This window comes from Lagopus muta, chromosome 2 (assembly GCF_023343835.1).
Source record: "Lagopus muta isolate bLagMut1 chromosome 2, bLagMut1 primary, whole genome shotgun sequence".
NCBI lineage: Eukaryota > Metazoa > Chordata > Aves > Galliformes > Phasianidae > Lagopus > Lagopus muta.
The window spans coordinates 33,633,318-33,705,406 of NC_064434.1; the positions used below are offsets into that span (position 1 = coordinate 33,633,318).

Genomic DNA, 72,089 nt, shown 5'->3' on the forward strand with positions numbered 1-72,089 from the left:
CAGGAACATGTCCTGCTGCAGCAGGCAGATTTAATTGGGAAAAGTTCAAGTACATACTTCACAGTGACATAATGTTCTTTTTTAGAATTTGCATCTTCTATGGTTTATGCCACATGAATTCTATCTTTCTCTCTTATTTCGCATCACACTGTTGTTTTGCAAGCACTTTGGCTCCCTTGATTCCAAGACATTCTGCAGGGATGCGTTTTGTCTGCCTGCCAGCTGAGAACTCCTTATCATCACAGCCTGTCAAAAATCCCTGTGTTTAGCAACGGTTGCTTTCACTGCTCTTCTTTCTGGTTGGTGGAGTTGCTATCTCATCTGCAACAACAGTGTCCATATCATTTCAGCAACTCTGAATTTCTTATTTTTGTCAGGATTGACAGCAGTGCTGCTGTTCCTGTTAATTGTGCACTCTCCAGGACTGAGTCATCTCTGTGTGCTCTGTGACTGCCAGGTCAAGTTCCTCTCATACAGAGGAGAGGTTTGTAGAGATTGGATAAGGAAAATTTGCCTAACTAATGCCTCGCTGCAGCTTTCTGTGATGTGTTTAAACAGTGCATCTCATAGTCTAACATACAAGACATTTTTATTTTAGTAAAAAAAAAAAAAAAAAAAAGCAAAAGGAAAGAAACAAAAGTTTTTACATTGACCCATGGAAGTATTCCTGGGCCTCATCCTAGGGCAAGATTAAAGGCACAGGAGTGATTTGATTCAGAACAGAAATACTACAGTAGGTTTATTGAGCAGAGAAGGACTGATTCATAGTAGTAGGCTTTGTTTTTCCATGTGAAATTCAAATGCAATCTTAACCATCAAACAATTTTTTATTGTAAATAATTATTCAGATAATCAGAATATTTGGTGTTTTGTTTTTTAGTTTTTTGGGTTTTTTTTGAGGGGAAGCTGGGCAGGGGGAGCAGGTATGTAAGACAACAATTTTTCTGTTTTCCTACTAAAGTGTTTACTTGTCCACAAGTATGTAACCAAAAAAACTCTCATCATGAGCAGTGAATACAAGAATATAAGTGTAATTCTAGTGGATCACACCGGAAATTCATCCAGTTGAGCATCCAATCTCCAGTGGTCAGTAGCAGGCATGTAAGGCAGGCAGCAAGAACAGAAACAGCCTGCAGTGATAGCTGCCCAAAAGACAATCTCAGTCCCAACTTATTTGCAGCTTAGGGAGTATTTGAATATGGAGTCATCTGAGGATTTTTTTCTGTTTCTTTTTATTCTTTGAGTGTTTTCATGCCTTCAGTAGGGTTTGTTTAATTTCTTTCTCCAATCAGTAACTTTTATAATCCAAATTACCCAGTCATGGGGTTTTCTATAATTTACCAGTGATTTATGGAGGAAAAACCTCCTTTGTTTCCTTGACATTTGCATCCACTAGTTTCATATAAGGTCTCATTCTGTTTTGATTGGCTTTGCGTTGGAAGAGACAATGGGTATCTATTTCTTATTTGCTATTTGTAGGACAAGCATGATTTTACAGAGCAGTACTGTACCTTATCAGTTGTCTACTGCTCTACTCAATCCCCACTCCTCATAAAAGCTGAACCCTACCTTAATAGTTCTTTGTGCTCTTCACTAGACCTTATTCCAGCTCTGTTAAAGTCCTGCAGAGACAGAGGCCAAAACTGCCTACACTGCTCAGGCTTGAATGGGTCACCATGGGCTGTATGGCAGTGTAATCATGTAGACTTCATGCCCACCAGTGCCCAAAATCTGATTTATTTTCTTCACTGTTATTGTATTTTGGGGTGTTATCCTCATGGAAGTATGCTTTGTGACAATGAGATCTCATTCAAAAAAGGCAGTGATGGTAGACCTGAGAGCTCACCACTGAATAAGTAAAAATGAAATCATTTCTTTCTTTTGTATATATTTGCATGTTTACCTACCTCAAGTATCTTTCATTCACACAGTTATTTAATCTTGTCTTTTCCTCAGTTTCTTAATGTGGTCAGGTCCTTCTTCAACCATGAAGAAGCCCTTATCCTTACCACCCTAAATAGCTTACTATCATCAGTGCACCTTGTCACCTCATAATTCATTCCTTGTTTCATATCACTTATGAACATGTTGAACAGCTCAGGCCAGAACTCAGATCCTGCAGGATTTCACTCATGACTTCCCGCCACCTTTTGTTCCTAATCTTCTCTGTCCAACCTCTTAATCAGTTATTAGTCATGTCAGAGTTTTGGTTCCCATCGCATGGCAGCTCAGTTTCTATAGTTGGCACCGATGAGAAAAGCTTGCTGAAAGATTTCGACTAGGACAAAACAGCTCAGTCATCTACCTCATCTGTGTGCTTCCAAGAACTGATAAGAAGGCTTGGATCTGGAGTCATTGAATATATCAAACAAAACACAGAGATATGAAAGAAAAATTGAGACCAATTCATGCACAATTCTCTTTACAGCAAAATGTTCTTCTCTGTCTGCTTGCCTGACAGAAGACAGCAGTATATATTTGGCCTTGGCAGTGCCCTTTCCAAATGGCATCGTCACAATCTTTACCATTGTTTTAAGCAGTGACATTTTTTGCTCCAGAACTTCATTTTGTGGAAAGCAATCGATAGCACAATTGACCCATGGCCAATAAATGTGCGGTTTGGTTGTCTGAATGATACCTCCTGGCAAATAATCATCTTTTCTGCTTGTTATTTTACTCATAAAACACACCCTGTGTAAAAATCCTCACTGAAGCTGGTTTTGAAAAAACACATACTGCTTTATAAACATGTACAAGGCTAAAACAATTTTGACATGTACATCCACTCAGAGTTATTAAGAAAGATTCAGACTGATATTATGTGAAATGAGGGAAACACTGAAGTATGAATATCAAGAGTTTTAATCAAAAATCCTTTGGGACTTTGACTTGGGATTCAAGCTATACAAAATATTTGCATCTGAAGCAAAATCCGCAAATATTTGGATTTTCATCAGTTCTGCTTGGATGCAAAACTGTCAGACACTGCAGTTTTGGCAGTCAGGAATTGCTTTTCCTAAATGTTAACTGCGTTTCCCACCCATTGGAAAAATTGCAGAAGATCCAGGGGGGCTTCTGACTTGTATAAAGCTGAGTGCCAAAGAAAAGAACGTCTCCAGGGGTCCCTTGTTTCTCCTCATGGGGAGCCTGTCACCTCCAAACCTACGCTTCGTTTTCTCAGAGGAATAATTCCTTGTGGCTATTTTCCATGATTCTGCCTTGGAACAGGGATGTAAACTGCAATTCCCAGAAGCCACAAATGCTGCATCTTGTAACTTTGTTTAAACATCTGCTGAGATTAAGAAAATATTAGTACAATACAGAGCATGATGGTCTTTCTATAAAAGGACCTTAAAATGTCTGTGCTCACAAAGCACTGTTTTCCTTGCACATAGGGGAGGGAACTGGTGGCAGGTGTAAAATTTCAGTTAACGTATTTTATTTTCCAAAATCTTCATGAGGAACATGTCATTGGGCCATGCCATGTAACAGCTTCAAAGATGCAAGAACCTAATTCCTGATTATGAACGTTTTGAGACCTTACTGCATGACAGATACTGACACACTTTCCCTTCTCAATTTTCACATATGTCTTTCAGCAAAGTCATCAACTTTTATTAGCTCTATATATTTCTTTTCATAACAATAAATTATTTGGTCAAGAGTGCTGAGTAATCAACAGGGGAAAAGATACTTGCTTCTCCTCAGTTTTTGCCTTTCGATGACCTGGAATCATAGAATCATGGAATCACAGAATGGCTTGAATTGGAAGGGACCTTAAAGCCCATCCAGTTCCAACCCCTTGCCATGAGCAGGGTGCCCCCATCAGCTCAGTCTGCCCAGAGCTCCATCCAACCTGGCCTTGAGCACCTCCAGGGATGGGGCATCCACCGCTTCTCTGGACAGCCTGACCTACTGTGTTTATAACTACCTGATGCTTTTACACGTCTTGAAAGTAGGTTCTACTTACAAATTCTTGCTTGGAGTTGATTCCTTAATTGACTGTTGTCCAAAGGTGTGTTGGTTGTCTGTTAAATTAAGTTAGCTGTGCACTGTGGCTGCATTTAGGATCTAGCTCACACTCACCTCTCCCCTGCAGTGTCAGAAAAAGTATTGTGCAGTGGAAGAAACATGAAGGAGCAAACACATAGATCCCTTCCATATACACAGCAACTCAATGCAAATCAGAGTCATTGCATGGAATCTAGAAAGCTTACGTTCTTTACAATCAGCAGACCTTATTCTTTAATTCTTTATATAAATATTGGTATATGTATATATATATATATATACCAATATATATATATATATAACCAATATATATACCAAACATATATATATATGTGTTTTTTTTTTTTTTTTTTTTTTCCTGAGGAGTTACTCTATAGAGTAATGCAAACCATTTGCAATGAAAATCAAACCTTAACCTTAATTTTAACTACGTACCATCCTCCCTGCTAAAAATAAATTGACCTGGCCTGAGTAAAGTATTGAACTGAGTTTTGTGTTAGTAATGAAATCTTATAGCCAGTAAAGTTTTAAGTTTCATTGTGAACCTTTCAGTCTGTTCTAACTTCATAATTCTTTGAAATCCAAAGGCTGAAATACTTTGCCTTATCAGTTTATGTGTCTGTGTGTGCGTGTATAAATATGTATGTATATACTTACATAAAATAATAATAAGTTATATATGTAAACATAATACAAAGGCATGATTGTGTGGATATTGGTATGAAATGGAAGTGACTACATTACTCATGACTGATAAAACCATTAACACTTTTCTCAAATGAGTGCAAATACAGTGTTTCAGCCAAGCAAAAATTGTATGAGATTAAGAACAATATAATTAGACATAAAAATGGATAGAGATGTAACTGGACATTTCTTTTCAGTCTCAGCTATGACAGACCTAATTGCTGTAGTGTTATTCCAGCTCAGGTGGAATTACAGGTTTCCGCTTTTTGTTAACTTTCATGATGTTGGTAACAACACAATTCAGGGTCAGTACAGAGGGGGACATGGCTCTTTGAACAAGAGAGAAATAAAAAAGCAAGGAGAGACAGACCTACACATAATTTTCTGTTATATTAAGGCTCTTTGAGTTCTTTTTCAAAGGAAAGGGAATTTAACTTTGCTGAAATGTTGGCCCTTCTCAGCTCATTTTTGAGCATTGAGATTGTACTGTTCTCAGCATGATTATCCAGAGGTGTGCTTGAAGAATTAACTCTCAGTTGATGTTCAAAATATTCAGGTTTTCCACTTCTGAGCAGATGCTTGTGCACTTCCAGCTCTGAGAGAAAATTATTTCAGAATTGCTTGAGGAAGAAATAGAAGGTTTCTCATCTTCAGGTTGTAGCTCTGAGCACCGGTATTGGTGTCACTCAGCCACATGGGTGGCACCTTGCAAAGTGTGACAGAGGAGCAACCAGAGGGCTGGAAGGAACACAACTTGAAAAAATTATAATCATAGAATCATATCATAGAATGTCCTGGGTTGAAAAGGACCACAAGGATCATCGAGTTTCAACCCCCCTGCTACTTGCAGGGTCACCAACCACCAGACCAGGCTGCCCAGAGCCACATCCAGCCCGGCCTTGAATGCCTCCAGGGATGGGGCATCCACAACCTCCTTGGGCAACCTGTTCCAGTGCGTCACCACCCTCTGTGTGAAAAACTTCCTCCTAATATCTAACCTAAACCTCCCTCGCCTCAGTTTAAAATCATTCCCCCTTGTTCTATCACTATCCACCCTTGTGAACAGCGTTACAGCATAGCAGAGTTACAGTGAGAAAGGGCTGCCATGTGTTGCACACAATGCTTGCTGGTACACAAAGATATGCACAAAGAGGAGTCAGAGCCCTTAGCAGGGTGATCTTAAGTAAGATTCATCCCTAATTAATTGCACACTTCTGCATGCTCCATCTGAGCAGACACCTAAGCTTTGCAACTCTGGGAGAGTTAGGCGTGCTTGTAAAAAGTAATCTGTCTGACCATGTTTACGCACTGGGGGAATAAAGATGGATGAAAACCTAGAAATGCGAGATTGCTGTGGGCTATAAAGGAATAACTGGGCAGCCACTTGTGGATTTCTGTGAAGAATATAAAGAATATAAATAAAGTCTATGTATATGCACAGACTCCAGTCTTCATCAAATGGTGGCCTCTCACTTCATGTTTCCCTTTTTAGTTAAATCCTGCATTGTACAAAGTGATGTGAGCTAGGCATGATATATTCAGGCATGCGTGGTACATTCACATTTTGCTCAATGTCTACATTTTTCCATCCTCATTCCTTCCTACTCTGCCTGGATTCTGCACTCAAAGGTGTTCTGGAAGGTACAGGAAAGACAGCAACACTGCCACAGCTGAGCCCCTTGCTCTGGTTGCCCAAAGCATCACTTCTGTGTGGCACTTTGATCTCCACTCCAGACATCCTGATAACTGAAAAGGGCAGGGTGAGAGCAAAGGTGGCTTCAGCTCAAGGGTTTTACGTGAGAAAAATACACCTTTCTACCACTAACTGCTTTTCCATTCATGTTTCCTCTTGTATTGATTCCTAATTAATTATGGCATCCTGGATAAATGCTTTGGAAACTTAAATCTGAACTCTTTGCAAGTACTATAAGAAACAATCACATCCTTTATGAAAAATACAACCTGATTCCAATTAATTTTCACGAACACCAGTATCTCAAGGTTTCACAATAATTTTCATTAACAATGTTAATTATCGAAGTAATATATATATTTCTGTGTTCACTGTAGCTAAAATTTTTGCAGTTTTTAAATTACAAATTACAAATTACAAAAAGTTTGTAAATTAGAATTTTTTTAAATGTCCTTTCCTTTTTCCTCTCCTCTCCTCTCCTCTCCCCTCCTCTTTTTTTTTTGCCAATTTTTATTAGTGCAACAGAGGATATGAAATTAATGAACAGCATATTAAGAAAAGCAACATGGCTGACAGGTTTGGGGCGAGTTTCATCTTAATGGGATTTCAAGTGGCAAAGGTTTAGAAACCCTCTCAGTTCATGACAGCAGGGGAAAGAGAACAGTGTCTGCCAAAGAGCAGCCATTTTTCCAAAACCTAAATGCTTTGCATTATAAAAGATTGCAAAGTGCAGCTCTATGCCAAACTTTTCCATTTCACCTCAGTAGGATGACAGCACTGCTGCCAGCTACACTGACTTTAATAATATACCACATCAAATATATTTTCTTAATATGAAACTTCTTTAACATAACTTGATCTTAACACCTGGTGCATAGAAATGGCAAACCCGAGAACAAGAAGATCTTAGGAACATGTGGACAAAACCTGCTCACGTGCTGGCATTTTAATTATCTGTGCCCTGACCCTTTTCCCATGTTCTATAAAACAGACCAACAGTATAGAGGGGGGAAAAAGCCCTCAGTAGCACCACTTTGACTAAACCATATGAGTGCTGTGCTCAGGCTATCATTACCAAATTGAAATAAAACAAAACAAAAATATGCTGGAAATGAATAAGGAAGCTGAAGCAGATACTTTAAATAATACCGTAAAGAGTAGTCACATAGTTCCTCTTAATAGTTTCAAGGACACCTTTCACTGGCCTTTAAAAAGGGTTACAGGCAGTGTTGCATGCTTTTATGGAGTGGGACCACTTCTCATCCTGTCCTCTCCGTGAAAGGCAAGCGGGGTGAAATAGATTACAAGGCTTACAGATGCCTGCGATTGAGCACACCACTCAACTGGGGGAAGCAGCTTCAAGGTGATGAATTCCAGCCCCAAATTCAGACCTGAAAACAAGCTGGGTGGAATTATTCTCCACAGAGCTTGAATGAAGGGAGCCAGAGCCCTGAGGATGGTCAGGGCACCTCTGCAGGCATGAGCACTATGTGCTGAGCCCTGTGAGCAGTGTGCCAAGGGGTCTGGCGGTCAGGTTCGTGGTGCATTGCAAAACGATACTGTGCTGTGAGTTCTCTGAACAGCCAGCTGCAGTTGCCAAAGTGAAGGACCCAGTGCTGTTCCTCACTGTTGGAGTACTGTAAGTCAAAGCTCGATCTTATCGCTGGTATCACCGCTGTCTTCTGCTGGCAATGTTTATTTCCAAAAACTAAAACAAGCTGGTTGCAAGTCCACTGAGGATGCACTTTTCGCTCTGAGTGCTGTCATTTAACATCTGAATGAGTTTATACAGATTGCAGCTAGGAAGATGAAAATTGAAAACCAAAGAAACAGCGCAGGGAAGACTCATTCTCTTTGACACTAACACCTGAATAGGATACGGACCCACTGCTCTGGGCCTCCAAACAGCAAGAAGAGGAGGCAGGACCCACTGATGCAGGACACAACCACCTACAGCACTTTGCTCAGAGCAGCAGAAAGGGTCACTGCGAGGAAGTGCTTTTACAAAATTGTAGAATCAGTAAGGTTGGAAAAGATCTCTAAGATCACCTAATCCAACCATCAGCCCACCCCCACCATGCCACTAACCACGTCCCTCAGTGCCACATCTACACAGTTCTTGAACACCTCCAGGGACAGTGACTCCACAACTGCCTCTGACACTGCCTCACCGCTCCTTCAGAGAAGAAACTTTTCCTGATATCTAAATATCCTAATATCCAACATTTGGGGCCCCATAGTCTCCTCAGGAGGACCTCAGTCCCTTTCACAGAGACAGGCTTTTGCAAAGCATTGATGATAATTTGCTCCCTGGAGCAAGACAGCATCTTGGGGCTTCTCTGTTTTCCCCACTGCACCTCAGTCAAGGCAGGAGCCCACAGCTGCTCCAGTGTAAGCATGGAAAACACGAGCAGGATCAGAGGGAGGAAGCTAAAGGGCTATGACAGGGCAAGGACTATGACAGATGTTGCAAAATGTCGACTTACTCATAGCAGAAATTCAGGCAAATCTTTTGAAAGCTTTCTTTTCCCCCTTTTCTCCCCTCCTCCATCCTTTTTTTTTTTTTTTTTTTTTTTAAATGTGCAAACTTCAAAGCATTGACTTGTGGCATCTGTAACAGCTACCAAACCGTGCCAGCTGAAGCCAGTGGAGCACAGTCTGCAGTGATAGAGTGCAAGTCATGCAATTATTTGAGTTTGCAGCCCTGGTTTTTGAAACAACATATGGTCTGCAGCAAGGAAGCCAGGATATTTTAAAAGAGCTCCTACAGGGTTTCAAACTTTGATTTTACAGAGGTGTGGGAAAAGAAGCAGACTCCATTCAGGCGCTGATATTTAAATACATGTGTTGTCGTTTTGCTTATTGAAGAGAGCTGTGCTGCACTCTTGCATCTGTAGAGTGTATTTTGAGTTTCCAAGGAGCAGACGATAACACATAGGTATTTCACACACTTGTTTTTGTTGACACTTAAGGAAACAGGGCGCAGTACTGGACCCTCAGTGAAAGGCAAGTGGCCTGAACAGCTTAGAGTAGAAAAGAATCTGACTTAATCAAGGTGAGAAAATTGCTGTTAATTATCACAATTAACCTGTCTGTCAGCATATTCTCAGTTGCTGACTACTGTACACTGAAACACTGCTGTCAGTGCAAAGTGAGAAGCTATGAGATCCGATCAGGACCCGTGAGCATAAACCCCTGTGATTAAACAGTGTGGAACACTATGGCTAGAACATCTGCCTACTGGGTCAGAATGGGTGGTGTAAACCAGCACCAAGGCCTTACCTGTTCACTGTGCACCAAGGGTTGCAGACCACAATGGTAGGCAAACCCAGCACAGCTGTCACCCCATCAGCTCCACTCTGCTTGTATCAGTGACTTACATGCGCAGATATCCCTTCAATCTACTCATATCCTCTTGACTAAAAAGGATTCCTTGTGGACTCCATCCTTTAAGAGATGTGGATCTCCAAATCAGGTTTATGCCTGTCGCCAGTCCTTCTCTGGTTTGGCAGCTATGATAGCTTTAACAAAAAGAGATCTGCTAACTACTCTGTTCCTTTATCTCACGGCTTGCTACCTACATCCTTTCAAAAGCCTTTATCAGCACTAGATGTTGAAAAGCTAATCCTGAACATAAAGCAAGTCTTCCAGAAAGCATAAAGAAATCAACACTAGGTACCACTGCAGCCATCCTATTGGATGTTACTGTTTATTGGATGAATTATATCTCTGTTCCCAATGTCACTTTTTTATTGTCTGCCTTTTAAAGCTACTTTCTTCGGATAGACTGCCCAAGGCTAATCTCCCAGGAAGTGTGGGACACCTTCCTTAGCTTTCAACACCAGAAACTATCCCTGTCACATCTGGTTTAAACCTACACCTGACACAAATCAGAGCTCTGACTAGTAACTTCTGCAGCAAGTCCAGATTATTTGGCTCAGCTGCAGCTGCAGCAAAGCCCTCTGACCTCAAATACAACAAAAGATATTAAACCTATTCTGGAAAGTTGGCTGGCTTAGTTTCAGAGTGTGAACTCCTAAGTATATATTCTTCGAGAAGGAGACAGAAACATCAGTCAGCTTAGAAAACTGGTTTTATTCCATAAGCAATCAGGTGTTGATACTTTATGGGACTACCCAAATGCTTTTCACCAAACCTCCCTACTAACTACTCTCTACAGTCTCCTCCTACCTACTACGTCTTACAACTCCCTGAATTCTCACCAATTTAAACTAACCTTCTATGAAGCTTCAGCAATCTTCTGCTCTGTTCCCAACCTTTGCATAGCATAGAAAGAATCATGCATCAGGAAAAGTGCATGCAGAGCAGTTTTCTTCTCTCTGCTTTGTGCTCTACCATTACTCAGAGATACAGATACAGCCCCAACCCTTCATCTGGGCTCTTTGGCATCATCCCTCAAGGGAAAGTTGAAGGAATTAAATGCATAAGATTTGGCAACAGGATCACTGAGGAAGGTTCAGATAATGGTTTCTGATATCTGGAGTACATAAAAATCTAGAAAATAGTGAAATTACCCAGACTCACAGAGAATGTATAACTAGCAAGAATAGGATGATAAATATTGAAGCACGCAATGCAAGAGTTATCCCTAGCACGAAGATCTGATGTTTGGGAAATTGTTCCTCAAGGAAAGTTCTCAGCAGCAAGGTCTCAGTCAACAGTAAAGAAGACAGAGCGTGTCATTAATGACAGGGAGATGAGCTCAGTCTAACTGTACTTGGGTCCTTAGGAATCTCTAGGGTGTACCAATTTTGTACAGAATTAATAGGCATTTGCAGGGCCACTCTCCTATTCGTAGGGAGTCACTATTTTTCAAATTGTGCTCCCAGCCTACAGCTTCATGCCTATTTCTGAAACATCAAAGTTTTAACTCGTGCTGCTCTGTAAGAAGCCCTCTTATCTAATGTAGTGTTAGATATGGTGTATTCGATAAAACTAATTATTTTCAAACTGCTGCAGAAAAGGAATGGACAAATCTGCACTCAAAAGCGGTGTGAGTCAAAGTAAGTTTTAAACCATTCTGACAACTGTTTGAATTCTTAAATCTCTTCTCTATGCTGCTCTACTACTGTTTATAAAACAGAAGCTGAAGCCTTCAATTTTACAGTCTCTGAAAAGACCTGAAAAGGATTCATTTATATTTGATTTGGTTTTATGCTGTTGATAGAGATAAGAACAGAATCTGCTTCACCAGCCACTATGTGCTTAGGAAATATTTTGATCTCCTGGGAGTAGGATGCCTCTTAGATGAGATAGTTTAATGAATCCATTTTTTTCTCAAAGCATGTGTGCAATGTGTAGTATATGGGTGATTTTTCTCCAAAGAAACAAGCTTTATTTGCTCATATGTGCAGACAATTTACATGTACCAGATCTTGTGCTTACAGAAACTCTCAAGTAGCAAAAAAACCCCAACAACTACAGCAACAAAGAACAACTAAAACAGTCCCCTCCAGATGCAAATTTGGTGTGCAGAATCACACATGTATTAGTGGAAATCAAGACCTCGTGACTCTTTTCAACTTTCTTTGAAGTCAGTAGCAAAATTCCCATTGAGTTCAATAAGAAAATAGGAGGCCTCTGTTCTAGTAAAAAGTTCTTATGAGGTTTTATAAGGTCTTTACACAAAACTTTATTCCAGTTGTATATGAAATGCATTTCGACCCTATATCCACCCACAAGACTTTGAAGCTGGTTGAGAATAATGTGACACCTTCACTCTGCCCAGCCAATTACTGTCACTCAAAGCCCCGGTTATGCAGATGCAGGCGGGATTTCAGGATCCCTGAACAGGTTTTGTACATTGCTCTACACTAGAGAGAGGGTGATTGCTCAAGTAACTTGCATCCAGTCATTCAGTAGCAGGTCAGGTCAAGGCCATTTTTGGCCACTGACTCAACCTTCCTCATGACAACGGACACATGCCAAATGTCCTGCTAATTCTGGTCAGTCTTGGACATAGCAGGTCACAGGGGATCAGTACGAAGAGCAAAGAACCTGGCACAAGGAAATGGAATTGCATTAGGGCAGTTATTCGTTTATGATCAAGTCCAGAGAGTGGCTATGGGCATCGACTCCTTTTGCTTGAGGGTGCCGAACTGTGAGTTCCCTAAGGGATCATTCATGTTGCTACACCAGCCCTACTTTTACACGAAGTTTGGAAATTTGTGAGGCAATTTGGGAAAATTATTACATGCAATATTTTGCCTCCTTTCCAGAAACCATGGTCACCAGGCTTAACCAGTACTGACAGAAGTCAGATTTTAGGCAAAAGCCAGTTGGCTGGAAATCCACTCAGAAAACAGGGAAAAGATGGTGATCAGCAAATATAAACACTGGTGGACCTGGCAGCAGCAGGAACCTCAAGCTGTTGATTTACAACTCCATTATCTTTGTTTTATGATACCCAGATCACACCTGGGTCAATTAGGAGAAACTGCAGAGCTCTGCACCAGCTCCTTAAAACTGCTGCTCAAAGCCTGCATGGCCTACAGTAGAGGAAAGAACTCTCTTCTGCACAAACTCCAAGGTTGAGGAGATGCAATGCACAATGTCAACTCAGTGTGGATTCTGGAGACCTCCACCTCAATCCCAGAAAAATCTCTGCTCAGACTCTGATCCAGAACTCATATTCTTGGCTTGAAAAGATGAGCTTTATCTACCTGACTGGAATTTCACGACACAACAGCAAGAAATGTCTGGCTTATAGCTGATCCAGCTATAAGAAGAAGGTAGATTCATGGTTTTACATATTTATGCAAACATACATTTTCTTGGCTCTTTGAAAATGTTTCCATTAAATTGGAAATTGAACAGCCTACTATTGGAAGACAAACACTATCACATTAGCCATTGAAGTCTTATGACTGTCTGAAACAAAGGCAAACATTTTGTAAAAAAGTACACACCAGTAGGCTGGGTTCATTAAATGCTAGTAATTTTAGCTCAGGTTAAAACATCTGAGCCCTTACTGGGTTCAAGGGCACAGTATTAATCAACAAAGAAATTTTCTAATCAAATTTGGCCTTGGGAAATTCTCTCATATACTCATACTGGACAATGTTATTGTTTTTAGGGACCTTATCTATTATCTTGCTGGGAACAACTATCCACTTTAATAAAGTGCCTAAAATATTGTAATAAACACACAGCTTATATCAATAGCATCATATTTCCCCACATAGTATTTGTGTGTGGTTTAATTAGATGGAAGGATTACAGGAAAAGTTTGTGTCATGATTCTTTAAAGCGAAACCATAGATCAAAGTTCATAGCTGCCAAATATACAACTTTCAAAACAAGCTCAAGTGCTGCTATTAATCATGGCTGCTGGGGGATTTGATGACAAAGATTAAACTGCTGTAAAGGATACTGCTGTGCATCAGATTCTTGCAACTGTCATCAAATACTCTGCCAACTATTAACAGGTCAGAGGAGTTGTCCGGCGTTTACCATGGGTGGCTCTGTCACTGCAGTGGGTGAGGCAGTCCATGCCACAGTGACAACCAGTAACACTCTCACAGATAGACGTTTGTGGCTTGCTATTAGTTAAAGTGCAGCTGAAATCTGCCTGTAGAGCAAACAAGAGGGAAATGGCAGGAGCTCAGCCTTGCAGCACTGTCTTTGCAGGAGCATCCCTTCTGTGGCGTGGCTTCCTCTTATTTCAGCAGGAGGACCTTCCCTCTGGCTGACTGCATGTAAGAGCCACTCACCTGTTGAGCTGAGGTGTTGTAAATTCACTTTCTACCTCGTTTCTTAGCAACCACTCATCACGGATAAGCTCTCAGAGAATGCTCCAAGGACCAGCCCTCATCTCATTTGCAATTACACAGATGCTCTCACCTTCTACATGATCATGTAATGTCACTGTGAGAAGCTGCAGTGTTCGCTTACAGGGAAACATAATATGAAGGAAGTACGTACATCATACTTCGTAGAATGGAAGCCAGCAATCTGTGACCCACCAGCCATTTCTCTGTGGTGGATCACCGATGGCCCTCAGGTGGCATGGAGAGAGTTGTTAGCTTGCAGATCTGCAACGCCCTGCTGTCACTGCTCATCTGCCGCATTGTGCTTGAGAACGGACATTTCTGATGTTCAGCTTTGTAGAATCTGAAACCAGTATTGGAGATCTGCACCGAGCTGTTGGTGAAACAGATGTGAATGGCAGTCTGATGCAACAAGCCCCTGGAGATTCAAATCCAAAACCACAGACTGTGGCCTTCAAAGTTTAGAACAGTTACAGATCTGCATCCAAACTTCGCAGCTGTGGCCAGCTATAAAACAAAACTTATCTATAAAATGGGTTGGATTCAAACTATATTTGAATATCCTTCATCTCTGGGAAAGCTTGGAGACACATCTGGCTGGAAATTTTTAAGCATCATCTCATCTTTGCTAAGAGTATCTTCCAAAAAATAACAACAAAAACGAAATCAGAATGTTAAAGGATTAGAATGGCAGATATTCAAACCTAGGTATTTTAAGTAGTTCAGCATTTACTTACCAAACAAAAGCCCTCATACTACCCAACACTTCATAAGTTAAGGGTACCTCCATGGATCACTTCTCTGCTTAATGCAACAGTTCTCTCTGCAAAGTACAAGGACATGAGGCCAGGAAGATCATTTCTAGGCATCTGAGATTGCACACTGTGATTTCTAGAGGATGTTTGCTCACATACCAGCTTTTTTTTTTTTTAACCAGCCTTCAGTCGATTTAAAATTTGTTTTCCAAGGCCCCTCTTTTCAATAATAATAATAGTAATCATCATCCTATGGAGCTAAACCACTCAATATCAGAGTTCCCAGGTAATTGGTCTTTTTCTGAAATGTTGAGAAAATTAAGGTATCCTCTATGATTCTATGATTCTATGATTCAGTTACAGCAAAGTGAAATAAATGCCTGCCTAGATGAGTTGCTTTATATTCACCTTAAGATGCTATTTAATTAACACCACAAGGATGTACCGGGTTGCATGGACTTGGCACGTAATTCTGCCTGAGATGGGGCCCCTTAACACAGTTTTGGGGTCTGTTTAACACTTGTGAAGCAAAACTTATCTGAAGGATTATCAAAACCGCCTACACGGCATTTGCTCACATATCTTTGTGTAGCAGTGACAGTGGAATACATTTTTAATGTGGCATGTATCACACACACACACAGTCCTACCAAACTGCTGTCTTCTTGGTGATGCATCAAAGCACCTCTGCAGATGCTTCTGGTAGCATTAGTGTCTGTATTGCACTTCAAAGAATACGAGGGCTATCCAGGAACATTTCTTTGAATTAAGATATTTTATTTCTGCTTTTCTGGTTTCTACCATCTTACATTTAAGAATGGCATCTGGTTTTCTTCTTACTGCGAACCATACACCAAGCATAGTAACCAGGAAAGGGTGGGGAGGTGTTTTCCTTTGGGTTAGTGAAAAATACTGCCTGAGGAATGGAAACACTGCTTTGAGTGTGATATAGCCTCTATTTTTATTACTCTTCTTTGTAAAATACAATAAAAACATTGTGGGAAGTATATAGTCAATTATCTGCAGTGGAAGCAAACACAACATCCATCGGCAGTGGTCTGGAAAGGGAAACCAACATTCAGGCCTCTCTTATCTTTTGGTGTGGGGAGGACTGTGGCTCAAAAAGGGCAGGATTTGAAAACAAAATACGGTCATGTGAAATGCCTAACAACTATCCACCTGCAGAACACCTTGAAGAGCTGGAAGAATGTGCCTGAAAACAGTACAAATGCAGCTGCTGTGTGGGAGACGCACTCAGCAACAGAAGGCAAGATGGCTTGGGTCTGAAAATGTGCTATCCATAAAGCACAATGGGTGAAAACTCTCTCAAGTTAATGGCAGCATTACCATCAGCCATAGCGGAGTGCAGGTTTCCTCTAATATGCTCTGAATTAAGTCTTGGCTCCCTATTATAGCATCCAAGTAAAACCAGTGGTATGCAAACATCAGGGCAAGGCATACCCGAAATTGCAGCAGCGCTGATGTAGGTAGGCTCGTGCTGGGCATTCATTGCAGCAGCCCAGCATTCAGGTAGCACAGGTACTTTCATGTCATACTTTACTCTTCTCCTATGAGATGCACTGGGATATATTCAGACAGAGCCAAGACTTATAGGTGTCACCCCACCACACGCATGTCTTACATTAAAATAATACATTGCGGAAGCGCATGGTAGGATTGTGGTGCCCATTTCTGCTCTTTCCATTCCTCCAGCCAATCCCTGCAGCAGAACTGGAGTGGGGAAAGGCAGGAAATGGCAGGGAACACTCCTCTGTGGTTAAGTAATGAGTCTTTACTGTGGAAACCCACTTCAGGGTAAGAGTTAATAGTGTACCAAGTACTCTTACCCTGTAAACTTCATCTGGTGCTTCTACAAGCCAACGGATACGAGCATGTAGATAATGAGCGTGAACAGATCAAACAGTGACAATACTTCAAGAAGAAACAGGCTTTCAAACCTGCTTATTTGGCAAGGAAAAGTTAAGGAAAACTTCTGTTAAAAGCTTTAGCTTGAATCTTTTCAGATTCAGGTTACCATAAGCAATGGATAGAAACTACTCACAATTCAGGCCCATCTCTCCATGTACACCCAGAAGATTCAGATTCTTACTTGTTGGACCTGCTCTGTGTGGAGTCTGTCTGCTGTCAGTTTGGACAATTTGATATCACTGTGCAAAAAAATTGGTGGCTGCATAGGAAACTTCCTTTTCTGAGTAACAAATACTTGTTCAGTGTCTGAACATAACAACACTGATGAAAAATATTCAAAGCAAGTTGAACACTCTAGAAATGTTATTTCTTTGACATGTCACCATCTGTTAAAACTGCATGTCATCTGGGCGTGTTAGTGTTCTGAATGAACAGGCAAATGAGAAATAGTGTGGAAAATGAGGCAGAACATGAGTTTTTAATGCAGTTTTGAATATACTAAATTGTTATATCTGCACAACTGTGCTAAAAACAAGGAGAAATAGTGTATATGTGGTCATATTAACAAAGAGCTCAAGTAACAAGTCGGCAGATGAAGTGAAAAGACAGCCCACAAAGATTACTTACTCCCTTACAATAATTGCAGTTATTGAGATTAAAACTTGGACTTCAGAGTAAACATAAACAATAATGCTGTGACAGTTTGACAGCATATTCAGAAGAGTGAAACAATGGTAATTTAATCTCTGAAGTGGATATATAAATCTCTAAAAGTCTTCAGCCCATACAAGCAATCTGCTGTACAGACTAATTAGATCTATTATCTTCATGGGAAAAAATACCCACAGAATCTGTGAGCTTACTTCTCATGATAACTTGAGCTCCCCATCTTGAGCTGCTCACAATATAGACTCGTTAACATTGATGCCATTCCTATGATTTTCTCCCGTTGCCCTCTGTTCAAGCAGAAATGAGGCTTCTCAGTGTGTGATTGCACCATTCCAAAAAAGACTTCTCTCTTATTAAAAACAGAAGTTCTCATTCTCTCCAGACGCCTGATATTTATGATCAAGCATTTTCATGCCTACTTCTTTTGCCCTAATTCTGGTCATTTGCAACAATGCTGGTGTTAAGTGACTACGAAACCCTAGTATTCCAAAGCAATCATATTTTCAGGCTCTGTGCCCTACGTCACATGGAATCATTTACTGCAGTACAATGGGAAATAAGGCCTCTATGGATAGCAGCATTTCTGTGGGGATAAATGTTGCTTGTTGCTGAATAGAATCACAGCATACCCAGCTGTTTATTGGGTGTAAACTCTGCCTTGGGAATCCATGGATTTTGGAATAAACAGAAGGGAGAGTGAACGACCAAAGTAAGAGCACAGAGCAGATATGCAAGGCATCGAGCTCTCCTGCAAGCACCTGGTCATATAGAACTTCCCAGATCTGGCTGATAAGAGGCAGCAAAACTTGTCTTGGCAGCCGGGATGAGTTGGGCTATGAAAAATCAGCATGGCAAGATACTCACTCCTCCCCATACCTTCCAGCCCCAGCTGTCTTGTGCAACGCCTGCCCCAACCTTTTCACACAAATGATAGTCTCCATGGTAGTTCAGTTGAAACATGGAAGGACTGTCGGCTAGTTAGATCCCTGTAGCTTGTTGAAGTGTCTTTGAGTTTCAAAGCTTACCTTAGAGTCACTTTGCTTTTACTGGAGATGTGGAGGGAAAAAAAAAAAAGCTTAAGTCCCTTAATTTTCCAAATGTAGAAAAAAGTGTTTAGATACACACTTTAATATATTTTCTGTGGCATTTTTGTAAAATACAGATATATAATTATAGATATAAGGCATATATAGCATTTACTATGTTAATAAAAAGCTAGACTTTTCACAATGGCACACCAGTAAGTATTTACAGTATGATTCAAATTTTAAGGAACAAATGTTTCAAAACATATTGTGCGGTTATATGAAAGGAATAATTTCAGGAAGAATATGAGAACAGTTCTAAACAGTTCCCACGTGACAAAGTACATACTCTTGCTGGGGCCACCTCCGTGCACATCCATACACAGTTGACTTTTCCTCCTCGTAGGAACTTGCATAACTTAGCTCTTCCACATTTCTACACAGTCACTGCCTTTAAGATGGCATGGATAATTATACTGCTTATTCCTTTTCACGTACAGATTAATTGTACCAATTCCTCTCGTTTAGCATTATGTCCAACTGCAACATTTCAAAGTTTTGGCTGAAGCAGAAATTACTATGCACAACTCTTGTTGACTGAAACCAATAGAGCTATGACAACTCACATCATTGAAAATTTGCCCATCTTCTACACACCTTTTCACAAATTATTACTGGGAGTTTTTTGAACAACGTTTTTAGCATTGTAGGTCTGCATCAAAGGACACTGCAATGCCAGAAACTAGCAACAGACCCAAAGTACATGAATGCTCTTTGTTATCCCCACACATGGGCACTACCCAGCCATTCATCCAGAATGTACTGCCCACTGTACATCAGCTGTAAAGATCATCTTCACCTTTCATGTACAGTCAGCATTTCCTAATGAGGCAGAAAAGTGCTATTAACACATTTTACAGAAGAAAAAAAAAGCTGAGTGAACTGCAAAAGGTCACTTGGGAAGCTTGTGACAACAAAGAAGTAAACTCATCTCCTCCTTGGCAGGCTCTCCCTCTTATCTTTCCAGCTTTAGTGAGAACTTTCTAAGTGTCTTCTTTAACATAAACAAAATATAAGTAATAGAAGTAGAGCTTTCTCCAGGCACCAGCTTAAAGTTAGTTGTGGTCTTTCTTCTTTTCCTAAGCACTAAGAAAAGATAGAGAGAGAGCTGCTTCTGTATGCGCTATCTCTAATCTACTGAAGAAACATTAAGCCCACTGTTTGCCAGGAAAGACATTAGAACTCTTGCAAAAATGTAACAATTCAGTTTCACTGAAAAATGTAAAAACTTCAGGCCTTTTTCTCCTCCAGTGCTGAACAGGGAAGCCTTTCCAGTTAGATTTGTACTCACTTCATAACACCTTCATATCACCTGCATAGTACAGAGGAGGCTTAGGGCAATGTTGAAGATGACTCATTCTCTCAAGCATTAAAATCGCTTCCATACCCTCAGTGCTTCAGCTCCAACAAGCACGCAGCCGGAAGGCAGCTCTCGCAGCCGTCCACACCACAGAGGTGCAGGCACAGATGAGGGCAGAAGCATCCCCAGGACCAGTATCTCCCCACATGCTCATCACTCTGGAGAAGCTTGATCAGGAGCAGATTTTGATCTGCACTCCGTTCTTGTGAACACCAGTTTAACCAGAGATGGGAATTCCACAGCTAAGACTGTTTGAGAAACAGAGCAGCGGTAGCCCCGTGACAGAAAGGAACAACAACGGAAGACAGAGGGCTCCCTGGAGGGAGGGAAATAGGTGGTAGGTGTTACACAGTACCTTTCAAAGTAAACTATTAAAGGAATTTTGCCTATTGTAATCCCGGTGCCAACTTGGCCACATTACAGGGAGGCAGCTAGAAGAAAGTTCTGCTTCCAGTAATACTTGTGGGCAAACTGGGTTATTCACCTAATGGCTGCAGGCAATGTACGTACAATTTATGAGATACTGAGGACTTCTTATTAAAAAAAAAAAAAAAAAAAAGAGAGATCACAACACACAAAAAAGGGTAAAATCAATAACGGAATTTCTTGTCCTGCACACTTTTTCTAAATCAAACCTGCATTTGCTTTAAAAAAGTAAAAATATAAAAACAAAGATACATTAGAATATCCTACTGTTCAGTAAATGTCTTACAGGCAATATTTACGATGGAAAAAAGATGCGTCAAGCCCTTCCTTTGACAAAAATGAAGCACCCCAAAGTTCATTCTGTACCAAGGAATGCCATTTCTTTGGCTGTTCGCTTAAATCACTCACATCACCACAATTTGAATACGCATTATTTGTCTTCAAATTCCTAATCATAAATCTAGACTAATGCAGAAAAAAAAAAATCCTAGTAAGAATGCTGTGCCGTTGATAAGCTAAAAACAGCGTATCATGAGAAGGCAAACTAATCTTTCTGTTTACTTTGTAAATAATCCATTAGCTAAACTTCTATTTTAGGCTGGATGCTTGATACTTAACACTTGAAAGTCCAAATACCCTTCATATCCCTTATAACAGAGAAGAAGATTGTAAAATGCCTTTGGTGCATCAGCTTAACACTGCATGAATGTTTTAAAGAATCTCACTAGTACTACAGGCAATGTAAGTGGGCTTGTTTGTGTCGTTTAATACTCTAAGTGTCATTTAATTCTTTAAAGGGCTTAGAACAGAGGAGGGGGAAAGGGGAGGAAGTCTTACTTAATTTGTTGCATATGTCCCAACGTGTTACACAACTAAGTGCACCAGAAAACTAAAGCAGTCTGCACCACAGAAAACTCCGTGTAGCTCAAAAAAGGAGAATAATCTGGCTGCAAACAAGTCAAAAATTCAGTGAAACTTCCTCTCATATTATATATACACACACTTTACAAGCTACATTGATTGTCCCTTCATATTCCAAAAGAAATACATTGTAGACACAAAACATACTGTACTTTTACTTAAAGGCTTCATCAAACCATATGTGCAGACACTTGAGAAGATGAGAGTGTCAAGCTTCCTAGGGTCCTAGAGTCAAAGAAATTCTGCTGCCCCCCACTGCTAAGTAAGTGCACTCCTTCCACAGGGGGCAACATCTGCCGATCCGTCATGGTTCCACTCGGCGAGGACCCCAAGAAACTTCCTTGGGAAGAAACAATTTTCTCAGGACTGGCAGCCAGTTTAGGGGATGTCGAAAAGTTATATCCGTACAGCGCACAGGGACTGTGCAGTCTAAATGTGTTGTAGGAGCCTTGGTGGGTTTGATTAGTGGTAAAGGCATTGCCGGAAGGGGATGGCATGATGTACTGGAGCTGTGGAGACATCCCTGAAATCTGCATAGATAAGCCAGTTTGCGGGCAGCTGAATGCATCCCCGTCATTGCCGCTCATTGACATATTCACAGTTGTGCTACTCGACACACCAACATAAGAGGGAGTCCTGGGGGGTGCAAACGTCTCACTGGTTTGGTTTGTGAGCCTGTTGTAGGTTTCAGCCAAGGAAGTGCTGTATCTGTTCAGGGTCAAACCTGAGCGGGCACAAGCTGTGTAGTCAGCAGGAGCAAGGCTACAGAGCTGGCTAGTGTTGGGGCTGAGATGGAAGGCTGGAGATGAGCAAGGGGAACCCGGCAAAAGGTGAGGGTGGGTAGAAGGCACTCCACTGCCAGATCCCTGGAGTAAGGTAGAAGAACCTGCATTTCCTGGAAGAGAATATGACAGTGTAAGAAGCATGTTGGGAAGGCTCATTTTCTAGGTGACAGATCAAGACCATTGTCTTTTATAATAGCCCTTGATGTGAAACACTTGATACAAATTCATGCAAAATATGTAAGTGCATACATGTGAAGGTGTGTGTGCATGGTTCATGCATGTTTTTTAAATAAATGATCTGTCCTAGAACGGAACACCAGCTATGTTCTTGAGACCATCACTCAATACATCCAGCCTTTCAGCTCCAGACCAAAAGGCTAACTACTCTTCATCTGACCCTGCAAGAGAACTGCTTAGCAGCAACAATGCAGCCATCCAAGTACCACATCACAGTAAGCCTTCTTCAAAGTTACGAATTTTGTGTGGTCTCTGTTGTTGCTATGCTCCAGAGTGAGTTTCAACCCTTGCTTTGATGAGTAAAGCATCCCTGTGTCTGCCACTGTCAGAGTACCACAAAAGGATTGGATCCTTACCTCAAACGACAGACGATCCCACAACTAAAACAACTTCATAAAATGCACTGGCTGCGTATTGTGCATTGCTATTTTATTGCTGGCAGCAAACTGTTGACAAACTATTCATTTACTGGTATCAGAACTTTTTACATGACAAACACAAGCACTGAGAGCTCCTAAGAATAAACTGTTTGCTAGAGGTGAAGTATCTTCTGAGGACTGAAAGTTTCCTAGCTGCAAGAAAATCTTTGTCTTAAAAAATGTATTTCTTGGGAAAGTGAATGTAGAAAAATGGATTTGGATCTTTTACAGCCTCCCAGGACAAAGTCACATAGCAAAGAAGACATTCCTGATTGTGATTCACATTAACAATCAGACAACTTGTGATGCAGAGATACACACTGCCAGTAAGTTAACAGGTTTTCATGATAGGTGAGCTAAAAAAGGAAAAGTAAGTTTAAAGTGAAGTCTGCCTCCTGCTTTTCTACTGACAAAAAAAAAAAAAAAACCAACCATGCACAAAACATTATGAGATAGCTCCACACCCCAGAAATCCTACAATCTCAGGGTGGATATTAGGAAAAATTTCTTCTCAGAAAGAGCAGTAATGCATTGAAACAGGCTGTCTAGGGAAGTGGTGGAGTCCTTGTCCCTGGAGGATTCAAGAAACATGGAGATGTGACACTGAGGGACATGGTTAGTGAGCATGGTGGTTACGGGTTGACAGCTTATCGTGGTGGTATTTTCCAAATTTAATGATTCTACATCAACAACCCCACTGTCTGAAGATGTCCACATTAAAACTGGGACAAAGTTCTAGTGGGGTCTTTCACCAAGTCTTTTGGCCTAAGCTCTAAATCACTCTACTGTCCAAGGCACATTAATGATTTTGCAAGGATTGTAGTTTTTATTCTCTCATCAGTAAAGAATACTTCAATAAGATCCTTGACCTCAGGCTACAGCAGAAGGGAAAGCTTATGGCTGCAGTTTGCCTGCTCTCCAAAAGTGTACAAATGAGTGGCCAATCTGCCCCTGGACAGGAGAAACAGGAGAACTTCACAGTGAGTCAGTCTTACACAATTGGATAAGGTCTGATATTATTGTCTCCTAGGCATTTTTAAAAGCACTCTTTAAAAGCATCCTTTAAAAGCACCCTCACCCCCACCCTTTGCCTAAAAATTTGCCCATATTCATCCCAAGTATCTGTGACTTTGCACAAAAAGTTATTTTTAACTGCTCATATCAAGCACTTATGCTGAAGATTCATCAAAGGAGAGGACTAAGGAGAAACTGAGAAAAGCGATTTCTGTGTGTTTCTGTATTTTCTTTTTTTTTTTTTTTCCTTTTCTTTTGTTATTTCTTTTTCCTCAGACGATGTTCTGGCATATACTATCAAGAAAGTAGGCAGGACGTTTGTAAATTTGATAGTAGGAAAAGTAACAAACCAAGAGCAAATCTGATTTAGGTGAGAAAAAACTGAAAGGTTAATATATGCATAAGTATGCCCTGGAAATAAAGGAATTCAGAAAAGAACACAGAGATACTTCTCTGTGTCTGAACAGGCCATTTAAAAGCCCATCTCTCCTCCAACAGCACTATCTCTATGATAGGAAAGCTAAAGCCAAAAGACTATTGACGAGAGTGCAGGAGAAAGCTCTCCTTGAAAAAAAATTTTCAAGCTCTAGATGTGAAAAAAGTTTGTAGGACTTTCACTAAACAATTGGTCTTTAAGAATCAAGGCTTTCCAAAGAACACAATTAAACTTAGAAGTATTTATTCAGTAGATTCAGATAACACCTATTCTTTCATTCCTTTTTTTTTTTTTTAATCTTAAACACACAAGTAATTCCCACATTTGAGTTTGGATGTTTACAATTGAAGTCACTCATAAATAAACTCTGCCTTGTGTACATAGCTAGAGCATAATCCCAGATAAGAGTTTATTCTGCCCTTAAGTAACTCATCTTTCCTCCATGTGTGATCTGATTTATCTTTATAACACTTTTACTGTCACAGTGCTTAAGTTAGCGCTTTTTTTGTAACTTCAATTAATTCCAATGAGAGGAAATGGCTGCCAGTGGGGTTAGTTGGCCACTTTTTATGTAGGTGGCACACTCATCTTGATTTTAGTAAGGAATGATGGACATAAAGAATTTTATATTTATCTTTTGCTTTGGAAAAAACACAAAGACTATTACCTTGTTTAGGTATCCCAGGTATATCTTCAAATGTAAGTGTCCGAAGTGAAGGTCTCCAGAAGGCGTAAGACTCCACCAAAGCTTCCAGTCCCATTCTATTGAGAACAAAAAACATCATGGCATCATGATAGAAAGCTGTATTTTGTCACATTCCTCTGTATACTTTATTTCAAAAACACAGAAAAATAATCAGCATTTCAGAATAAGTTCATTATTTTCCAATGCATTTTGCTTTTTAGAAGTCTTACATGCTAACCCACAAGACTGTTGTGATTGCAATCATTGGACTAATAGCCTGCAAAGAGTTTCCCACTTCCACAAGTCTGCTCCTCTACTTTGATTTTTTTTTTTTTTTTTTTGAGTGGATCTGGCTGCAATGATATTAAAGGTTTTCCTACCGTGACATTTCCTTAAAAGCAGCTGCTTTAATTGCCAGAAAAGCAATCTCCTATTTCTGACTAGAGCAAAGGTGATCAACTGACAATTACTGAAACTGGACTTCCAGTCTTTTCTGATGAGTTGGACAATCACACACACATTGTGAGCAATGCATGGGCGTACAGCTCTTTTGCAACTAGAATACATAAAGCAATGTTGTCTCTCAGTCATAAGGCACTGAGCAAAATGCCTTCAGAAACTAAAGATCTTGAATAATTCTCCTTCAACAGTGTCACAACAAAACAAAAATAACTACCTACACAGTCACAGCAGATTGTATTTAGAAGAATCTCTATGTCCAGAAAGTAAAGGCTCATATGCTTTCTCACAGAATTTTGTACATAATGCAGCTACAAGTTATAGTTTTGCAATTATTTTTGGCATTTGAGCCCCAAAGGCCTGTTAAGTGTCAGCACCAGGTACATACCAACGATGAACGCCTGCCTTAGAGCAGCAAAATTCTGTAAACTAGAATTATGCAAACAGCTCAATTTGAAGCTACCAAGTTCTTCTGATACTGCCTCTTCCACACTGCATTTCCAGCAGGATCACAAATGTATTCCAGGAAATGGTTATAAAGCATTTATTAGCTTAACCTCAACTAAAAAGATAGCCTTCATTTTCTGCAGTAATGGTGAATTTTCAATTCTAGTTAAAGTGGAGATAAAAGCCACCTCCTGGAGGAGTGTAGCCAAGGTGATAATTTATACAAGATGCTTTCGAACAATTTCCACATTTTATCACCGCTCTAATTTGCGCTATCAAATAGCCAAGTTTATTTAACAAAACAGTTATGTTTTTCCTGAAGCATTTAAAGAGAGAAATTCTGGACCTTTCCTGAGTAAAAGTTTTTATAGGGTCAAATGCAAGGCCTAACTGAAGAATGAAGCAATTCTCAGCACATAAATTCTGTTGCACTTTGCAAATGTACAGGGAACACTTTTAAAAGGTGAAGCTACTGATTTCTGTAAAAATACCTGTAGAACTTAAAGAGAATGACCTGAAAGGGAATAGTTTTAATTAAGACAGTCACAGTAACTAAAGCAACTTTGAAAATTTAAATACTAGTGTGCAGCCCTTCCTACTTTTCTTGCAAACTAAAATGCGTAGATGAGAGCAGCTAGATCTACAAAGATAGAAATCTTAATATTTATGTAAGTCACTCCAAAAGTAATGCCTCCTATTTATTTCCATGAAAATTACAACGATGAACACAATAAAACTATTTGTCAGAGAAAATTCTCAGCTACAAAACATCATTTTTAACATAGTCACCACCATTATCTATGTATTTTTGCCAGAGATGAATAGGAGCCATCATGCTGCGCTCACACAAATCTGCACCAGTGAAGATAACCCACTGATTCACAGCTACTATGATGGCAGCCCATCTTTCTTCTGCTCAAACAGATGGAAGCTGGAAAGTGCCAAATCTGGTCTATATATGGTGGGTATTGTAGGACAGTTCAGCCAAGACTGGCAATTTGCTATATGATCTTGAGATTGTAATAGGGCCTGGTATTATTGTGTTCCAAGAGAAAGATTGTCTTCTTCTTTGGCCTTACACTGGAAGTTGGAGCCTTCAGCAGAGTCACTGTTACGATACAGTAGTCAGAGCTGACTGTTTACCAGGGTTCCAAGAAATCCAGAAGGATCACTTCTTTCCTATTGCAAGAAAAACAGTGTATATCACTTCACCCACTGAGGGCAGCATCTCGAACATCTTCCTTATGCCACCACTCCATAGACTTTCATTTTGACTCTGGCTCATAGTGGTAGCAGCATATCCTTCAGCCTCACCAGGGACCACCCTGGCACAATCTTTGTGATATTCCATCACTGCCACCATTGTTTCCAGAGCACTGAAAGTGATACTCAGTTCCATACACATCAATCTGGTCATAAACCACTAATTTGTGTGGATGAGCTGATCGAAATGCTCTCCATTTTGTGGCATGACAGCCACCCAAAGGGTTTCTTGACTTTCATGGTGCTGTCATCACTGCTGAAATGCACCACCTCACTGTGCTTACACACACTGGCCTCCATAAACATTCAGCAGGCACCAATGAATGTAAATGGGTGTTATGTTTTCTACATGGAGGAATTCAACTCCATACCCTTGCTTTATCCATAATTCCATGTCAGATGCCATTTTGTCAGACTGCCTCTTTGCTGCCATGTATCGCAGAGCAACAAAATGCAATGGAATATTGCTGGGAAGGTTCAGCCTCTAATGCCATACCACCACCATTGGCTCTGACATCATGGGTCAACATAATAAAATAGGAGGCATTACTTTTGTGGCAGACCTCGTAATTTTTGTGTTTGGTAACAGAGTAAACTATTAATCAGTTGAGTAAACTAGTGCTGTCCTCAAAAATTTGAAAATAAGCTGCATGCACAAGCATAGTTATTCAGTGCTATGAAGCCTATCAGTGAAACCAGCAATACTGATTTCAGCAAAAATAATGCCTCTTTGCAACAGAGTATGCAGAGACACTTCCGAAATGAGTGCATTTATTACAGTAAAAGTTTTCAGAACTTATCTAAAGCCAATTCCAAAACACACTTCTACAACACAGGCTTCATAGTTTACAGAAATGGACTAGAACTGTTTTTCCATTCAAAAACACATTTCTTTTTAATGCCTGAACCCAAACGGTTCCTAGAAGCTAAACCAAAAAACATCTCTGGACAGCCTCAGTACAATAACTAGATTTGCACGGTTGCACATACAGAGCAATTTTTCAAGTGCACAAACCAAATTTTGCTTCTTTATTCACTGTACTTATCTGGAAGTTACTGTTAATTTAAATACAAAGTACAAAGTAACAAAAGAGGGTGAATGTCTGTTTATGCCGGGGGCTGGAACATTCTTTCCAGGCGTCAGGACAGGGTATGGCCAATTGTTTCTTGATAGAAGACAAAAATCTTAGAAAGCAGCAAATATGGACAGCAAACTGAGAAGATACTTGCAGTGGACTCCTGTAAAATTTTATAACCCCATCCCTTCTAAAAATGTTAATCTTCTAGAAAATAATCTTGTTTGCTGTCCAGTCTCAGTATTCAGTTAATTCAGGTGGAAGAACAAAATGGTCTTTAAAGCTGCAGCCTCTGCTGAAAGAAAAGCTCAGTAAAGCAGCCAACAAAAGATACTCTCTGAACATTCCTACCAGAGCACAGTCTGCTCTCTTTTCTGGAAGGCTAGATCATAAATATAGCAGCTGTAGACAGCAAACGCAAAGTGGTCACTGGAACTGATGTATACTATGCACCGCAATTAAATGCTGCTTTTTTTAGCTGAAATGCTTGAACACGCAATTCGTAACAGGCTTAAGTATTTTGCATTGAACAATCTTTGCATAAAATACCTCATCAGTTCTGGCAGCAGAGACTAAGTCTCCAACTACTCGGATTCTCTATTACTATTTTGAAAAAATAGAGGATCAAGTAAGAGCAAACAATTAATCAGTCCAACTGCAACAGAAAAGGTGGAAACCAGGTCTGCTTCAAGGTCGTCTAGTAAGACTAGCCTAGTAAGAAAAGCATTCACCTGGGCAGTGGATTTAAAACTCTTCAAGCAATAGAAATACTTTGACACAAGTCTCCAGCCTCCTAAGCATGCATAATAAACATCAGGTTATTGCAGGAGGGAAACAAGATTCTCCCTCTTCAAGAGAAAAGGAACCACTCTATCCTACCACCACTCACATGCAGGAGATGGATATTCATATCTTCATTTTGTGTCTCTAGACAGGAGGGAGACTTCAGGAGCAGCCTCTTCTGCTGGCCAGCCACACTCTCTCCCTACCCTTGTCTGCTGGCTTTGGAGAATTCCCATGCCCAGGTCAGTATCATTACCTACACATTCACTGCCACACCCAAAGATTACAGCTTCCAGCACCACAGTGACACAGTTCCCTTGGCTGTACATACTTTCCTACTCCTGTCCTGCAGCACACTCTGGTCTTAACCTCAAAAATCACAGACTTCAGTCTGCATTAATTCAATTTTCAGCCTTCACAGTATGTTGCAGTTTCCAATGAAAGGATACCTGAGTACATGTGTCAAGCCACATGCCAATCAGTTCATGATCTAGAGGGTCAGAGGAGGACGAACAGGAAGCCACCACTGAGAACATTAATGGGAAGCCTAAGCTTCCTCAGGGAGCCCAAGTCCTTAGACTCATTTGTCTGTAAATACAAGTATTCCCCTTGGTAGGAAGGACATCTACTGCCAGCCTTCACAAACTTGTTCTGTCAGCAACAACAAGCACCTACCTGTTACGTCCTGAATCTCTAAACCCTTTGGCAAATGGATTCCTGTCAATCTTCAGACGAGTTATCTGTGAAGATGATGAAAGAAATTAACATCTGCAAATTCAGGTAAGTAATACAAAAAATGACTCTTCTGACAGTGAAGTATCCTAGCTCCTGACACTTAAAGCAGAAACATCTTACCATTTGCATGGTTCAAGGCAGCAAAATAAGGCCAAGTCTTCTGGCCGTTATTTTTGCAAATCCCCAGAGAAGCTAATAGGTATTTAATGTTACTAAATGGCAGGTTGGAATTCTCAAGGAAAATCTTCTGGCAAATGTCATTCTTCACCTAAGAGAGTACATTGCCTAATTGCAATAAAATTTAAATTAAATTTTATTTCTGTGTGGGTTAAGAAGGAAATGTGAAAAGAGAGATTATCACTAGGCTGTTGTGTTCTATTAAAAAAATAAAACGGGGGAAAAAAAAAGATGCTTGTAATTTACTTAAATGAACAGCGTAAACACCAAATAATTAAGTTTCATTATTTATTTCAGTCTATTTACACGGTTATCCCTTTGCAAAGATGACAAGGCATATATAATTTCCCAAAATATACTGTAATTTCTTATATGGAGTTAACAAATATCACAGCACTAAACATAGTGTCACTCTGTATATTAATACTTAAACAAGTAGTAATAAGAGCCAAACGCTGCAGTCAGGCCAACTGCAATTTAGTTTTGACTTTGAGCATGTATGGACCCAGATAAATAATATGTTAATAATACGTACGCTGAATCCAGTCAATGATAATTACTGCAGCTTTTTTCAGACCTCAGCTCCCCCCTTAAGACTGTGGGGCACCCTATTCAGACAGACTTTTGACATAACTGGAGTGAGGCTCAAAATGCTCGAACATCTGATCACTTATCTACATTCAGAAGTACCTTTAAAATTCAGACTCCTCCTCGCCTTCTGTTTCAGTGCCACATTTATAATTAAGACCCTATTAACTTTAATGCTGTCAACTTAAAACTGTGAGATCACCATTAAAAAAATTACTTCTTATACGCATCATCTAGCCCATATGGACTGAAGTCTCAGCTATTGCCTCTGGGCGCTGCTGCAATACTACAAGTGAAAGTTGCTTGTAATATAACAAGGGGTTTAGACAATGCTTCTTGGTGATATAAGCAACATATCTTCTTTTTTCCTGTCTCGCACTTCTCTGGTCTACTCTGAGAAGCCTGTCAAGTGCTAAGCAGAAAGTCCAAGTTACCTGTTGATTTTGGTATGCTGTGACAGTGGTGAAAACTGTCTCTGGAAAGGAGAATGCTTTGACTCCTTCTCCCGAAGGGATAGGCTTGATCGGGGACAGATCATCTCCACAGTCTTTTCGGATGACGTGGACACGAGGCTGGTATTTATGCATAGAGTGAAGGATAATCTATGCAGTCAAAATGAAAGGAAAAGATAACATTTATTAGAAAGGACACCCTGCTGCTCCAGGACTAATGGTTTTTTGGAACAGATTAGGGCATGTGTTTACCATGCCACTTACTGGAAATCAAATGTTTTCTTTAACCTCTGAAGGTTCTTATTACAGTAGTCTACTCTCTGTGCATTTATGTTATTGCCAACTCCAAGCATTTAAAAAAATATGACTTGGGAACTGCAAAATCAGGAAACTGGCTTAAAAAAAGTGGGGGGAGTGAAGTCCTGGTCCCACTGGAATTAGGAGAGTTTCATTGCTTTTTTTTTCCCCCCACTTGAGCCTGGATTTGATCTAACACGATTAACAACAGCAGCATTTGCCGTTTGTTTTCAGAGCCCTCAGGTCATGCTTAGAGCATTTTTCTTCCTGATATGCAGAAGGCTGAAAATGTGTCCTGCTTTGAATATATTCTAAGAGTCTCATACTCTGAACCAAATAACACCAAAGTAAAAGAACACCAAAACCCAGAACTCTAAAGAGTTAGTAACCCTAAGTTTGTAATACTTATACAGACAATGAACATCAATACCCAAATCCCTCCCAGCATACAAAAGCTCAAGTAAGAATAAAGGATAAACAAGAACTACACAAACTCACAGTGAGTAAAGTTAAGCAAAAATAGTTGTTGGTATTGTTCCCAAATTTTAGAGGAGATTTAACATACATTTTTTTTTCCTCTATTTTTTCTATTCCACTTCCAGCTAAAAGCACCAAAAAGAAGATTTCAAGAAGAAAAAAAAAAAAAGAACTGAAGCTCAGCTATTATTTTTGGAAGGTCAAATAAATTAATAACTTGATAAACAAGTAGCCCTATGGCTACTGGCCTGTGCAACCCCTAATCAAAATTCAGGGGAAGTTTTTTCATTTCCTGCTCCATGAGTAGCCTCAGAATATGTATGTGCTCAAGGACTTGACAGAGCCTTTATGCCTGAATGCCAGATACCATGGAAGCTCATTCATCCAAATGACATAGAGGACATTGCATTCATTTGGCTAACCTAGAGTTTGGCTAGTTTAATACACTTGGTCCTGGCCAAAAGACATGACCCCATTTTAGATACGCCAAGTTTCTGGATAATCATGTTTTTTATTAGCCTGCATGTAAGGCTTTGACGATGACATCACAGGCTTCAATTAATTTGCTCAGGGAGTGCCCTGTGGATGTTCTCATAAGAGGCCTTTCCCTAGTTTCTGAAATCTTGCATAAGCAAATGTGCATTCTTTTTACAACTATGCTTTCAGTTCTCTGCTGGCAAAGATCAACAAAATGAAAACGTAGCGAGAGTAACACATTCTTGATCCCGTTTTCCTATGAACACCCAGTGATACCAAGGAAGGTACTGGTGCAACAGAAAAGACTCCATCAAGTAAACCCCTTTCCACCACTTGAGTTCATTACTATTTTGTGTCTTGCCATCTACCCGTGCAGAACCGAGCATGCACACTTGCCTCTATGCAGTGAAAATCCATGCAGCTGCGATCAACTCGGTTCATGTATCAGAACAGGCAAAGTTACAGCAGCAGGGAGATGAACACCACATGGAGAGCAGTAACACTATGCAGACAGGGTAAGGAAGGAAAGCGGGTGCAGTACCCACTCCGAAAGCCTGGTGCAGAACTGAGCCCAGGCAGGGCACAGAGCAGAGCAGTGCCTGCACCCTTGCCATGAGGCTCCCTCCTTCCAGCCTTCCCCACAGCTGCACCACCACAACCGAGGGACGCTAAGCATGGCTTCCTCCCTCCCAGGACAAGGACATGGAAAGGCTTTGTCTCAGATTCTTTTCCGAGCTGCTCCTGAGGCAGCACAGCAACATTTTACCCCTTACTCATGGATTGGCAGCTTCCCTAAGCATGCAGCAACAGCAAGGGGGCTGTTTTTTAACATGCCCTAATACTTACCAAGCAAAATTCCTGTTTATCAAACACGAGTTTCACTCCCATACTTCTATAAAGCAGCCATTCTTTCCCACATATATCAAGGCTTCACACTCAAGCCCTTCACCTTTCCTCAGTATGTGTGGGCAAACAGCACAGTGAGAGCCAACAGGGATACTGCCCACCGGCACCATGCCATCACTTCCCAGGGCAGTAAACCTCTCTGTTTTGACAGTGCAAGTCCTCAGAGTTGTGGCACTTGGACCACGGCAGTTGCCCTGCCATTACTATCGGCTTGAGCTCAAGGAGGAGGCAGGAGCCCTGCAGAGTGAAGGCCACAACAACATGGAAGCAGCGTGGAGTAACAAACACAGCACTCATGGACACACAAAACTTAATCTGTCTAGAGTAACCTTACAATAGGTGTATGGAAAGGAGCTATCACGATGAGGCCTCAGTGCTGGCTCTCACCCTAGGTACTGCCATGAGACAGACGTCACAGTTCTCCTACGGCATGGTGGCACCGTCCTCACCTCACTGCTGTGGTCTCCAAAAATCTTCCTTTATCAAGCAAAACCCATGTGGTCAGGCTTTCTGCAGTCAGGGAGATGTGTGGAAGAATAATTTTCTCCTCACAAAGAGGAACTGCAAGTGCTGATATTTTCCAGCTTTTCACCATGACAAACCCACAGGGACCCAATGACAGCAAGCAGAGCTTGGTGCTCAAAGCCACAGCCAGGAAGGGCCAAAACCAACCACAGCCTCCAGCCTAACCCCACTTTCAAATTGAGGAGGTAAAATCTACTGAACACCCATGGAACAATTAACACACTAACGGCCTCATTTTCACTCAAAGTTAGATGTTCTTCAGCATCATAAAGCATTTAGTTGAAAAGCACAGAAAACAATACCAAAATAATGGCTTTTGCCCTGTGTTCAAATTCAGCCATAAAGCTGCATTAAAACAGAAAAACTGTCCAGCTCAAATTAGACAGAGAGACCCATTTTATAACACAGCAATTATTTCCCACTCTGGAAGCAAGAGGCACTGACTCATGAGACAAACAGCACCCAACCGTGAGCGACCCAATCTCAACATCAACTGCAAGACACAGATTTACTTTTCTTTCTTTACTTTTCTTTCCTTTCTTTTACTTACATCCTAACAACTCAGACGAAAGACAAGAATGCCATACTGTACGTGTCTCAATGATCTGATCTGGCTTTAACAACTCTATAGGCACACAATCTTTTCAAAGTAGGAATTTGCTCTGGGCCTCTCTTCTGAGATCAAAACTACACCAGGAAAACATCTCCTTACAAATCCTGCTTGATCTCCTCAGCCTGCAAGGGGAACTCACGTATCAGAACGTCCTACGTGCAGACGCACTTCAAAATCCATCCACAGAACAGCACTATAAAATCTTGTTGTCGCAAACTCCCACTCAAAACACTGACGCAAACAGCAGAAGGCAGCAAGAAGCCCAAAGAGTGACTGAGCAGCCAAGCGAGCTGCCTCAAAAACGGCCAGTTCTCTGAACAAGAAGCTAACACCAGGTCGATGGGGCCATTTGCTGCAGGGCCCATGCAGCACAAGGCAAGCTGGCTGCCATCAGTTACTACCGCCACATAAATACCACACAGAAATACTACCTGAGCATCTGTTTGCAAACACAGCCACCGTTCCCATGAGCATGAGTCACTTCTGTCAGTGGCTCTGGGAGTTAATGCTCCGGGAAAAGGGCTCTGGGTTGAGCTCACACAAACTCCTGACCTCAATAGAAATTCACATGTGCAAGGTCAAAACCAAGCCTCAGGATTTTAACACAAACACTCTGCAAAAACTGACACCTTCAGGGAGCATAGGGAGAATAAAGGAAAGATTTCAGCAAGGATTGAAATATCAGAACCAGGCAGCATGAAACATATACCAAAAGAGCAGCTAAATCCCGATACTGCTTGTGCCACTGGAGGAAGGAAGGCAGAGTGCAGAGCACCCATTGAGGCTTCCCTGAGCCATTCTGTTTAAGCAGGAGGAAAAAAAAAAAAGCTTTCTAGTAACATTAACCACACCCCACCTCCCACAATAGAGGGGGGAGACTCAGAGCACCTGACATAAAAACAAATATTCTAGGGACAGTATGGTCTTGACTCCAGTTCCTCTAATCCACCATCCCTCCTCCGGTACCCTCTTGAGAAAAATGGTTCCTTCCTGCTTATGAGAAACAATTGCTTTTTTATATTCATCACAAAATAGGATTATTCGTTTTCCATTGTTGCTGGAGGCGTTCGGAGTCTACATAGCTTTTTCAATACAGCATTCCACACTACCATAGCTTTAAAAGAAAATATGTACCCATTGGAAAAGACACTTTTCTGCTTTCTGCTTTTGCCTTTTCTGGTAATTATGAATGACATGTTTGCAATTTCCCAGATTTAAGAAATATGAAATTATTTTGCAGTCATCCTTCTTTTGTCCTTTTATTTTAATACTTAAATTTCCATTTTGAGGAGGAGGGGCGCTGCCGTAGCTTTGAATCAGTTCAATGTGTCCCAAATCACTGCACTACAGCTTTGCTTCACTCATTTCCAAATCGAAACACTTCACTAAAGACCAGAAAATTTATATCCCCTTGCATTATGAATAATGGCGTGCTGTGTACACTATGCAGGTTTCAGTTCTGCAGAAAAATAAAGCTAGGATCTGGAATGGAAACATATAACAACACAGTTTTCTACTTACTCTAGAATTCATAATGGAGTATTCCGCGGCTGCATATGTTTGGGTAGACTCCTGCATCCATATTTTGCTGCTTGGTGACCACCAAGTACAAGGACCAGCTCTCAATTGGAGAAGCAACATTCTACCCATTTGCATCTGCTTCCTTTTGTGAAGACTTTACAACAAACTCTGGACTCAGAGAATGCAACTCGCACCCAAGGAAGGTCTCAAACGCACAGTCACTGGGAAACTAACAGGACTATCTGTGTGAAGACTTAAACACTGCCAATTGAGACTCCCTAACTGCAACTCTGGAAACAAGCGACGCACAATATCTTCTCTACAATCCTGAACAAAAGTGCCGCTAACTCAAAAGATACAAATACGCTCTTCCTTTAAGAAGAATATGGGTAACACAATTACAAACAGCACTGTATGCAGGGGAGACTCTTCATTCTCACTATCACACAAGTTCACTCAGTCTAGCCTGTCTCCCATGTTCCTGGGTACGTAACTTAAAAGTTTAAACTCCTAAACAATTTGACCACAGCTTCAAGACAATCTCCTTTGCAAGCAGAAATGGGGAAACAAGCATACTCAGAATACACGTTCACTAAATTCTTGGCTCAGAGTTCAACTATACTGGAAGATGCATGCAGTATCTTTGCACCCTGTGCCAGGTATGTTTTCTCTCACTCCCGTCCGTGAAGGGGAAAGCATCCCGCTTGCTTAATAAACTGCACTACATTAAGGGCAATGGAATCCACATCCTGTCTCGAAACTTGCCTCTTAGATCTCAAAACTCTACCCCTTGGAATTCAATGCTCCTTTTGAAAGTAAGCCTATGTTTGAGATTTATTACTGGATTTTTCCAAAATTAAAGACTTTGCTCTGACTAAAAACAATTCTCATTTTTTAATTATTTCCTAAGGTGTCAAATGAAACTATTTTAGGGATTGCTGGAAAGATACTGGCTTACATCTGTCATGTTTCAACAGTTTTGAAGAGAAAAGGAAATATTAACATAACACATTTTGTCACATTAGATAATGTCATAACTAAACAATTTAGAACTTGCAAACAGAACACTCATACTGCATACGTCTTCGCCAGTTTTTCAGAAGTAATGAGCCTCAGCTGTGAAAGGGTCTCGCTTCATAAGGTATGCAATAAATCATTATCGGAGTGAACCCAGCTCCCATGTTGTTCGTTTTTGACTGCAATTATTAACACCTCATGGGATTTCACACAAATGTTTAGGTTAAGAAAATAGTTAAGTGTATTTTTATTCACATGAAGTTATTACACACTATTAATGTTTCTCCTAGCGACTTGTGAATTTAAACGTACTTTTTGATCAGAGCAGAAGTTGCAAGTACCACACTTGGTGGGAAAACATTAGAGCAATTCTGCCCCTTCGTATTAGGCAATTTAGCCTTGTAAAGTCTGACTTTGCAGAAGGAGTTTTATTTTTGAGGGGGGAGTAAAACAGCAGGCTCTAATAAGCAGTTAATTATCAGAGTGGAAAGTAAGCAGATTTCAGATCTGGACGGTAAAGTTCCAAAACAGCTTTGAAAAGTCATGCCTATTTCTGGCACCCTGAAGCTGTATGTCAGAGTCCTGCAGGGCTGAGCAATCATCTACATATCATACCGTAAAAGAGCAAGTACTCACATGCCCTTGATCATCAAGTTCATTATTGGTGAGCTTTAGTTTGTCAAAGCTGATCACTTGTCTCATCCACGTCTCCCCGGAGGCAGGTGAATCGGGGTGAATATAAACACGAGGCGGTACTGGGGAGTCAGCGTTGCCGGCCACCATCCACTTGGAGCTATGATAAACATACCTGCAAAAAGAGAGCAAACATCTCTCACCACAGAACCTGGACTTATTTATCAGACCCAGTCCGAATTAATACGTTAAGGTCCATACAACTACAGCAAGAGCCCATCAATTAACTAGCATGAAAGCAAAATAAATGTGATTATTTTAGTTCCAAAAGACATGTCTGGTATGTGGAAGAGGAAGGTTAAAAAACTGCTCTCATTGAAAATGAGCCTTCCTAAAGCTCGTAATAGCCTTTACGCTAGCCTCTGTGCTGAGGTTTAAGCTGGTGTCAAGTCATAGACTATACAGTTCCACTCTGAAAAAGCATCAGCAAACAGGGCAGAATACGGTCCTTCATTTATCAAATCAAGTAGAAATTCCATATTTGGAAGATTTAACATGTTGAGTCTAGTATAAGAGTCTATAAATAAAAAATATTGAAGGCAAAGAACATTATGATTAGGAAAAACAATGAAGCTATGTCAAACTATGCTCTAGATATTTCTGCAAGACCATCTTATTTTTCCTGAATACTATCACAGAAAGGCTTGAAAATGAAAAAACACATCTTGTATTTCATTTGATAGGCCAGTGCTGACAAAATCTCTTTCTCATACAAGCAGTGCCTGCTTTGGTAGAAAACTTACTTTGAAGGCAGATACTTCATAAGGCAATTTTAAAAAGTGCTAAATAAAAATGCTGAGGTCTTTTTTTCCAACTAAAGTAAAATTCCTGTAAATCAGTCGTATTTTTTTAAAAAATTCATGAAAGAGTATCATATGTTTGTACAATTTGGTTCCAAAGTAGAAAAAGCTAAATAACAATCAGAAATTAAAATGATCCAATGCACACATCCGTTCATACAGCCCCTATCAAGCTGTAAAAGTAAAATCTAGTTACAGCGGTAAAATCCTCCCCCAGATCCTATCTGGAGACAAGTTCTCAATCCTAAACCATGCAGTCAACTGTTGTGACATTTTGCCATTTATTTGTTTTGTTTATAAAACTTGCTGTTTTATAATATATATATATATTTTCCTACAAAAGTAAATAATATTCTGAATATTTTATGTTTATGACAACAGTTTAAGCTTCCTAATATTTACAATGAAGTCCAATTTTGCTAGGAATCTAGACCTAGGTTCAATTTTCTTCATTCCTGTGTAGTTTTGCTATCTGCTATGACAGCTTAAGTCTAGGCTCATTGTAAGGCTGCTGTTGCATCTGCAAGACAATCAGCTTTCAAAGCCATATGAGCAGCACAAGTTAAATAACTTAAAAATGAATGCATAGACTGCATACCAAACAATGAAAATGGGAATCAACAGTAACATCCAGTAGGAAAATTAAAGACATGGTACTCAAATATGATTGCAGAAATTTAAGTTTGCCAACTACAACAATACTGCCCAGCAGACAACATTAAGTTACTTCTCTTATCTGGGGACCACATACCTCACTGCGCAGACAGCTCAGACCAGCATGGAAGTATTTATTTTAAACACAGTTCACTTTAAACAACTCATATGCTGCGTAACTTTTTTTAATACGAACGTTTTTGTTCAATTTGAACTATTTACATTCTCTTCCTCTGAGTTAAGAAGGTGATCAGACCTTTTAGGAAGGAGATCCTTAGATCACTAAGTAAATGCAACACTAAGTTTTATTTCAGCTGCACCGCTCTGTTCGAAGGGAAGGAAAAAAATAAAAAAAGCCATTTCTCCCCTATGATACAGCCAGAAAAGCGTTGTGCACTGGACATGCTCAGCATTTCTACCTGCACCTTGCTGAAAAACAAAATCAAAAGCAGTAGTAAGAAACTGCTTACATACCGCATGATAAAAGGGCAAAATTACAGTCAGTGAGGTAAGGACATGCAAAAAACACAGGGTGCTGTTTGTTAAGGAAACAAGGAGGCATTCCTGACGAACCAACCTTTTAGTCCCAGTCTGAAATATTCTGACTTCTACAATTAAATCGGCAGCGGTTTCCCATAAATTACACTAAGTACGGGGTTGAAACAATCAAAACAGCATTGGTAGGGGCCCACTCCTGCCTCCACTGAACCACTTGGCTGCATGGAGAGTGGGAACACGTTTGTGAAGCACAGCACACAAACATCCCCAAGTCACAGTGACTGCTGCGGGCCCAATCCTGCTACCACTGCTACAGGAGGAGGGCTTCAACACAGCCCAACATGCACTCTGGAACTACAGCTGTCTTCACAGCAGTCAGAGCTTTAGCTTATCGTTCCCACTCTCAAATGCTGGAAGAACAACTACTTTTGTTCATCATATTATATTTCAGATGCCATCAATTTGGTTTTTTTAATAGTAATTAGAAGCACTACCCTTTGTGAATCTAAGCAGATATCTCAGTGATAAACTGCTACTGGAGTAAAAGAAAGAATCACTTCAAAGCACAACCAAGAAAGCTCAAGCGCATTACATTCTATGGCCATTCAGAGGTCGATGCAAGAATGTTTTCTTGTTGTTACCATTTAATGCTAGAAAATGGAGCATTTTCCTATCTATGTGTTAACAGGAAATAATTCCTAGTGACATGATAAGGAAAAACTCAGGAGAACAGGATAACTGTACCACAAGCACGGTCTGCAAAAGCAAAGGATGGAGTGCTTGCCCACAGCACATGTATAGCATGAGCCAAAGGTACATATTGCTCCAGCAACACTCCAGTTAGTTCTGCACACTTGGCACATTGATTTTTGTTTGTTTTTTTTTTTAACATCCCAGTTTGACAACAGGAATCTGAAGGAGAGCTGAACACCACCTTCTGCTAATTTATATGCTGTTAATATTGCCTTGCAATAGCTAGGATTCCCAAGGCACACATCATAGGTCTTCTACCTGAAAGCCACTGTACCTGTATCTTTTGTTATCCACTGGCACAATATCCATGGCGATGTAATACTGCTGATGGGGGTCTAAACCTGAGATCTTCACTCTCATTGCGGGAAACATCCGCCTGAACATGGAAAGAGAAAGGTCACTTTTAATGCGAAACAGAGTGGGGAAGGGCTGTTTAGGACAAGGAACCGCTTCGTGGGATTTTCCCCGTTCTTCCCTTTAGCCCACTGAGTCCTTTCTGCCGATTCCAGTTACACAGCCATGAAACGGCCCATTCGATATGTCAAAACAGATTTCAGAAGTGCATTCACTTGAACAATGCTCCGTATGTTTTGGGATACGCTTTGGGAGTACAACTATTACCACATCATTTCAGCTTTATTGTTAGACAGTAAATCATTTTGTTTTGAGGCTGCACTTCAGCATTGCGCACACTCGAAACCCGTTAGCTAGAAATGTATTTCTGGAGCACCGCTGCTCACAGCAGTGCAAACCTCCAGTTGTGCCAACTGACAGCAGCAAACGGCGCACTGGATCTCAGCACATTGCAAAGCAGGGTCTGCGGTGACACAGCCCAAATGCTGTGAGGATGCAGTTATAAGCCCAATGTGCTATGCCATAACTGAACAATATGGTCTTTATTGAGACGGACTTCCTGTCTGCAGCCTGCTAAGGTAAAGCGCAACGGCTGCTCTGCCTTTGAGAGGTACAGTAAAACTTCTTTATTGGAAGCAGAAACGGGTGTACGGGCAACTCTGAAAAAAATACGTTTGCAATCCACATCCTTCTGGAGAGAAAATGGAGTAATCACCTGGTGTTGTCGTTTCAGTATAAAAACGCATTTCTTATTTCAGCCTGTGCTTGGCACGGCTTTTATCAAGAAAGTTCATTCTTGATGCTAACAAAGAAAACATTGCAACGCTGTGCTGACTGCAAGCAAACAGGAATGACTTGTATCAGCCCTATCAGCCCGAAAGCCCTTCTGATTTATTATTTGCAGCTCTTTAAGAAAACAACAAACAAAACAAAAAACAAAAAAACAAACAAAAAAAAACACCTCAATTAAAAGTCGTTACTGGAAAGGAAAGCCCCATGTCTTTTATTTCTGAAAACCTCGAGGGTAACTGTCCACCGTCGGGCAGCGCGCTGCCGCTGCGATGCACCTGTAAGGTACAAAAGAGCCCCCTGCCCGGGCTCCGTAAGACAAATGTTGCTTTGTGCTGCTTGAGACTGCTTTTCCATCATTAATAAAGCCCCTCTGAACACTCAGAAGGTAGCATATGGATCCAATAAAATATGTTTTTGTAATTTCTAATAAGTTCAGATCCGCTTATACTATCCAGGTTTTGGCCATCTGTACGCACTGGGAAGGGGAAAAGTTTCTCCTCCGAAGGGCACAGCGCGCAGACCTCACCCCAACGAGCGGGGAAGCCCCAACGCCTAGAGCCGGGGCCGTTTCCCTGCGCCGTACATCCACTTCCTCGGCGCAATCCCGCCCGCGGAGATGCCCCGGCTCGGCTTGGGCTACTCGGCTGCCCGGGTGCCGTTACCTGCCCGCCTTGGTGATGATCATCTCGGTGCCAATCTCGTGGAAACGCTTCCAGAGCTCGGCGCCCTGCAGCTCAACGCGCGGCGCCTGGGGCGCGGGCAGAGGCGAGGCGGGCCCGGAGCCCTTCGGGGAGCCGCCGCCGCCGGGCGAGGCGGGCGGGGACGCCGCCGCGAAACCCTCATCGGCGCCTGCGGAGAGAGCGGAGAGGAGAGGAAGCCGAAGGGCCGGGGCCCCGCCGGACGCTCCGTCGCGCGAGTTTCGTTCGGGCGCGTTTCGCTCAGCCCTCCACGCGCGTACGTACACGTTATACAGAGAGATACCGATAGCCGGGCGCATCCCGCACGCAGACATTACGAACTATTCGCCCTCCCCGCCGCCCCCCGCCCCGTCCCCGGGCCGGAGCGGCACTCACCGGCGGGCCCGCGGGCGCAGCCCGGCTCCATGTCGCCGCCGTTCCTGCCGCTGGTGGCCGCCGGGCTCCCGGCGCAGCAGCCGCTGACCCCTTCGTCGTCCGCCGCCTCGTCCTCGCCGCCCACCTTCCGCCGCTTGGGCTGCCGCGGGGGCGGCGCGGGCGGCTGCTGCTTCTCGGCCCCGATGAGCGCCTCCACCGAAAAGGCGTGAGCCTTCAGGCTCATGGTGGTGCCGGGCGAGGCCCGCCGCTTGTCGGCCATGCCCCCCCTGCAGCCAGCGCCGCCCGCCCGTCCTCCCGACCGCGCCGGCTGGGGCCGGGGCTTTTCCTCGCCTTTCTTTTTAAATCCGAGTTATCAGCCAAGTTTTTTTTTTCTTTCTTTTTTTTTTTTTTCAAGGGGAGAAAAAAAAAACAACAACTCTATTCCTTTTTGCAGATGCTCCCTTTTTCTCCCCCTCCTCCTCCTTCTCCTCCTCCTCCTCGCTCTGCCCCGTCTGATGGGCCCAACAGGACTGACATGGGTAACAAACGCTCTGCGGACACAAATTAGGGCTTGTAATTGAAATTTGTTGCCTTGATCTGTCAGCACTTCCAGGCAGGAGAGCGCGGGGACGGACCGCTCATTAGTGCCGCGGGGCGGAGGGGCCGGGCGGGGCCGCGGGGAGGGGGCTGAGCCCGCACGGACGCCCGCTGCCCAATCAGCGCCGCAACACCGCCCCGGCCCGGCCCGGCCCGAGCGGGGCCCCGCGGCGCCGAGCAGAGAGGGGGGGGGCCCGGCCGGCATCGCCGCACCCTGCGGTGGGGGTTAACGGGAGCGACCCCCGCAACGGGAAGGGCGGGGGGGAGGATGGGGGGTCTGCAGCGGGACTTCGTTCCGTTCGGGCCCGGTTCGGGATGGGGGGGGGGGTCGGAGCGCCGGTCGGCTGTCGGGGGTTCGTCGCGGTGCTGCGAAAGGGGTTTGAGCGCAGCCGCTCCGACGCCGATCGTTGGGCGTAACCACCGGCCACATTCAGGTGCACGACGTATGCACGGGGAAAGCCATTCCGAAATCCTTCCCGTGAGCAACACGATGGAAAGCTGCAGATTTGGGGCAGTCACTCTTTGCCGTGCGTTCCCAGGGAAAAGCTATTGGGATGTTTTGTTTTGTTTCCCTTCAGTCCTCTTTGAATGTTTGCATTTGGGGGGTTTGTTCGTTTGTTTCCGGGCTGCGGAACGGGATCCGGTGATGGCACCCCGGGGAGAAGGAGCCGCCGCAGGGGAGACGTGAAATGCACTGTACGGTTTCACCTATCCCCAGCGCGCGATGTGTGCCCTATTTCAATACCGGATGGGCTGCTTCGTCGGGGAAGGGCTGAGTGCTAAACGCACTCAGAGATGAGTTACCCCACGGAGTGTTACCGGCGACTAATTTGTTTACATCTCTTTCGAAACGCGAGGGAGTGTCAGGTCGATAATCGATTAAAGAGAAAACAAAAACGAAACTCGCCACCACGGTGAAAGGGTTGTGCATTACACCCCGATAAAATCCCACTGCGGATCGGTGGGGCTGCGGGGAGCTCCCGGTGCCGCGGGAGTCTCTCTCTGCGTTCTCCGTCCGGGACGCATTTGCCACACCGCGGGCTGAAGCCCGTCTGAGCTGCCCGGCCCTGCCGCAACCGAATCCGAAGGAAATCACATGTGCTAGAGGGGTCGGAGCGTGTTAAGCTCGAGCATCCCGCAGGAGCTGAACCGCCCTCGCGCTGGGGCTGAGATCGATAGTGGGAGGTAGGAAGGAAATGGCTCCGGGCTGCCCCAGGGCGCTCCGCGAGCCGCCCGCCCGTCGAGCTCCGACGGCGCCTTCCGCGGCTCCGCTCCTCCGCTGCTGCAGCACCGGCGGGGCCGGCGGAGCAGGTAGGGGCCCGGCGCGGAGGAACGGAGGGGAGGTGGGGAGGGCCAGGACCCCTCCGAGAGCTGCGGGGACAGCGGGGACGGCGGGGTGGCCGCGGGGGGAGCCGGGCCCTGCGGGTTGCATCACACAGAATGGCCGCATCACCTTATTTCGCGTCGGTGGTGGTGACGCCGGGAGGTTGGGCGCTGGCTGCTGTTGGGATATCTTTTTCTAGACCGATTTCTGTAGATTCAATGTGGTGTTGTTTTTATTTCTTGACTTTTTTGTTTGTTTGTTTGTTTTTTGTTGTTGGGGTTTTTTTAGTGTTTGGATTTTGTTATTGTTGTTGTTCTTCTTCTTTAAACAAACCCAAAGGGGATAAAATTAAATGTACCAAACAACGTGCGGTCCATATGTCTGTGAGATTTTTTTTTTTTTCTTATGGGATGCTGAAAGAGAGAAGAATATTTCTATCTAGCGATCTGCTGATGGAATAATGAATATATTCAAAGCACCTTTCCGGGTTTTACTTTTCTTCCCGGACGGTGACATGCGGTGCGGCTCTGCGGACACTCGGGTGAGGTGCTACGCCTTTGATACAGGAAAGCCGCACATTGAGGCTTTCAAAAATAAAAAGATGTTGAAGCCGTTTTTCGCCAGAAGGATACTTATTTTCCTCTTCTGCGTTCGAGAATGTCGGGTGCTGTTTAGGAGATCCTTACGGCTGTGCATCGTCGTTCGCGATTTCTGCAAATGTTTCCGAGCGTTACTCGGAGAGGGAGAGAATGTTCGCGGAGCGCTTCGATCTTTAAAGCCCCGTGTGCTGTAACTTCCCAGCAGGGGAGCGGAGGAGCGGTCACTGAGGAAAACATATTTATATCATTATCAATTTTTTCCCCAGTGAGCCCAATGGTTTCTCACTGACAATGGGCAGCTGACGGGGCCGCTCAGCCAAACACAGTGAGAAAGTACAGTGAGTACAGTGAGAAGGTAGTGGGAGATTCGCGTGCAAATCACGTTTCTGTGCGCCCCGAGCGCACCTCCTCCCGTTTCTCACCCACAGCCGATGAGAGGAAGGAATGGGGCTGAATTAGCACCTTAGATTTCCCATTGCCGGGATGAGCAGAGAACCTGGAGTGGCTCTAAAGGAGCTACAGTTCTCTGTCCCAACAGACCTGAGATAAAGTTAAGAGCGGCTCTGACTGAACGGAAGCCACTCCGCGGCGCCGGACGTGGCGGGGTACCACAGTCCCCAGCCTCCTCCCAGAGGGTCTAAAATCCGGCCGCAGCGGCCGCGGGGCTCTACGTTACTACGAACGTTCATTACCTTCCGCGGGCGCGCACCGCGCGGCGCTTCACCCAGCGCTGCGGCGGCTTCGGGCCCGCGCAGCCCCCGCTGCTCGTCCCGGGGCCCAGCCCTCTCCGGCCGCTTTCTGCACCTGGGGGGCATCCCAAAATCCGCGGCCCGACCTCACACTCCTAAAGCCGCTGCTCCCCGTCCCGGAGCCTAGGATTGGGAACCGGGCGGAGGGGGTGCGGGGGTCCGAGGGAAACCTCATCGCTCTCACCGCCCATGAAGCCCAAAGTCGCCTGCGGTGACCCCAGGGTTATCCTGGGGATGCGGGGAGCAATTGTGCGGGCATCCCTTGTCACCCCCAAACCAAGCCCAAAGTGCCGGGAGTGCTGCCACCGCGGCGTGACGGTGGCCGTCACACAGACTCCGTGAGCGAGGTTAGAGGAGGGCATCTCGCTGCTGCTGGAACACGTTGTCCCGACTTCGGAGGGGGAGGCCGGGTGCGGACCGGGCGAACGGGTCGCGGCCGACCCGCCCTGCCCCCGACGTCGCTCCCCGTTCGGCAGCAGCTGCGAGTCGCGCCCGGCGCGAGGGCGGGCGGCCTTTCTCTGCCCTCTCCGCCGAGCCCCTTGGCCGCCCGCCTCTACCGGCCGCTGCCCCGCAGCCTCAGGTCTCGTTTTAAAACTGCGGAAAGAAACATTCGCTCTCCTGCTGCTGAAGGGTAAATAAAATCAGCGTACGGAAATAAACGTGCAGCCGACCGATCGGCTTTCCAGACGGGTGAAAATGCTGAGGAATTGCATGAAGGAATTGAAAACACAGTTCAAACGCACCCGTGTTAAAATTACAGATATTCTGGTGCTCGTGCTCCATAGCGCTTAAGTTACTACCTTAATTCGGAATTATGGAGCCACGAACATGAATCATTTTGAAGAAAATCTCCAGTCCTTAATATGACTCTCCCACTTACATTCATTGCTCGTTTCAGACAAACGATTTTTTAAAAGAGCCTTTTCATGGCCGCAGTCTCAAAATAAAACTTTGCAAACGCTAAATGAGGGCTGAAGAAACCTCTGGCTTTACTTCTTTATTGCTTTCCTATAAATTTAACTCGTATTTTCACTATTGTCTCAGGAAAAATATGAAAACGTGTATGGAATTAAATTAAATTAGGTAGCTTTAAATCACCGTAGCTTAGAGTAGAGCCACTAATTGGAAATATTTATGTTTGCAAGGCTGGGATTTCAGCAATAAAAAGATACAGCGTATCCCCGTTTTGTCATAACGCGGGGCTACGGGAACGTTTATATCGAACCATTGTAAGAAACGGTGTGTAGTTAAACAGCGTTTGTTAAGCGAGGCTTGTGTCTTTTTATGGCAGCCCTCGGTCTTTAGTCGGGGCCGGTTCTCATATTACACGAAATGTACTTTCAGAAGTCCTACCTGCTCCAGCTGTCCAGGAAAAACTGAATTATGGCACTAGGAAACATATGGCAGTTGCATATTGCGCGAGTAAGGTACATATGAAAGTTATAAATTTCTTTTTTAAGTAACCATTGTAAACGCATTTTTATAGGTTTCACAGTATGTATTACATCTGTAATTTTAATTTTTGCAATATACCTTTGTAAAGATACCTAGGGTTTCTGTACCCCGGGGAAGGAAACGCAAAGAGACGTTTATGCGTCAAAAAACTTGCTGCGAGCCAAACAAACAAGCGAGGTAAATAAGAGGGGAGCGGGAGCTTCCGAGCAAGGGAAAGGCCACTGTGCCATCTATTGGCAACGCCGATAGTTACAGAGCCCGCCGTATCCGAGCGAGGGGGTTCCCTTCTCTGCGTACTGTGCGGCGAAGCGTCGCGATCAGAGTTTTGGTACATTGTGAGTAAATGAATAGAGACGTAGGGAAAAAAAAAAAGAAAGAAAGAAAGAAAGAAAAAAAAAAAAGAAAAAAAAAAAAAGAAACAGAGAGGAGGAAAAAAAACAACGGAAAGAAAAAAAAGGAACCACAGTGCATGTATTCCTCACTGATCAGCTCATTAGCTCACAGAGGGATTTTTGTAGCTAATTGCCAACTTCTTAGAGCGTTCGGATGGGAGAAGTTTCGAGTGTTTTTTTGTTGTTTTTTGTTTTTTTTTTTTCCCAATTGTTTTATTACCGAACCGCGCCGAAGAAAACTTTTAATTGTTATAGTTTATTTTATTTAAAATGAGAGGTTACGTAAGGACTTAGGGCCTTGGATCAGCCTCGCGGGCTGCTCCCTCAGCCCCACTTCCCTCCAGGACACGCAGAGCCGCCCGCACCACGGAGCCCCTTTCCCGCACCGCCCAGACGCGCTTCCAGCACACGGGCCGGGCCGGGGGCAGCGACGGCCGCGCTCTGACTGCGGGGCCATGGCTCTGCGAGCGACAGAAGCGCTTCTCTTCCTCCAGGAGAACGTTCCCAGAGCTTTTCCCGTTTCCAGGGAGGGGAGGGAAAAGATGGCATTTCCCCATCGCAGAAAGAAACAGAAATCATCGCAAAGTGAAGAGAAAAGTCGTGTTTTTTTTTTTTTTTTTTTTTTTTTTTTTTTTTTTTTTTTTTTTTTTTTTTTTTTTTTTCCCGTGTTCCGAGAGCGAATCGATTGCTGAACGACAGCTGCCGTCCGGCCTCCTTGGGCCGCCTCTCTGCTCGCGGCTTGCACTCGCCGAGGGCTCGGGCGGTGGGGAAAGCCGAGAGCCTTTTGTCTGAGCTCTGAGCGCTGATTTCCCTTTCGCTGTCGTCCTCGCCGAGCTGGGGGGGGGGAGGCAGACCAGGGAGCACCTGTATGTGTCGGCTTGAAAGCTGAACCCCTCCCCACAACGAGAAGAGAAAAAAAAAAAAAAAATCCCGAAAGAAAAAACCGAGACAATTCCCCGTGTCTAAAACCATACCCCAGAGGACGGGAAAATATAAAATCCAGACCCTACACTCATCCCCTTTTACTGCTCTTCTCGGTGTGAACGTGTGAGCCGAGAGTGCTTTACAAAGTTGTCCGAGCTCCTCGGAAGGCCGTTCCCGTGTTTATAGGCGGGGGGAATAGGAACGCCGCGCTGCCCGAAGCGCACATTCATTCCAACCCTTCGGCCCGGAGCTCCCCTCTCGGATTTTCAGCTCGGCCCCGGAGCGCGGAGCAGAGCCCGCTCGGCGAGGAGACTCGTTGATGGAGGAGGAAGCCGAGCTCCAGCTGGGCAGCACCGCACCGGCTCGGCACACGCACGCCGGCTCCCAGCACCCGCTGCAGCGGGGCGAGCCCCGAATCACCTGGAGGAAGGGGTTCTGGCGGCCGAAATTCAATTCCCCCTAAATCAGACAGAGCAAAATACGTGCCGAGGAACATCCAGGAGATCATTTCCCCCGAGCTCTTTTATCAAGTGTTGCATACATAATATATCTTTGGAATATATTGCTTTTTCGATGTGCTGAAAGGGAGACAGTTATTAAAAACGGTGCGAGCGTTCTGCTTGTAATTACCCGGGGAGCGGGGCGAGGCGGCGCGGGGGGGTCCCGCTGCGTGGCACAGAGCCGCGCTTTGCAGCCCCTCGCCTCTCGGCTTTGCGTGTGCGGAGCCCCTCGGCGCCTTTCTAAAAACAACCAAATGTGTCCGTGCATAAGCATGTACAGCCATGCATTGTATTTAGATAGATGCGTATGCGTATAGAAACTTACACACGCGCATGCATATTTATCGATGAAAGCTTCCCCATTACACATCGGCACGCCTTGTGGTCAGGATTCTTGCAGTCGTTGACTTCCGTAGATAAATGCAATACCTTCCTTTGTTGTTTTACTCTTTTTTTTTCCCTCCTTTTTTTAATTTTCCCCCCTTCTTTCTTCTTATTTTCTCCTTTTTTTTCTTTTTTTTTTTTCCTCCTTATTTCTTTCTCACTCATTTTCTCAGTGGAAAGTGCACAGTAAGTGTGAAGTATACATCATCGCCTGAGGAATTTGTCTTGAAAAGTCCTCTCAGCCCCCTGGTGTTCAAAGACTGAAGGATGGTTATTGATTATTGCACCAGATCAGAGCCTGCATTAAATGCTGGTGAAGCAAAGCGGCCATCGGGAGGGCCCAACTCCTGCCTGCCTGTTGTGTTGTGCTGCTGGGGCCCCACAGGGCCTTCCCCAGGAGTACAGAAATACACCTTTATATAGAGTTGTAAATATACAGATATGCACACATAAACATGCAAAACCTTGGTTTGCTGGAGGGGGTGAGTGCTGAACTTTGCCCATGTATTCAGATGGATAAACTTTTATTAGTTCTCACCACACTCGGTCATAGAATCATGGAATCATAGAATGGCCTGGGTTGAAAAGGACCACAATGATCATCGAGTTTCAATCCCCTGCTATGTGCAGGGTAGCCAACCACAACTGTCAACCCTCAACAGTCAACAGTAAATCCACCATTTGATCCATGAGAAGCCTCCCTAAAGGGACACTGGAATAGAAGGGGGCTGAGAACCCTCCTGGCAGCAGGGCATAGCAAGAAGCTCTGTGCCAGGGTGAGCTTCAGTACAGTGTTTGTTTGGTCTCTACTCCTCTATCCCCACATATCCCAGGGATATAATAGGATCTTTCAGATTGCCACCTCCATGGCTCACCGTGGCTCACTGGATGGCTGCAGTTCTCCTTGAGCTGCACACACTCAGTTTTCACCATCATGGTGATGTTACATGGGCACAAACTTCCCCAGATGCTTTGGGAAGTGTGTGGTGTTAGCTGGTGACTGCTAGCTCTCTGGATCTGGCAAACCTCTGGCCAGTGCAAAACTCACAAGGCATCTTTTGCTATTACAAACTCAACCGGCAGTAAGAAAATACAGCGCTGAACATCTTCATTTCTGCTGGGGAAAGATGGTGTTCTCAGGGCCAAAAAGAAGAGGGCCCCTTGGAGGGACTCTGACCTCAGACCTTAATTCACAATATTTCTTATCTTGTACATTAAAAAATGATTAAATAAATCGATCATAACCTGAAGATGTATTTTAAATTTTATTATTTTTCTCTTTGAGTTGCTACAGCTTGAATTCACAACTGAGGTGTTTTGATTTAGGAATAAGAACATCAGCTACCCTGTTCTGTCCTGTCACAGCATCTGGTATTTCTACATCTCACACAGGTCCACTTTCAAACTTGGAGGAATTTGCTCTGGGAATTAAGTTTTGGACTATTTTGTTTCCATTTTGCAAAGTCAAAGATGCTGCAGCGAAATACACAGTGGTTTCTATTTCTTCCTCTCCAGAGGGATATTTAACTCCCATTGACACTGATGTGAGTTATGCATATGTCTAAAGAGGAGAATAGAGTCTTAGATCTTTTTCTCATCATTTACATGGGATCAAAGGAAATCAAATAGAGTTAATGAAGGGCCAGATGGTTCTTTATGTGTGCTCTGGAAGACAGTACAAGAGAATGGGAAGGAATATCTATAGTTTAACCTGGCAAAGAGGAGAAAAACTTACTGTCTTGTTTAATGGGCACTGAAGCAAGTATGCCATATCTTCAGAAGTGGGAAAGATTTGCTTGTTTTTTCTCTCTCAGTAGATTTTGGAACCACAGCTAGGGTTTCGGAAAGCACTGAGTGAAGGGATTCCAGACTCTGAAATCATTCATATTTAGTCTTTTTTGGAAACAAAAATTTCTTTGGATCCAGTCAATTCTTTAATTTTTGCTTTTAAGCTGTAGGACGTGGGCACTCCTCTAGTCCATGGAAAATGTGTAACCTAACCTCTTACGAGGAGGCAGGGCTGTAGAGGCAGGAGAGCCTTTGATTTGGATCCTCACTGTGAATGAGACTTTGGCAGGAGAGGCACAGGATGCAGTAAACTTTACCAACTGTGCACACAGAGCGACTCATATCCCAGAGGATGCAAACTGAGTCAGGACCATCCCATTCTGTGCGTCTGTGCCAGGTCTGACCCCTCTCCCTGCTGGTTCCTTGGCTCTGCCAGATTCAGCTGCCCTCAGGATCTTCAGAGTGGAGATAATTGTTTAGGGCATAGCTAATGACAGGTTACTTCTACCTCACCGCAGGGCGGATTGTTTGAAAAGACATGAAAAGGGTGTTCTTCTGTGAACGTTGTGCCAATCCTGCCAGGCTCTTTCTGATGTAATGTACCTGAAAGTGCCCTGCTTTCCCCTACTAATTCCTGCATGGAATTACTAGGGGAAAATGGAGACATCTTTGTGGACAGTTATGCCCACACGTGATGATCGTACAGGGATGAGTCTGTGGGGGCAGTACAGGCCATCTTATTAGATGTCTTGTGTACATCCCATAATTGTTTTAATGCATGACACATTTAGTTGAGAAAAATTTCTCACCAGGCCAGATTTCCCAATAGCTTGATGTAGTGTGTTGGCCTTGCATGATACTTTAATGCCAGTTGACAAAAAAGTCACTTCAGTGATGTTCCCCAAGGCTCCTTTTGTTGACAAAGTAGCTTACTGGACATGTAAGATGTTGCAGTTGAGCTGAAAGCCTGGAGGCTTTCCTGTTTTAAAAGCACTGGGAAGAGATGCAGCTAACATCTGTACATTTGTTTAAGGATGCCAGGAATTGTTTGTGTCTATGATTTATTTTCAGAACATTGTATCAAGAATACTGTAATAGCAGCATAGCCCCATCTTCTCTTTGCTCCAGTACAAATCTAATATTATAGCTCCAGCTGACATTATTTCCACCTGCTTTAAATGTGTTCATGTGCCTCTAATCCTGTGTGCAGCTTCACATTTGTACCCATTTCCTGTATTTTATAGGCACATGTGGTATGTTGAGGTTTGGAAATGTAAGCTCTGATTTTGTGCTGCTTGCTTTTTAACATTCATTTTCCCTGGCTGTGCTTTGAGAGAAAAGAAAAGAAAAAAAAAGAGGAAGAGAAGAGGAAGAGAAAGGGAAGGGAAAGGGGAAGGGAAAGGGAAAGAAAAGGGAAAGGGAAGGGAAAGGGGAGGGGAGAGAAAGGGGAGGGGAGGAGAGAGGGAATAGAGGATGGGGATGGAAGGAGAGGAGAACTGGGACGGGGAGGAGAGAGGAGGGAAGGGAAGGGAAGGGGAGGGGAAGGCAAGGCAAGGTCTTGAGCATTTCCTTACTCTTTTATACATCTAGCACATTTATTGAGTGAGTGTGCAGTAATTTGGTGGATTTAGTAAGTAACTTGACAGTTAATGGGATACATCTGCAGTAGATTCAAAAATAACTGGCTGCTTAGAAATATAGAATAGATTAGCATTCTAGTTCCTTTCAGTTCTTTTGAGAATGTCATATTTGCTTTAACTGCAGAGAAGTCAAGGTTCTGTTAAATATCTATATACTCTGAGATTCACTACCAACTATAATAATTAGACCTGACACTTCCTTAACTGCTATTATATTAAACAATGTTATTTATTTTTATCTAAAGGATTTAAGAAACTACATTAAACAACACAGAAAAATATACATATACCTGGATCTCCACAGTGACCTTATGAGGTTTGAGAACATTAGAGAAACCCCAGCCATTGGAGAGAGAGTCCAGACCTCTTTTTCTGCAGACAAATTGGCTGGTTCTCATCAGTGATGCATTCTCATGTGTTTCCTCACATCTATGAAAAGAACAGAGATGTCAACATCCTTCATCTGGTGCACCACCATCTATGTCAGGGAACACTTTGGTACTCAGAGATGAAGGTTCACTTAACCTGGGAAAGAAATCTCTAAGAGGAAAACCCAAATGAGCAATCTTGTATCCCTTGAATATTACTGTGTTTCTTAGACTGACTTCATGGCATAACAATCAAGAGCTACTCAGCCCATTACATTAAGGTTGATCTTTAGGGCTAGAGGGAAGCCCATGATAGTGTGAACCTATAGGAATGAACAGTGTAGGAGAGAAAAAAACATTCATGCAGAGCCTGAATAGATATATCTAAAGCCTGGTAGTTCCAGAGTAAAGAAGAGAACAGCAGAACCAGATGAAAGAAAGAGAAGGGCTTTCCTGTACTTGAGTAACTTCCTATATGAGGCGGCCAGTTCATCTAACATCTTTCCTGCAGCCTAATTAACTTTCATTTGCAAAATTTTAGATAGCTTCAGATTGGTACCACGTGGTAATGAAGACATATGTTTTTGATAAAAGGTTGATATGCCCCCTGTGGCATGAATGTGTCTAGCCTTGCAATCCATGGGTAGCTATTTACTTGTTAGGGTCAAAAAGTTGGTAGTGGGAAGACCTTCTTCAGACTTTTGCAGTTTGCAAACAAATTCCCTTTGCCAAATGTCATTAAAAGCCCTGACATGTGTCTGTTTATTCATCAGAATGAACAGAAGTGTAGAAACATCATGCTAATGTTTATGTTCTAATTAAGGAACACATTTATGTTGCCTCCCTTAAAAATATTCTCCTCAGAGAAAATATGAGCCCAAAGCTGATTTATCAGGTTTAAATTTAAGAAAACTATATTGTCAGAATAACCACACATTCCTTTTTGCACCACTTTTGAAATCTGTTTCCTATTACCATCTCTGCATCAGACAAATACAACGAAGTTATTTACAGGCTGTGAAAGATACTAAATCTTTTCAGAGTAATATTACATTGGATCACAAATTCTCACTTTTAATAATAATTGACAACAAACTAAAGCTAAGGATATTCACAATTAGTAACAACAACACATAATGCTCTCCCAGCTCCTTGTATCTTCAAGACCCTATGCAGACACAAGTTGCCAAAGCCTTATTAGCGTTTGCTTGGGAAGGATATTGAATACTGTTATCTCCATTTTAAAGATGGCAGGAGAGGCTCAGTAGGTCTGTGACTTGCCTAGAAGCCTCAGAAGAATTTAATTGAAGAAGCAAGACCAGAGTTGGTGAGCTCTTGGCTCCCAGTTGTGTGAAAAAGCAAAACATTTATTTAAAAGCACATTTTCCTGTGCTATAGGAATACCAGTTCCAATGAACCTGAGGGCTTGAGGAGTGCTGGGGCAACATGGCTCCTCAGGGACTGTTTGGGCTCCCAGCTCCCATTAACTCTGAATGATTTTGGAGCTCTTGAAAACTCCTTTCAGTCCTTTGAGGAAAATGTACAACACCTGTGATTCATAGACATGGTGCATGCAGAGGTAGTGCAAAGGCTCAAGCCTGACTCACGTGCAGCTCTGCTGCCATTCAGAAGCCAAGCGCTGGGCAGGTTCTCATGGGCTGAGGAGCTGGGGAGACAGGGATGGCTGCCAGCTCTCCTCACTGACATGATTTCCTCAGGAGCAGAGCCAGGAAAGCTCTGAAGGCTGAGCCCATCTCTTTTATAAATTTCAGCTCTGCCATTGGGAGGAAGGTTTGGACCCATGCACTTTGCTCTCCATCTCCAGGAGAAGTGGGAGGCTGAGCTCTCTAACCCTGCCTCAAGCTCTCTACCTCTCTTCCCAGTCAGCCTATGCTGCAGAGAACTTGAAACTGTGCCTATATGTATGCTCGTGTGTGTCAAAGAGGTGCAAGAGAGAGGAATGAAGCATGAAGCCTTGGGGCTCAACATCAGCTAGGCTGGGCAGCAGGAACCTGGGTGGGAAGGGACACACGACAGTGTAAGCTGCTGTCAAGTGGAGGGGTGAAGTATGCAGCTCCAAGAGGAGTCATGAATAACCTAATGACTAAAGAACTTCAGTAGCTCCTAGTACCAGGGCCTGAGCAGCTCTTCCTCTCTTCCTCTCAGCCTTGCATGCCAATGGCCTTGGATTTTGAAACCCTTCAGATGAAGAAGGGTTCAAACTCAAAAGTGGGAATGAAGTTGTCCCACATGTGTACATGCATTTGGTAGTGTCTGTGTCTTTCTGTTGCCCAAATCATTATCTTTTGCTTTGATGATATTAGCATACAGCTGAGAGTTTGGAATAGGAGTAATCAACAGGAGACAGGTGGGGTATTGCATGGAAGGGGACACCGGTGATAAACTTGGATGGGAGAGAGGATGCCAAGAGCATGGGCAGAGCTGGGTGAGGGACAACTTTGGAAAAGGAAAGGGATTCCTGCAGCATTAGCTGAGTTATCCTTCAAAGACCAGATGCCCCAACATTTTCTTGCCAAGTTTTTAAACTTCATTCTTTGATTTTCTGTCTTTCCCAATGCTAAGAAGGACGCAGAAACCATTTACAGCATAGTCATAGATATTTCTATAATCAGAAATGCTTTAGAGGTTCCATCACATTTCAAATTTTTGGGGAGGTGTACAGCTAAATGAGTTCTTACTGCTAGGAAGATCTCAAGGTAATTCTAAAAAATGAGGAATGAGAAAAGCCTACATTATGTGGGAGAAACTACTGAGGTAGAGGACCAATCTTCTAGGCCAAAACCTATTAAAATCAAGGGAAAAAGAGTTCTAGATGGCCTTGTGCCTACTCTTAGAAATTTAATTGAGTTTGGAGTTGGCTTTATAGATGGAGGGACTCACAACATGAGATTAATTATTCATTAAAGTGATGGCAAACACAAGGAGTAAACTGGCCAGTTAGTCCTAGACAAGGTATCAAAAATCTATTGGGGTTAGTCAGGATAATTCAGGTAAAATCTCTGGTGGTGGAATGTCACTCCAGGGGCCAGGATGAGGAAAGGTTATGGGACTCTGGGGGAAAAAAAAAAAAATTTGCTTTTTAATGTTCTTTTTGATTGAACATGTTAATGTCCCATAGGCCTGTTCTTCACATAATTCTGTTTGCACAAGATGAAGGGGGTACCAGAGCTTTGCCAGCTTCATGTAACTCATTGCAAAATCCTTGAAAATACTGTTTAAAAATATTTATGCAGGAAAAAAAAGTTATTTCACACATTTCTAGTCAGCAGCCAACTTTTAAAATAAACCAATCTGTCCTCAGAAATAAAAGAGAAGAAGAAATAAAGATCCAAATTCGCAGTTGGTGTAAATTACCAGACTTCCACTGAAGTCAATGTGGGGTTGCCAATCTAAACTAACAGAGAATCCAGTCTAGAAACTGTGAACGTCATTTTAGAAGTCTTTGAAATAAGGTCTGTGAAACACTGTGTGTCTGTAGAGTACCTCACAGAATGGTAGAGTGGAGAGAACCTCATGATACCCCAAGGCAGAGAGCAAACAGCAAACTTTTGCTGAAATTTTGCTTGAGAAATGCCCTGTCAGTTGAAGCGTAGTGTTTAAAAACTACCAATAAATAGTAAATATTAATTACGAATAATTGGTTCTCTATTAAACAAATTGAAAAAGTAACTACAGTTTTCTCATGCTAACATAAATATTTAACATTTATGTTAAGACTAACAAAGTTTTTCTTTTCCTTTTCTTTTTCTTTTCTTTTCTTTTCTTTTCTTTTCTTTTCTTTTCTTTTCTTTTCTTTTCTTTTCTTTTCTTTTCTTTTCTTTTCTTTTCTTTTCTTTTCTTTTCTTTTCTTTTCTTTTCTTTTCTTTTCTCTTCTCTTCTCTTCTCTTCTCTTCTCTTCTCTTCTCTTCTCTTCTCTTCTCTTCTCTTCTCTTCTCTTCTCTTCTCTTCTCTTCTCTTCTCTTCTCTTCTCTTCTCTTCTCTTCTCTTCTCTTCTCTTCTCTTCTTTTTTTGAATCCTTGACAAACAAGGAAACAGTGGAGTCTTCTGTCTCTGCAGCAGGTAATGTATCTGAAACATGGAAAGCTTCCTCCAGGTTAGCTATTTGGTGACATCTCCTTTATCGCTCAGCCTCTTGCTTGCAAGGGACTGTAGAATTTGTAAAGGCATATCCAAGAGCCAGAAATTCAAAGCCTGTACCTCCTCTCTCCTTTGTGAGTTTGAAAGGGCAATCTCAGCACCCTAGGAGGGAGCATAAAGGTTACTGTTTATTCTAATCCTTTAAAAATCTCTGGAATGGTCAGATTATGACTAGACTATTTCTCTTGAAAAACAAACCGACTAAGTCCAGAACAGTGCTCAGATGAGGTATTTTCTCCTTTCTTCTCTAAGAAACATGGCAACTTTCTTGTCTCACTCTTATGATGCGTTCTGTAAGATTTTGTTGTTTTTTTCCTTTTCCTGCAGATTCCTTTAGGTTGTGAGAAGGATAGTGAAAAATCACTTTCAGGTCATGAGGGGATGGATATTTGAGAACAGAAACGGCAAGTGTGCACCCACCCTTGTAGTGCCTGGGTTCTCCTCCTGCTTGGTGCACCATCATTGCATGGTGATGCTTGATGCTGTGACTGGTCCTGTGCTTGGCTTGCTGATTCTTTGGCCAAGGCCCATGGCTGTGTTTGCTCAGTATATAATTTGATGGTACCTCTTTCCAGCCCTCTGGGTACTACTATAATATTAGCATTACTGTACCATAATAATAACATGACTACATATTTTATGAGCACTCTTCTCTCATTGCTGGAAAAAGCAGCGGTGTTGGAAAGGAAATATGAAGCTCTTTGGCTGAAAATCTTCTTGTGAACTTCAAGAGAAAGAAGGTGCCAGGTCCTCAGGTGACATAACCTGGCACAGCCTTGCCTTGACCAATGGGGCTGCTCTGACTCATGCTGGTTAAAGTCTGAGCCTAAATGTATAAGGTTAAAGAAAGAAATGACCATTGTGAATTTGCTTTTATTATCTACTGTAGCAGTTGGCACCGGGAAAGATACTTGGATTGAAATTCTTGCAGTCTTGACAGACAAACTCTGAGGGCATGGGAAAGTCAGTGCACTGAATCTTCCTCCACCAAGCACTAGGTTTGGCTGAAAGTGCAAACCCTGGGGTTAGCCTTACATCACCGGAGGTGGGAGCAGACACATACCCTCTGACTTCTGCCAGAACTAAATATAAACCCTTGATGGCTTAATAAGTCCTGTGGGGAAAAGCAATGGGCTTGAAAGGGAATTGGAGGAGGGGAATGAGGGGAAGGAGGGAGAAACATGGCAAAAAAATGAAAAAAGTAAAACCTATTAGTGGGCAGCAGTTAAGAGGACAGCCTGCAGGGGAACTGGAGGCTATGTGCCCTTGCTCACAGCCAAGAGATGTCCCATTGCCTTTGGAGAGGAGCTTGCAGCAGGCTCTGCCTCTGAGAATAAAATAACTTTCTCAAGCCTGTGGACAGCCTATTCAGGACAGGAGGAATTCTGCAAGATATGCATGAAAAAGTCAGGTCCTAATCACTAATACACATCAATAGGAACCAGTAAGACTGCTAATGCTGAATCATTTCCGAAGGTCACGGTCCAATGTGGCCAATAGTCAATAGCAGGCGAGAGCTTTTCTATTTCTGCAAAGAGAGGGCATCAGCTTTGTTGTTATACATAATGGAAAAGATCTACAAGAGAAGATTTACATATTTGCTGTGTGAAAAGAAAAAAAAGTGACATCCTCTCTTGTATCAAATGAAATTAAGAAAATGAAATGGATGAATTCTCCACAAAAAGTAACTGCTTCTCCTGTGAAAGGAGAGTGCAAATGTACTATTCATATGTAATCTGTCTGGCTGTATTTGTGTGAAATATATAGTGAAATATATAGTGCAACAATGCTTTTCTTGCATATTGTTGGATAAGATCATATATAGAGGAGAGATTTAGTAGGTACACAGTATAAAACTCAGTATAAAACTCAGACATATAATTTGCCATCGTTTTATCTTAAGCTATAACTAATAACTATATGAAACGACTGTGTCCCAACTACTCTGAGTTTATTAAGCAGACCTTCACATTTTAAAAAGCTAAAATAAATTAATTAGGTCATGATTTAAGTGTGTACTCAGGAACTGGTAAAGATGAGGAGTAATATTCTCCTTTTTCTTGGAAAAGGTTTTAGGAAACAAATTATGTTTGCTGAAGTGTAGAAATTATTTATTCTTTGGCAAATGCCATTCTAAAAACTTTGCTGGAATTCTTCAAACATGGACTGGGAGATTCAGGATTTAACAGCATCTAGGAACTTCAATGAGTTATTTCCTGTTTTTCACAAATGAAAAGTACCTGAACTGAGATTCAAATTAAGTAACATTTTCTCTCTTTTTCTTTCACTGAGCCATTATTTTCTTTTTATTGTCATTTCTGCATTTCCCAGAAGCAAATCACAGAAAAGAAATGAGAAATAGGAAGTTAATCATAAGGAGCATTTCCATGAAACCTTGCAATACTGAAAAAAAAAAAAAAAAAAACCCCAACCTTGTATGGTAGAATACTTACAATTTTCTTGCTTCTTTTATTTTAGAAATATTTAAATTATAAAGTGCATTGTTAGCTTTCAATTAGAAGTTTGTTTTCTAATTTGATTTCATTTTTCATCTTAAAATTATTGTCAGATAGATACATAATTCACTCTTCAGACTTGTCTGTTACTATTAGGGTCATTTGTATGATTCTGTTTTTTTTTTATTGTGACTGAATTGTTCTAAGGCTCATTAAATTTATTGTTACATTGAAGACAAGTTTATTGTGTTACATTTGTTTCAGGTTTCAAATAGAAGAGGATTTCTATGTGCTCATTCCGTCCCACGCATGAAATCAGTAGTCTTGAGCAGTTCCAGAATCCTTTTCTGATAATTTTTTTACAGTTTTTGGTCGAAGTAACAAAAAGACTTTGATAAGATACAATGAGATGAAACTTGCAAAGCCAAAGGAACGAGTTTTGCTGATTTTGGTGGAGATATCACAAATGTCATCATGATTGAATGAATCTTCTAACAGGAACCAGCTGATTTTATAGACAAAAGTCCCAATCCTCACTTTGATAAATCTCTTATTTGAATGAGGATTGCAGTATTAGACCCACATGGAACTTGGTCACAAGCCAACAATGGGAAAGGGAACTGATTTTTTTTTCCCAGCCAATGTGCTGAGAACAGAGACATTGGTTTGCGATTAGAAATTTTACTCTATTGTGTGCAGACTTACTTTAGCTATTGTCATATAAGAGAGAAAAAGTGCAAGTGAGGTAAAAAAACCCTTCTCCTTAGTAAGAGTTACTATCCTTCCATGCTCACAAGATTCCTACAAGCTTGTTTACTGCATCATTCTCCAGCAACATATCATATGTGAATGCCTGTTTGCCTACTTGTGAGCAAAGATGGTAGCAATAGTAACACATCTGAAGGTTCACATCACACTTCTGTAAACTTGGCAAAGCTGAGAATCTGGTTCACAGGCTGTGCTTGTTTGTTTATGGCAGTTGGTGGTACATACTGCAAATCTGTCCTGGTGCTCTCTCCAAGGAGGGGAATGCTCAACTGTAAGACTGATCTTGAAAAGTCCCTCTCAGTCACAGGACGACTTTCTTCTGCCTCTACAAGGATCATGGGTCAAATCTGAAGAAGACAAAATGCAATTAGCTGACTTTTGTGATTGAAGTGCCAAGCATCCACTAATGTGCAAGATTGTAAGAACCCCGAGGATACCCTGCTATATGGTGATTTAGGAGGGATGTCTCAGCACATGACATTTCTGAGGAAACTTGAATTTTTCAGTTCTTTGTCTCTCATGGAACCAAAACTAGGAGCAAATTCAATGTTGCATGTGTTCAAAAAATGTAGGGCTCCAATTAAGCTCAATTAATTGAGCTCCTGTTCTGTGTTACAGAAGCCTCTGCTGATAAAAAACATCAGGTATGCCTACTCCATGACCCTAGAGGAATTGCAGTTGTTACTCATGTTCAACATGAACCATATAGAAATCATACTTGTAGAAATACCATCAGATACCTTTATTGATGATACTATCCCACAAGGCTACAAATAGGCATTTATGTAGCTTATCAAAGTCTTTGAGTATGGCAGGTTTGTTGCTGAATTTCCTACAAATAACCAAACACATTATTTGTACTCTAGAAAGCATGTTGCACTCATTAACAGGCAGTTAATTAGTAACAGAAGTGAGTTTGTGGAAAAGCTACTGATGTCTAGTAAGCCTTTTGTCTCTGACTTCTGTGAGAGCATGCATTAGCAAAGTCATGATATAACAGATTCAGGCAGCAGTATGTTACAAATATTTCCTACTGTTGAAATGCAATTTATTTTCATAAAGAAAGAACACACCTCTGCTTCAATATCCATCACAGGATTACCATTTACCACTGTGTTTTCTTGTGTGTAAAGAAATCTGTGCTTTGGTGAACACATGAGGTTCAAAAGGTAAAAATAAGCTATGGGACAGCTACAGCAAGATTGCAATTAGTACCAGACACAGAAAAGCCAATTGGGTCAAACTACACTTCGGCTTATTTTTAGGCAGCTGGGTAACAACTTGTATCATAATCATGTCCCTTCACCCTTCCCACTCCCAAAGCTTAATTCCCAAACCATTAAGAGCATTCCACCTCGTCACTTCAAAGAACATGAGATGCACCTGCATCAAGGCATAAGTTTAGCTTTCTATGAGTATTCAACATGAATTTTGAGCAGTCCTCAAGGAAGTACAGGTGCACAAATATGCACATGCTAATTCCCTGGGAAGCAGCACGGAAAACTTTTCATCATTTTTCCTTAACCCCCTTCTATCTGGACTCACAGAAAATGACAAAAATTCTAGTCATACAATTTTTAAGTATTAATTTCTGCCATTTACCTATAGTCTTAATTGTAGATTATTTCTTTGACTGTATTTTCTTCCTAACGAAGATTTTTTGCAATCATATTATTAGTATAATTTAGTTCTTCTGAAGACTGAATGAAGTTTGAATGTGCAACTCAACTTCTGGACAACAAATGTTAACAAATCAGAGTTGTTGGCTTGTTTAATTATTCTGTTTTTCAGGTTACTTTCATATAATTTCTTGGCTGTGTACATGTTTCTGCACTTCTTCATGGAAAATGACAGTGGGTTCTAACTTTCTGCAGATCAACACAAAGCCAGAAGGATTATTTTGTCCTCTTATTTGGTGCTGATCTCTCTTCCTCTTCAATTTTGGCTTTGTTTAACAGTATAAGAACTAAAAACTTTCCTAGTATCATTGTTTAAGGTAAAAGGTAGGTGTACTTTCAACAGAATTGTTAATGGCATATAAAGGAGAGAGAAAGTGGCAGTTGTGAAGAGCAACAAAGCACACCAGAAAATCCTTGAATCAAAAGATGATCTACATTATCAAAATCCCTGGGAAATCTGCTTTATGGTTTAATTTATATAAGAAAATTTATATGTATGTAAATGTCTGTCTTCCAGGCTTTTGTTAGTCTCTAAGCAACCTTAACAGTAATACAGTTTTATGTTTTAATTTCCTTAAAGGAAAGTCTTCTTTGGAACCCATGAATGTTTCAGTGTTTTGGAAATATCTAAATAGCTGTTAAATATCTATAGAGACCTATCATTTTTTTCATCCACTCAGCAATCATTTCATGCATTATTTTGAGAAAAGGGACTATAGGTACTGTAAATAATAAAGAAAAAAGTACATATCTATGCATTATCTGATAAAATAAAATAGTTCTGTCTGCTACCTAATTATCCAAATACTAAAAAAAAAGTTAGGCTAATGATTTCCAGATAGTTGTTATGCCATATCATGTTAAAGCAGCTGTTAACCATATGCACTACTGTAGTTCTGTTTATATTAACCATTATGAAATTTTCCTTGGGGAAAAGTGCTCATGAGCTTGCAGAGAACCTCTTTGCCCTCTTTTAAATGAAATAAGTTGGTTATTCTTAGTGCATGGCAAATAATTTGTAACAAATCACTTGGTGATTTTCTCCTGCTTGTGAATAGGGATTATGTTTTTCCAAAGCCGCAGTGCACCTAAGGAACTGGAGTCTCTCAAGCAGTGTGGGACACATCTGTGACTTGCAGTGGAGCAGCAAGGGAGTGCTGGGAAGGCTCTCTCTGCAGGACTAACACTAGTATAACTGCAAGAGTGCAGCATTGGGCTCTGGTGCCTGCATGGCTCTGAGACACAAGGTTGCAACCCTCACTAGCACTACCCAGTGTTGCACCAACCTGTCAGCTAATCCAATGGCAGTCCTCAGCGCTACTCTTCTGCACAGTAACACAGCTATGCAGTGGGGTATGATTTCATCTCCTCTTTTTAGACAGAGAGACAAAGCGATCTGTGAATTCCTAGGGGCTTATGGCAGCAAATATTGTAGTGAAAACTACCAGAGAAACAACATGTAAGGACAGAAGTAGCCTCTTTTGTTAGGATGACTAATACAACTGGAAAAAACAGTGAAGGATTTGGGTCAAAACCATTTTCGTAGGCCCAAGACAGGTCTATATGTTGAGGACAGTTTGTGTGCATGGCAGCTTGTTATCTGTGTTTTTTATTACGTGTTGTTTTGCTGTTGTTTTTCTCTCTCCATTAGAGCAGCGAGAGCATGAGAGGTATTGTGCTTTATTTGTAAATTGTTGCTTGATGTTTCTTAAATCATCAAAATAAGATGATATTCATCAATCACCAGTTTAATGTGTATCTGTCACCATTCTGATCAAACTTGAAGAATAATTTCTCTATTAACACAGAGTTAGATTATACCTCCATGTGTTTTAGGAATATTTTTCTGGATCTGTTACTTTGTGTCTCATTTGTGTTCACTTTATGTGAGCAAAGAAACCTTAAAAAATATATATATTTTAAGGTGGAAATGGTTTTACTGCACGATGGTCACAGAAATGTTTTGTCTTAAAAAAGAGACTAACTTGATTACAGCATGAAAGATTCCTATTTCTTCTCCCTGTTCTCCAATACCAGACCTGAGAAGAAGGCAGTTGTACTGTGTGTGCACAGAAATATCACCTCTGAGACTTTAGGACATGTTCCTAATATCTAGTGTGGGTACACATTAGGTGTTGCACTCCAAAAGGCGTGGATAGATAGATGGAGACCAGAGTAGATCTCTGACTATGATCGAAGGTCTAACATTATATTTTACAAGCAATGTATGAAGGAATTTTGCTTGTTTAGTCTGCAGCAGAATGAAAAGGATTTTCAATAGCAGTCATCAAATGCGTGATGGTGGCAGCAAGAAGAAAGAAAAGAAATTCCTCTGTCCTTTGTGCATGAAAGGAAAAGTAATGTAAACAGGGAAATATTACCCTAGGTAGCAGAATGTTAAGAATATGGTCACTATTGCAATAAATAAAGAACCATTGAGACAGAGTTTCTGGGGAAATTGTGCTGCCCAATCACCAGTGGTCCAAGAACATGTTAGGAAACCAAATGCAAGGAACGGTGTACATATAGTTATACGGCCTACTGTGGCTGAGATGAATTGACAAGAAAAGATCTTAGTGTCCTTATACAACTCTTTTCTCTGATCTTATGATTGATGACTGTGATGAATGGCAAAAAGCACACAGAAAAGATGCCTTCCAAAACCCTGTGGCTCTCCTTACCTGAATGCTTGATAATCAGCAAAGGATTTTTTCCTTTAAAATGTTTCAATGTCTTTTATCTGAGTCCTGACTGTTATGGTATATTGGTTATACTGGCACAACTCAACCACCCTCACAAGGATCTGTAGCTTGCTTTCAAAAGTGTACTGTTAGACTATAATACTATTACTGAACAAAATGAGACCACTGATTCAATGAACATAAAGCTTTGGGTGTGTATTTTGCACAACATCCTAGTGGACTTTTCTGAGCCTAGATAGGCCCCCTCAGCAACACAGCCATTTGCTCAGATGTCGACAGATCTGAAAAATCACGTTTCGCAAGGAGACTAAACCTGCACAGACAGTGACAAATAATTTGAAAATAACTGGTCTGACCGGGTGTCCGAATTGTTGACAGAAGGGAAATGGTGATGTGTGCAATAAGAGCAGAAGATGAAAGCTTTTCCCTGGCACTCTTCTTGCAGTAAAGCCCTTGCTCTGACCTGTGGCCTCACCAAATGACCTGTGAGCAGAGAAAAGGGAGTGAAAGGAAACAGCTTCTTCTGGAGATTCTTTTCTGAAGAAAATTCTGCTACAAATCCTGCATTTCTATCTCCTACCTTGCTTGCTATCTAAGCAAAGCAATGAGTTAGTGAAGTGGTCTGGAAAGCCAGGTACTTCTGGTTTTTGCATATATACTTTGTCTTTTTAGATTTAGCAAGATTGTATTAATATTTATACTATTTACCTAAGCATCTTTCTTTATTCTCATTTTCTCAGATGGAAACTACTGGTCTGCTAGAGCTGCGCACCCTTACTCCCCAGCTGGCTGCTGCTGGTTCACCCAGGACGCCTTGGTGAACTGAATGGCATCTGGCACTGGTCCCTTGGGGCATATTATGTCCTTGCATTCAGCTTTACAGAAGATACTTGGTGTCCCCCATGGAATCCGGGGAGTTCAACAGTTTTGCTCCTGACTCCTGAGCTTTTCTTGTGAGGTGAGAGCCATGGGCAGACTGACTCCTGTCTACAGCAACTTCTAGCATAAGTACCACCTGGCACACCAAATATTTCATATTTATAAAGAACTGGAAGTATACTCAGGCAGTGACTAGTACTGCTTAAGGGTATCAAATGTATTGAACACAATTGTGCTATTGGCTTGATTCAGATGTATATCCTAGTAAAAATAAATTCCAAGACTGTACCCACATGTATATTGGTCCATTAGTCTTGTTTGTCTCAAAAAGTAGGCAGAAGGATTTTTTTCAAATGTTTCCTGTGGGGTAAGAGCTTTGCATGGCTGGATTATTTGGAGATGCTGCTTTAAATTACCACGATCCTGCAAAAATCTTACGATACTTTTTTTGTGTTTTAATCCAAAAGAAAGTACATTCCAGACCTTTTCATCCTGTTCTCCGAACTCTTTAGCAGCTGAATGGCCTGCTAGGACTGTGGGTAAGTTCTGGCTGCAAGAAGTTTTAATTAGCTGCCAATGATGTCATGTCCATGTCTGTGTTAAAAGCATAGGTCTAAGTGTTTCTCTTGATTTAATGTGCTGCAGAAATTCCATTTCAGGATAGCATTAAGATGCTTCAGAGCCAATCTTGTATTTCTCCTGTAGTTGAGACGCTTGGCCTTCAGCCTCCTGACTTCTGACACTACCAGTGTTGTGCTATAGTCATCCAGAAATACACTGCCTGTTGTGTTTTATTGCTCATGTGAAAACTGTCCAACTCCTTGTCAGATGACAAGGGAGGAGTGCGGCATTGAAGGATTGCACAGCAGTGTGTCTGGGAGCTACATTATTTCACACCAGCAGCAAACTTTCAGCATTTGTGCTGCAGCCTCGTACAGCATTGGTGCTTTTGCCATACAGCAGAGAGCAAACCCTATTGTAGTCACTCTCCCTGCCAGAGTGACTAACTCGTGTTGCCAAATATCTCCCCTCAACACATTTATTGAACATTAAAACAGCAGAATAGCGTTGAATGAAGTCCAGTAATTTTATAGGATATATTTTAGTCACTAGACTTTGAAGACTAGTCCAATGTTAATTATAAAGTTTCTGTGTCTGGATAACATATTGTTAACAGTTATTTTGTAAGTGCTAATGGCAAGATGGAAGATTTCCAGTAGTTTTATTGAGGAAGTGGCAATTAAAATGTTGAGCACTGCAACATACATACAAAATAAAAATAATCCTGCATACACAGCACTTCGTGTTGTGATGGTTTTTTTTCCTTAAAAAAGCAGGAAAAAAAATAAATGAAATAAATGCAACCATTTTATTTCTAAAAAGTTTTGCTTTTGAAAGAAAATGAACACTGATTTACTTGCCAACTTCAAATGTCACGAGCCTTGAACAAGTTTGACGTTGTTTAAAAGCACATCGTGAAACTATTAGAAAGCTAAGACAAGTTGCTATGTTATGTTTTTCCACACAAAGAGCAACAATATGTTCTCAGTTTGAGTAACTTCTTTTAGATTAGGGGAAGCAAAATAAGAAAGAACAAAAGCAAAGTGTTCACAAGAGAGTATGGAAGTGTCTACACTGGAGATGTTTTAATACATGGGTGGGAAAATGTTCCCTGTGGACACAGCCATGGAGTCACCACGAAGGCTTCTGTCGTGGTACCAGGCAGGGGAATTGCTGCCTACCTGCATGTCATCAGGGAGAAGAAGACTATCTATGACAATGTATGACTCATTCCTTAGCAGGCTGAACACACCACTCTTTGCAGACCAAATGGCTGCCACCTGCTCCAAGAAGCCCTGGTGGAACCTGGAGCCCAGCAGCACTAGGACTGGCTTTTAGCATCAGGCATGTTATCTGTGCAAGCTGTGAGTTTGGGTTTGCCTGTGACATACCTGTTTTAATCCAAACCTGCTGCAGTGGACAGGTTTTAAGGCCCTTCCTTAATACTTTTCCAGACAGCTCTGTTTCCAGACAGCTCAGTGAGGCTGGATTTCACATCCTTTTCTAGCCATGTGGATGTGAACTTGCAGCCCGGGGGAGCTGAGAGCCGCCCTGAGCTGCAGGGCACGTCCCCTGCTCCCTTAGCAGGGCCGGAGCAGGTAACAGCCTTGGCAGCCACAGATGTCTGGGGAAAGGGAGGAGATTCATCCGCTGCTTTTCCAGGCCCTCCAGGCTTCTGAGAATGGCTCAGCTGCAGGAGAACAGCTCTGGACTTCCCTCTCTTCCTTTCTGTCTATTCAGTGGTCTCCTGAAATGATTTTGGTAAGCAGGTGGTGTTACCTTCCTGGCTGGGACTGCAGTCCCTATTTCCAGTGCGATTGTTGAGAGGAGCTGGATCACTTTTTATTTAGTATTTTGAAAGACAGATTAATCTTAGGTTACAGTCCGATGAAAACCACTGGGAGCATAAATGCCAAATATGGGCACATAATGAAGCCGTGGTGTTCTCCCTCTATCTTCAGGGCACTGAGTCAGGAAGTCAGCCCATTTGGGATGTCAGTTACCTCTGAAGTCAACTTTCCCTCTCTGTTGCCTATAGAGAAATATGCTCTTAGCTCCAGTGCATCTTGTGACTCCTGAAGCTTGCCTGGGCACAACTGGACCATCAGTCCCAAAAGCTGTTGCCTGCTTGCTCAGACAAAACAGCAAAACTGTGACATAAAGGTAAAAGATCCCCCTGCACAGGAACTGCAAGAGATGCTTTTCATGCAAACAGTAATACTAAGAACAACTGAAGAGAGTAAGAAGTCAGCACTGAATGCTTCCTCTCAGCTATTCCTAACCTCTCCCTTGTATTTCCATGGGAAGAAAAGAAAGAGCTGGCTCCCTTTGCACCTGATTTCCTATTATTTTGGTTTTGCTCTATCTCCTCTTTTCTCCTTCTGCAAAGCTGTCGGTCCTGAGAGGCAGAGAGGAGTTCTGACCATACCCAGGACCCACTCAGTGCATTGTTCTCAAGTGTGACCCCAGGGCTGTGTGGTAGAGCCCAAAGTCTGGGTTTCAAAGTTTCTGACTGTCCTTAGAAAAGCTGCAGCCCTTCATCTCTCCGTATCTCACGTGTCCCCTAATCTGAGGGACATGTTTAGTGGGCATGGTGGGAGAGAGGTGGCAGTTGAGCTAGATGATCTTAGTGGTCTTTCCAGCCATAATTCTTTGATTCTAGATTCTGACTTTTGTCTAACAGGAGTGCAAACAACTTGCTCACAGGCTTCTCCGTGGGGATAGGCCTAGATGATTCTTGATAGCCCTCATGGCCACCTATCATGGTGAATGGTGGCCAGCAGTCTTTTCTTTTGCTTTCAGTGGTCCATCAACCAAAGTGGAGCTACACAGGCATGCAGACCTGTAGTGACCAGCTCTGCTGTTGCCAGCATGGAGGGTTGCAGGAGCATCATCCATTTTTGTGTCAAGTTTTATGAGCATCTTGCAGACTGCTGAGTCCTAAACTGGACAAGGCTGTACTGAGAGAAATGGCCACAGTGCCCTCATAGCGCACCCTTCAGCTCACCACAGTCCTGTGGAAAGGACCAATGTGTACTAACTCTTACATGGAATATCCCATTGTGATAAAACAGCACTTTTGTGATGTTCATCTCTAGAACTTGCCACAGCACTTTTTCAATTCAGTCACTATGACTAACTTGATAAAATATTTATTATGCAAGGTATAATAAGTATGGAAAATAAAAATAATGAACCTGTAAATGATCTACTATACTGAGCTGAACTGAGCAAGACTGGGACAAGTTGCTCCCTATAAGTTACTTATTTAAATTTTATTAAAAAATGAAGATGGAAAAAGAGCAAGGTATAAAGAGCCCCACGATCCCAAGCTCTGTGGTAGACAGCAGAAGTTTTCATCCACTGATGCTCTGGTTCTCCGTCTGTTCTTTTAGGATGTCCCTTAGCTTAAAAGTAAACTCTGAGATGTTAGATGTTGAGTTGCTGTTGTTCAGAACAACTCATACTCGAAATTGTCACTCAAAATCAAAAGGACAAGGCAGCAGGCTGTGTTCGGTGAGCAGGGATCTTTGAGGACAGTGCTAGATTCTTTCTGCAAATGGTTAAATGATGCCTCTGTTAAGCAATGGGTCTTTGGCTCTGTGAACTACCGCAATTTGGAAAGTTAGGGACACATGGAGGAAACAGTGTAAATTTTCCAGGAAAGGGTACTTCTGGTGTGTCCTCAGTAGTGATTTACAGGCACTGTGCTTGAAAACATCCTTAATAGCACACTTTGGAAACCGAGCCAGAACTGAAGTGGTGCATGAAGAGACTTCAAGAGCAAAACTCCCTGTTCGCAGATAGACCTCTCTGCTGATGATGTTGGGATTTTTCAGTGCGAATGTTACTGTCAGTAGAGAATCTTCTCCAGTAAAAGCCATCAGTAACGAGCATTTATTTTCATTATTCTGTCACCTAAAAATGTCAGCAGTGTTTTCTATACAATCTCTCTTTGTCAAGACATATCTACTCTGTAGGGAGAGCAGTGAAAACAATTCACACCAAGTAAATGTTCATGTGTGTGACCATTCATGTCATTACACTTTACTATAATGATTCTCTTCAAAGATAGCATAAAATATCACATAGATTGGTTAGAAAACAGTACGTCACTCCTGATTTGCCTCTGCTCATGGACAAAAGGGTGGGTTTTCTTTTTTTTCCATTGGACTCCAGCCTAAAATGAAACAGCACTAGAACAGAGGTCAGGCACTTGGAAGAATTTGTTCAAGGGGAACCAGGTACAGCTTGATTCAATATCAATATTTCATATGTTCTGAGATTGATTCAAACAACAAGATAGCAGAACACCCTTTTTATAGCTTTCCATCTGTGAGGAGTTATTTCTCAGAGCACTCTGTATGAACAATCTAACAGATATTCATTTTTGAGATCATATATTCTGCTAAGTGGGATCTTTTGATGCACAGTCTGGCTGTGATAGTAATTTTAAAATGAGAGAAAGAGCCTCAGAGCCAGATTCATAAAAATGAATGTCTTCCACACAAAATTATTTTCCGTGATGTATTAACTCCTCCTTTCCCAAGCATTTGCAGGAAAGTAATGTCCTCAATATCAGTTACTTGTGAATCAATGGAAGAAGGAATCTGTGCAGGAGTAATAAGGAGGTGATAGATCTTTGGGTAATAAAATACTTATATCCTTTCTTAAAAATATCTATCTACCTATCTACCTACCTACCTACCTACCTACCTACCTACCTACCTACCTACCTATCTATTTATCTATCTATCTTTATTTATTTATTTCAGGGTATAAATACACATACTTGGAGCTTGAGAGCAGACAAAGCTCTTTGATGACACTACAGTAAGAGCACTTTGCACTGATTCTTTACTTATTACGATGTGGTTATAATATACCACATAACCAGCATTTAAGGCACTTGGAAATCAGTGTCACCTACCCAGGTGACACTAGGAACATTATCCAGGACCAGTGTCTACAGGACAGGCAGGATAAATGAATGTTGTTTTCCTTGATCAGCAGAGCATGAACATGGCTAGCATTCTGTGCTATTGCCTTTGATTCTCCAGTCCATGTTAGCAGAATCCTATTTAGAGCAGGGATGACTGGGGGTGGCCTTGGTTTCCAATCTGTTGCCAGGCCTGCCACATGCCTTTGAATGTACATTGAGTTTTCCAGCACTGCCACCAAACCCCTTTTTTTATCTCACCATGGAACTACAGGTAATCATAAAAATATTTGTAGAAGCCATAATTCCAACCCAGGTTGGTCATTTATTTTACAACTGTGAAGCTCTGTTTTTGATGCTAAGCAGAAGAAGATGGGACTTGTGAATAAAACAGATTTATCTGGCCTTACTGTCCATGATCCTTTTGAATAACAGAGTTATAGAGGTAGTATCTGTTGCACTCATTTTCATGCTACATCTGTGACATTTCCATGAGCTTTTAGAGATGCTATGGCATCTGATCTTCCAACCATGGCTGAGGAAGAAAAGTTCACCTGGGATGTTTTGTGAATGTGTAGGCATACACCAGGGAAGGTTTGCATTTCCTCATTTGGAGTTTAAATAGAAAATACATTTGTTTACCAATAAAAAGTGAAGGCTTTTTAATTAATCCTTATTCCTCATAAGAAAGGAAATACCTGACCCAGTCATTAAAGCAACTCAAAGACACTGCTACATTCATGTCACCTAGAGCTTTCTTTGCCTGTCTCTGCAGCCTCTATATGTTTTCCAGAATGTTTAATATGCCTCGTGGTGTCTTTTTCACGCTTTCTTCCTTTGTTGCAGGAATGGGAAGGAAATGCTCTATGCACTTGAATTTTCATACATGCAAATTTTGAGAGGCAGCAAGTTTTGT

General features: G+C 42.1%; 1 protein-coding gene across 1 annotated transcript; it reads right to left on the bottom strand.

The window, feature by feature from the left end:
- Positions 1-16,570: 16,570 nt before the first annotated feature.
- Positions 16,571-42,957, bottom strand: TBX18 (T-box transcription factor 18). The gene is made up of 8 exons (XM_048934922.1): positions 42,279-42,957; positions 41,922-42,108; positions 40,388-40,489; positions 37,352-37,523; positions 30,865-31,032; positions 29,606-29,670; positions 24,885-24,979; positions 16,571-22,221 (listed from the first exon to the last, which is right to left on the bottom strand). Exons 1-8 carry the CDS (start codon positions 42,589-42,591, stop codon positions 21,497-21,499), a joined length of 1,827 nt encoding a protein of 608 aa, XP_048790879.1. The 5' UTR covers positions 42,592-42,957; the 3' UTR covers positions 16,571-21,496.
- Between the last annotated feature and the right edge of the window lie 29,132 nt (positions 42,958-72,089).

Coding starts and splice junctions, on each gene's coding strand:
- TBX18 (XM_048934922.1), bottom strand. CDS start 42,591: ATGGCCGACAAGCGGCGGGCCTCGCCCGGCACCACCATGAGCCTGAAG. Junction 42,109..42,278: donor GGCGGCGGGGAGGGCGAATA/GTTCGTAATGTC, acceptor CTCTCTCCGCAG/GCGCCGATGAGGGTTTCGCG. Junction 40,490..41,921: donor ATCATCACCAAGGCGGGCAG/GTAACGGCACCC, acceptor TTCCATGTTCAG/GCGGATGTTTCCCGCAATGA.